General features: G+C 37.1%; 1 pseudogene; it reads left to right on the top strand.

Moving 5' to 3' along the window:
- The first annotated feature begins 22,624 nt into the window (after positions 1-22,624).
- On the top strand, positions 22,625-36,969 carry LOC118619688 (annotated as a pseudogene).
- Positions 36,970-72,089: the final 35,120 nt, after the last annotated feature.

Raw genomic sequence — 72,089 nt, 5'->3', positions numbered from 1 at the left:
TCTGTCCCTTTCACATCAATGTTTCTCTCTCTCTCTTCCTCTCTCTCCCTCCCACTCTATCTGAGCAAAAATGGAAAAATGTCAGGTGAGGATTAAAAAAAAAAAAAAACACTCAAAATTCAGCATAGTAATTACCTGAGAGAGCAAGACAGAGTAATCTCACCTGTAATATAACTGTAATGAATACTAACCATATTATAATAGGGAAAGCCATTTTTAAATAATTAAAAACACTGTCATTTGTTTGCTAAGATTATTCAAGTCCTAACAGTGTGAGATTCAATAAAATAATTACTTCTGAATCAAAGAATCAATTATATGTATACTGAGAACTCCTAATGTAATCATTTGTTCCCCACATTTCACCTGCTTCTTCTCTGGCCTTTAGGAGAAATGGGAAAGTTGACGGCAGCCGAGGAAAGTTAGAAAGAGATAAGTAAACTTGGATACACATTGGAGACAGTCTACACTCTTGCATCTACTCTGAATATCTAGAATCAGCTAGATATTTGTATGAAAACTGTAACTATTAAAATCTTTACTATTTACAGATAAAGAAACTGTGGCCTTGAGAATATAGAATGACCAGGCCAACTTTACATTCCTGGCAATTGGTAGATTTTCTGTCCCCTAAACTGAGAATCTGGTAGGTTAAAGACCAACACTCATTTACAGAACAAAAAATAGTAAATGGAAACGTCAGCTGGCACAGCTACTAAACTACGGAGTCAGAACTTTACATCTCTAAATCAGAAATAGTAATATCTCAAAGTTTTGCCAACATAATTAAATAAAATTATTAAAGTAAAAAATTACGTAGTGATTAATAAAAGTTGCTCAATAAATATCCCTTACCTTTATTACATAGATAGTTGGTGCCAGTGTTATAAATATGTCTACGACATCTTAGCAAAAATCGACAAGAATTCAAAAATGAATATTGTTTTCCGGTTTTTGCCAACTGAGCACCAAAAGCCTTAAATAATTTAAGGAAGCCTTCCCAAATGTGGCATCTTAATAACAATTCTGAGTTATCTCAGAATTTTATAAAAAGGAATAATTGATTCATTGAAAATAATGAAACTACAGTCTAGAATTTTTTTAAATCTCTTAATAGACCCAAACAAAACTAAGAGATACTTCTGTGAGCATTTTGATTATAGCTTTTAACTACTTTTCACTGAGGGACAGGTGATATTTTTAGTCAATGTATTTCACTACTCCACTTTACAAATATTTATTGATATCTGCTTTGTGGCAAATGTTTTTCACAGCACTTGGGATGCATCAGTAGGTAAACAGATGAAGATCACTGCCATGTGAGCGTGGTGCTCCACATTAGAGCAGTGTGTTAGAAGTGCTGTGGAGAAAGACAACATAGAGCATGTAGGGAGGTGGGAGTGCTAGAAATGGGCACAGTTTACAACTTCAGTGAGGAGGGTCATCAGGGGAACAAGGACTTGAAGCTGAGGGAGACAGCTTTGCAGTTCAGCTAAGGGAAAGCATCCCAGGCAGTGTGAAAGCCTGGAGCAACACTGTTGTACATAAAGAATGTGGCTAATGAATAAAAACAGAGAGAGTGACAGAGATAAGGACAGAAAAGTAAAAGGATTCTAGAGCATGAGAGGCTTTATAGGCCAAATAAGAAAAAAAAACGTTTACTTTAAGTGAAGTTGGCAGAGTGACATGATTTAGGTTTTATGAGCATCATTCAGATTGCTGTGTTGAAAATAAGTTATGGAGGGTATGGGGCCAAAGACAGAAAGAGAGAAACCAGTTAGAAAACTGTTATAGAAGTTCAGGGAACAGTTGATGTGTCTTGGTCAGGGTAGTAGCAGTAAAAATAGTGAAAATTAATTAAATTCTAACAGAAGCATCAGAAGATTTGTAAAAATTGAATATGGAGTGTGAACGCAAGGGAGAAGCCAAGGATGACCATAGTGATATTGGCCTGAGAAATCAGAATGATGATTTGCAATCAATTGAGATGAGGAAGGATAAAAGTGAGTAGGTTTGGGAGAAAGACCAAAAATTTGAGATTTTTTTTTTATCCTCACCTGAGGACATTTTTCCATTTTTTGTTCAGATAGAGTGGGAGGGAGAGAGTGGAAGAGAGAGAGAGAAACATCAATGTGAAAGGGACACATCGAGTGGCTGCCACCCGCACAACCCAACCAGGGCCTGGGACAAACTGCAGCCAAGGTACATGGCCTTAGCAGGAACTGAACCTGGGTCTCTCTGGACCGCAGGCCCAGGCCAATGCTCTAACCACTGAGTCAAACCAGCCAGGGCCAAAAATTGTGATTTTGACATGTTGAGTATTAAATAGTTATTAGAAATTCAAGCTCTGCCTCCCAGCTTCACGTGGGTGAAGTCTGCTGGTGGTAGAGACCACAGGTCCCTCAGGTACCATCCAGCAGAGTCCATGGACCAGGCCCAGACTTACACCCACCGTGGCCCCGCCTCGGATTTACCACCACTGCCAGCACCACTGCACTGCACTGCCACCCTAGAGCTGGGCCCCACAACCCTCCACCAGAGATTAGGGCAGGAACTGTGCCGTAGGCCAGGGAGGGTGCTGTAGCCTCCCTGGCCCTGGGTGTTGCTAAAGCTGAGGACCAGATAGAGACCAAATAGTTTGCAGATGTGTGGGTGAGATGGGAGTGCCTGGGACTGAAAGAAGTAGCCCAGAGGGCACTGGCTGTGGAGACAACGGAGAAGGTGCAGCAGTAGGAGCTTGGGCTGAAACCCCAGAGGGAGTTGTGCTAGCGCCCAACCAACATCCAGCCTGAAAGTTCACCCAGATCAGTGTCAGCGGGAAAGGCCAGCCTCCTGTAGGGGGAACAGAAGGACACATCCAACTTTGAATCTGGGGGAACTTTTATTTCTCGGAGGAATTTATGCTATTGAGGTGAACCCAGACCAGACAATAGGACAAGGAAAGAAGATCAGTCCTGCCCACCTGGAGTGCAGGGGAAGGGCCCTCTACCCAACCTGTAGAATGGCTATTTCCGACCTGCGTTGCAGTGATCCAAGGAAAGGGGGGGACAGCTCCGCTCTGGGCTGGATATCTCTGCCCCCGCAGGTGGTGGCAAGAACGTGATAGCAAGCAGGCAGAGCTGAGGCACTGGAAAAAAAGAAAGTGCCCACCTACCCTTCTACAATCTATGGACACCACTTTCAACACGAGACTGATCAAATCATCCTGGCTAAGACCAGGATACCCCCACAGATTGAAATTCTGTCGGGGAAGGGAGAACAGTTCAGAAAATGGACACTGTTGGTGTGAGACCTGAGACAGATACAGCCTCTGTACTAAGGAGGCCCCACCTGCCAGACTACTTGGGTCTCCAACATATGAGGCCTCAATCAGGTTGCCCAGGGCCAGGCATGGACAGTGACTCACATTGGCCTGCACCAGAGAAGCTCCCAGGAGGCCCAGGATAGACACACCAAGGGACAAGATTCAACAACACCAGAACAAAGTCCAGCAAGCTCCACAAATAGCAGATCCAAGAGTTTGTGTGTGTGTGTGTTGTATATTTTTATATCTTTTATCACTTTCTTCTTGCATATCTCTTATTTCTCTTTCATTTTATTCTATTTTCTTTTTGTTTTTTCTTTTTATTGTTATTTATAATTTTTCTTATTTTATTATATTTTTCTCTTTTCTCTTCTTTTCTCATTTTTCTTTTCCTATTCTATACTTTAATATAATTATTACTTGTTAAAAATCCTTATTATTATTTGATTTATTCATTTTTTCTTTTTTCTTTTCATTCTAGTGCTTTTTACTTCCTTTTTTGCTTCAATATTCTCTTTTCTAGTTGTTCTTTTTTTCCTTTATTTCCTCTTTAAGACTTTCATCTCGTGTCTCAGTATTTTTTTTTTAGTTTTTGCTTTGCTTTCTTTTCTTTTTCCTATGTAATCTTTCTTGTGGTTATTGCTTTGTTTAGTTTTGTTTTTCATGCTGTTTTCAGTTTGGTCTTATCTTGTCTTGCTGGGTCCTGTCAGCACCTGTATACCAGCTGACACAACAAGGTTGGGATAGAGCCGCACAATCAGCAAGCCGAGAGATCTCATCCATGATTGTGACATCAACAATCAAGTCCCAATAACAACAGGAGAGCACAAATGTACAAAAGGGACATTTCTAGAAGATCATTCTCGGGAGATTAAAAAGACTGCACCACTGGCCCCTCAGGACACTTTCTACATAAGGCCATCGCATAAAGATTGGGAGGCATAACAGTTCTATCTAATGCATAGGAACAAACACAAAGAGACAGCTAAAATGAGGAGACAGAGAAACAACTACCAAGCAAAAGTAAAGGGGGAATCTCCTGAAAAAATAATAACTAAATGAAATGGAGGCAAACAACCTATCAGACAAAAAGTTCAAAGTAATAGCTATAAAGATGCTCAAAAAACTTAGTGAGAATGACGTGGAAGTTATCTGAAACTACAACAGCATGAAAAAAAATATATAGAAACCATGAACAAGAACCAGTTAGAAATGAGGAATAACATATCTGACATTCAGAATACACTGGAAGGATGTATTAAAAGTAGATTAGATGAAGCAGAGGATCAAATCAGTGATTTGGAAGACAAGGGAGAAATTAATAATTAATTAGAGTAGCAAATAGAAAAAGAATTAAAAAGCAGGAGGATAGCATAAGGTAGCATTGGGACAACATGAAACATAACAACAGCCACATGGTAAAGTTACCAAGAAGGAGAATAATGTGAAAAAGGAACAGAGAACCTATTGGAAGAAATAATGACAGAAAATTTCCATAACTTGGTGAAGAAAAAATTCATACAAGTTTAGGAGGTACAGAGAGTCCCAATCAAGTTGAACCAAAAGTGATCCAATTCAAGGCACATCATAATTAAAATAAGAAATGTTAAAGACAAAGAAAGAATTTTCAAGGCTGCAAAAGAGACAGAAAGTTACTTACAAGGGAGATCCCATCCGGCTGTCAGGAGCTTTCTCAATCCAAGCACTTAAGGCCAGAAGGGAGTGGTATGAATAATTCAAAGTAATGAAAAACAAAGGACTGAATCCAAGGCTATTCTATCCACCAGGGCTATCACTTAAAATTAAAGGCAAAATAAAGAGCTTCCCAGACCAAAAAAAAAGCTAAAGGACCAACAGACATATGAAAAAAATGCTCAAAGTCACTAATCATCAAAGAAATTCAAATTAAAATCACAATGAGATTGAAAAAACATTCGTGTCATATCACTGAAAGAAACAATAAATGAAGTGTGAATTGAATAAAGGGAACCATAGACAGAACTCTGAAGTACGTCAACATGGTCAGGAAGAAAGGGAAGAACCACAATAAGATATTAAAAGGAGCAACCAGTAAGACAGAAAGTAATGTAATGTCTTATAAGCTCTCTGAAGAGAGTGTTCATCTGCCCCAGTTTGCCCATAACACTATCAGTTTATGATTTTTGTTGTCCAAATCTAATTATCAATGTCAAGTAATATTCAAGTTTGATAATTCAAGGATTTATACTTTAATCTCTAATACAAGTAATGAAATAAAAGTTAAAGAATATATAACTAACAAGGTAATAGGCAACATGGGATTACAGGTAATAAATAATACAAATCCACCCATAAACAAGCCAGGGAAAGGAAGTAAACCCATAAACATAATAAGAATCTGTGATGAATCCTGTATGGAGCTGGCTAAACAGTAGATCAGAGCAAGTGGTCCAGAGAGATATAAGAACAAAAAGTGTCTGGTAGGACATCAAAAGTATTTTATAAAAGTATCGATGTATAGCAATAAATCATCTTAATTCTTAATTATGTTGAAGTAATCTCTCTCTATTTTAATATTCTCCATAAGCAAAATTAAGTCTTCACTTAAAGAAGAAAACTTTATGATGATGGAAGGAGATTTGACTTTGGGTAGTAAATACACAATGCAATACACATATGACATATATTATAGAATTGTACACTTGAAACCTATATAATTTTATTAACCAATGTGACCCCAATAAATTTAATAAAAATAAAAGTTTAAAAAATTAGTAAACCAAAAATGAAGAAAACTTCATCCAGAACCTCAAATTATCACTACATTTATAAAAGCAATTTAAACATTTTTTAAAAAACAAAAATAAATTAAAACAACTTGGGCATGACAAGGACTTTAAAGGTACAACATCAAAAGCACCATTCATTAAGGAAATGATAAAAAGTACTAATACATGTTAGACTTTGAATCAAGGAAGTATGTTAAAATCATTAGGGGTAGCCAGTAAACAAATAGTAAAAAATATGTATTCAATAATCTAAAAGAGGAGAAAAATTAAAGTTATATATATAGATTCAAAAGAAAAAGTAGAACCTGGCTGACGTGGCTCAGTGGACTGAGCATCATACCCTAGACTGAGAGGTCCCAGTTTGATGCCTGGTCAGGGCACATGCCCAGGTTTTGGCCTCGATCCCCAGTAGGGGGCATGCAGGAGGCAGCCAATCGATGTTTCTCTCTCTTTCTCCCTTCCTCTCTCTCTAAAAAATCAATAAAAACATATTTTTAAAAAAAGAAAAAAAATACAGATAAATGTTTAAAATAATAGGAAACAAATAAGATGTCAAATTTAAACCTAAATAAATTAGCAATTATCTTGTCTACTCATTCTAAATGCAATCAAACTAAATAATTCAATTAGGAGACTGTTTTAGTCTGCTAGGGGTACCACATCAAAGTACCACAAACAAGGTGTTTTAAACAACAGAAATTTATTTCTCCACAGTTGTGGAGGCTAGAGAATGTGGGGAGTTCCAGGAAATCAAGCTAGGATTCAGGAAGTGATGCCTTATGTGAGTTCTAAAGGACAAATTAGAACAGTAGAAGAGTCAACAGAGAATAGAACTTCTAGACAAATAAAATAGTATATTCAAAAGCCCAAGGGTTGAGAGCAAATCTGAAGGTCTGGAGACACATGTACTTGCTGGTAACGTTTACTGTAGATACATATCTAACAACAGCTGTAAACGGGAAGGACTCTGGTCCTTATATCTAGTCTGCTCCCTCTTGCTTGCATTCTTTTTGACATCTGTGATTTCTTTTTTCTTCTGACATATGGTGAAGAAGGAGACAGGCTTTGCATAAAAAGTCATTTTCTTTTTTGAGTCTAAACTGCAAATATTACATAATGGCATCTCCTATTTAAGAATGTAACAATGTTCTTTCTTCATTCTCTATCCCCTCGCTTCCAAGCTTCTCAAGTTTAACTATTTAATGATGACTGTCACATGGGTACACAAGAAGAAATTAGGTCTTTCATCTTCCTCTCTAGAAAAAGGTCCTTACTAACTCACAGCTTTATATATCCACTAATTTACACAGCTGTTGACTTTCCTTTATGTGACAAACAGGAGTAAGATACTCCTTTATCTCGAAGCACTTCACTCCATGGCCTTGAATTCCTTACCCTGTCTTCTCTACCTCCAGCAATGAGTTGAATGTAGAGAAAGTGCCCAGGCAATTTAGTCAATGTGGTTGTAGAGCATTTGCAATGTAAAGAAAGACTGTCAGGTTTTATAAAAACTATTAAAGAAGAAAAAGCTATCATTTTGATTATTTTTACTGTGTTAAAAAGTCTAGAGGCTGAAAATGGAATTCTGTCATTGCCCTTCTTAGAATATGAATGTATGTCTCTACCCATGTTGACAAGTGGGCAAAACACATTTATGTTATGCAAGCCTTTCCTGTAATTTAATTGATCTTTCAAATTTTGCTACATTGACCTTGGGTTGCTAGTCAGAAAAATTACCCTGTAACTTAAATTTCCCTGCCAAATGTAAGACCTTCCTGGTGATCTAATAATATAATAGAGATTGACAGTGCTGTAGCCCACATGTAAAAAAGTATGAATGGAAAGAAAATCTGCCTGGTTTCCTCTTACAACCTTTCACTGAGAATACAGGGTTTGCCAGACTTGATTACAGGGAACCTATTTGTCATTGCTTGTCATCCTGTGACAGAGTAATACAGTCTGTAATCAAATAAGCCTGGAAGTAATTTTTATGTATGTATAAAATAGTAAAATATGGCTGTCTTAGTGGATAGAAGAATGAAAAAAAAATGTCACTTTTGCTGGTGGTCTTTAAGAAGAACTTATAATATATGCACAACCAATGGACACAGACAACAGTGCGATGAAGGCAGGAGGGGAGCCGGATGGAGGGTGTCAATGAGGAATAAAGGAGGGACAACTGTTAACACTTTCGATAATTAAGATAAATTTAAAAAAAAATGAAAGCAGAAAGTAAATTTAAAAAAGAAAATAAATATATTATTGCATGCACCCAATCTTTATCTAATTCTTATCCTCAGATAATTTTCAGTGTCTTAACTACCAGCAGAAAATTCTTTTGCCTTCTTTTTAAATCAGCTGCCTCTCTCGCTCTCTTTAAATCAGCCCTGTTTGGTGAGTTGTTCTCCTTATTTTTCTCTGTAAATGCCTCTAGGAGAAAAATGAATAACCAAAAAACAAACCAAAGACATTTAGAGAAAAAAAAAAAAGCACGATTTCTCAAAACTGTCTTTTACTTTTCTGTCAGTTTTGTCACTGATGTTTAGGTGGAAACTCAAAATGGAATGAAATCTTCAACTTGACAATTTAAAATGCATATAGGTTATTATTAAATTTCCTTTTGGATACCATTAAGATTAAAAGAGAAAAAAAAATTTTGGCTAAAATTCATGCCAACAAACAAATCAAGTTAAAAGTAAAAAAATAGCCCTGGCCAGTTTGGCTTAGCAGTTACAGCGTTGGCCTACAGACCAAAGAATCCCAGGTTTGAGGGCACGTACCTCAGTTGCAGTTGGGGTTGTGCGAGTGGCAACGAATCAATGTGTCTCTCTCACATCCATGTTTCTCTCTCTCTCTCTCTCTCTCTCTCTCTCCCTCCCTCCCTCCCTCCCTCCCACACTGTCTGAAGATAAATGTAAAAATATCCTTGGGTGAGGATTAAAAAAAAAAGTAAAAGAAAAGTCTAAGATTAATATTTCCTTGTGGAAAGAACAATCTTTCATTTCTTATAATCTGTATCTGCAAAAAGTAAACATTTAACAATATCTACCAAGAAATAAAATAGGGAAATATCCCAAGCAAGTCCAAAGATTTTTCCATACAACAGATTCTATAAAATTTTCAAACACTGGCATTTCCTCCCAACAAAAGTAATAAGATTTTTGAATGTTAATCCAATAAGATTTCTCTTTTACTATTACTAAGAATGTTTGTGATGAGAAAATAGAATGGTGCAAAGGTTCATTTGGCTTTGCTAAGTATTTACCTCTGCTCTGAGGAGAAAGAAGTGCCCTTCCTTGGATTGCAGAAAGAAAATTAATGGGGGGAATAAAGGTCATCTACGAAGAGTCTGCTTAGGCAGCATGCTAGTAAACTCTGGCATTTTCAATCACTTCCCATTATACATAGCATATGTTCAAGTCAAACACCAGACAGAAACTTTGGAAGCTCAGAAATGTCTGCAAAAAATTAATTATGCACAGAAAATTGAGGTCTGCATGGGTACAATCAGCCTGACTTTAGAGGGCTGGCAAATCCTTCACAGGGTTTTTCTTATGGCTGGATGCTACAATGTAGGCGATTAATATTCTAAGTAGGAAAACCTGGGCTGTCAGTTGCCTGTGTTTATCTAACAGAACTTTGAAATTAGGTCACGGCCTCCAGGGAAAATTCCTTCTTGGTAGGTTGAGCAAACATGTTAACAGACCCAGACAGGAAGAAACACCTCCTGAAGTACTCTAGATGATGTGAATGATACATACTATAAAAATTACATCAATCTGTGATTTCAGGATCTTTCAATATGGACCCAAGAAACAAAGCTACACTTTCTACCATGCCCTAGAAAAAAAACAAAGAGGGACAAATCTCTTTTACAGTTTTTTTCAGCTGTTTCATCAACCTACTTGACTATTTAACTTTCTAAGCACAGGATTTCTTTTAATAAACACCACTCCTGATAGTTTTAAGATATACTAAATTGTAAGAGACCATCTGTTTGCAAGGAAGACATTCCTGAAAGATAAAGACATATATACATACATATATAAGTTTATTTTTCATAAGGAATTGCTGGTAGAGTCATGAACATGCATAAGAGAACATTTATAATGCCTGTGCTTTACTGGCTTCAAAATAATGATTATATTTTTAAGTAGTAAAACTGAAATGCTATTACAATGTTTTTCTAAAATTTCATAGACTTTAATGATTAAAGTAGGCCTTTTGTTCCTAGTTAATACTAATAGGGAGCTTGAGATTGTTAAGTGCCTTCAATTTTTTTAAAAAAGGGAATCAATGTGTAGTAGTGCAAAGATAGCTGTAAAAAGTTCAGGAACAAGAAATTAAGTTTTGCTTTTATTATTTAATTTGCCTTTTGAATTTAGGCCTCAGCTTATTTATCTGTAAAATGATTAGCTTGAAATAGATGATTTAAACCTACTTCTACGAGTAAAACAGCATGATTACTTTATTTGAATTATAAACGCTCATAAAAACGAAACTATTCTTAGTATTGGGATGCATTATTGGTTCATAAACAGTTACATAATAATCATTAAATTATATGTAAGAAATAGAAACAACAGCAATGGCAGATAAATATGGCCTTGCAAATTACGGAAGGTGGTCAGATTAAACTGGACTTAAAATTTCAACACCTCTTTGACCATAATAATGTGTTGCACCTGTTTCCTATGCACAGCAGTACAGAATCTATTAAAGAGAACAGACACCATTAGCTTAGTTAAGGGTCTGTGTATCCCTCAGAGATGAGAAAATGTTAAATACATGGATATTTACAGTAATTAGAACATCAAATTATAAATCTGAAAACTGTTATTATGAACACATGTCAAAGCATAAAATTCTGATTGAGGCTCCTGGGTAACTGTAGTTTTATAATTTGATATATTTTAATTTGAGAAGCCCAAGATATACAAGATGGTAGCAACAAGCTAACCTTAATTATTCCAAATGCCAGCCCAGTATGCAGTTTTATTGGAGTCATAGCACAACAGCTCTCAATACTCCAAATAATCCTTTAAAGTCTTTGGGGTCAATAATGTATAGTCTAAAAAATATAGTTTAAATTTCAGTTTTACTTACTGGACACCAGTAAAGACTCAGAAAAATGTGAGCAACCTAATCACATGGGAAATAATTGACCTATAGACTGATGTCTAAAGTCTGGAACAAATTTCCAAACTTCACTAAATGATTTTTCATTTTCTTGGATAGTCCTCCAAGAAAATTGCTAAATGTCAACCACGGTTAACATGGTGCTTTAATATTCTTCCAAACATTCTTCATAAAATTGGAAGACAAAGAGTAAAAACCTATCATAGTTCCAATGGGATATCTAAATTTAAAGCTGTTAACTAGATGCCTAATATTTTCGTATTGTGTTTACACACACACACACAAACTGCTGTGAAAGAGCTATATTGGATAATTTTCTAACTTGTCATTCTTTTGGTGTTCTGAGACCAATCTCAACCTTTTTGGGTGGGGGGAGAGTGGGAGATTTCCCACACCACCAAGAAGCAAGTCTCAAACACTAGCATTTAAAAATTCAATTCAATTCTGTCACTTTCTACCTGGAGATAGACAGCATCAGATTCTACATGTTGAGAGCTCAATTCTACAAGACTGCCCCCACCCCTCTGCATTTAAATAGCAGTCCCAAGTCAAGTTCTTACCTGTATTTCTAATAAACTGACTTCAGATTGGAAATTCCAACTGCCTCCTCCTCCTTGGACTTTACACATCAGTCCCAAGTCAGGTTGTTACCTGTATGTCTAACCGACAAGTCATAAATCAGAGATTCTCAAGACACCCCTGTCAGTGTTGATTAATTTTCTAGAGCAGCTCAAGAACTCAGAGAAAGGTTTTGCTTACTAGGTCACCAGTTTATTATAAAAAGATATAATTCAAACAGCCAGATGAAAGAGATCCATAGGGTAAGGCATGTGGGAGAGAATGTGGGGCTTCCGTGGGCCTTCCGTGCTCTCTTCAGGCAAGCCACTGTCCCTGCAACGCCACATGTTTACTGACCCAGAAGCTCTCAGAACCCAGTCCTTTGGGGTTTTATAGAGGCTTCATTACATAAGCATAACTGATTAAACCATTGTTCATTGGTGATCAATTCAACCCTCAGTCCGTCTTCCCTCCCCATAAGACCGGGGGTGGGGGTGGGGGTGGGGGGACTAAAAGTTTCAACCCTCCAATCCCAGGGTTGGTTTTCCTGGAAACCAGCCTCTACCTGGTTAACATAACAAAAGACAACTTTATCTCTCTCACCAATTAAGACATGCCTAGGGTTTTTAGAAACTCTGTGCTAGAAGTGGGAAGACCAAATATATATTTCTTATAATAAATCACACTATTACAGTCACCTTCTAGAAAATGATTATTGACAGGGACTTTAATCTTTTCCCCCCTATAATATATATGTTTTTTTTTTTTTTTTTTTTTATCCTCACCCGAGGATATTTTTCCATTTTTTGTACAGATAGAGTGGGAGGGAGAGAGAGAGAGAAACATCGATGTGAAGGGACACATCGAGTGGCTGCCACCCGCACGACCGACCAGGGCCGGGGACAAACTGCAACCGAAGTACGCGCCCTTAGCGGGTACCGAACCCGGGTCTCTCCGGACCGCAGGCCGACGCTCTAACCGCTGAGCCAAACTGGCCAGGGCAATATATATGTTTTAACATCCTATAATTTTTTTGAATTTTGACCACCAATGCAAAGATTTCTTTGTGCCAAGGCTCCCTATTAACTAGGGTCTAACAGGCCTGGGAAGATGATGCAGAGAGAGTGAATAGGGTTGTTAATATTTCATTTGTGAACATCTCATATGATAAATATAAAGATAAAATTGAGAAATAAGCAGTAGATTATAATATAATTATTCAAATTCATAACTACATGAATGGCCATGAGCTAAGACCGCTATGTAGCGGCTTCTTGATAATTATCCAGATATTTTATAGGTCATATACTAGCCTCTGTTGTCACTCTCATCAATATCTTGGGTAAGGACCAAGTGACTTATTGAAGTCAATGATCTACCAAACCTGGTTTAGACAATTTACCTGTTAAATGACAGAATTAAGATATGTATAGAAAATGTTGATGGGCTGAGTTAATTAAACAAGAAAGATGAATGCAGTAAAGATACATATAAATTTTATATTTAGGTACAATAATTGTCAAAACTACCAAGTTAAAAAATATCTAATGTAGAATACATATTTTTAAAAATGGGTATTTCAGCTAAATATCAGTCATAATATTTTGTGGCTTCCCTGAAGACAGTACATTTTGCATATATTACCTATATGATTATACTCCTCTGATTAAAATTTTATTAAGCAATAAATGGTTAAGTGAAGGAATGATCCCAGGTGATCATAAAGAAAAATAACATATGGCTCAAGTTCTCCCTGTACAACTAAAGATATCCTTGGTAATATCAAATGGTTCAAGAATTGAAGGAAGAGAATACATGCATTTTCTGTGCAGAGAGCGAATGGCACATAATAGTAATTTAAGATCTTTCATAATTAACTCTACTTTGTATCTAATAAACCAAATAATATAATACTGATGTACATTCTGAGTGCTCCGTAGTACTAGGGAGCCTCAGTGCTGTGTAAAATAAAGAAATAAAGTGTACAATTTTTTCTCTACCATCTGCATTTTATTTTACATTTTTTGAAATATTTTTCTACTTGCCCTTTTCTCCTTCAACCCCCTTCCAATACACACACACAATAAAATTATTATTATTAAGCCATAAAAATGGATAAAATCATGCCATTTGCTACAACATGGATGGAACTTGAGGACATTTTGCGAAGTGAAATAAGTCAGACAGAGAAAGATAAGTACTATAGGATCTCACTTGTATATGAAATCTAAAAAGCAACACACAGATTTAAAAAATTCAAGCTTATAAATACAGAGAACAGATTGGTTTTTATCAGCAGAAGCAGAATGGGGATGGGTGAAGAGAGTCAAAATGTACAAACTTTAATTATAAAATAAATAAACCATAGGCATGTAAAGTACAGAATGATGACTATTATAAATAATACTGTCCTGTATATTTGAAAGTTCCTAAGATAGGAGATCTTGAAAGTTCTATCACAAGAAAAATAATTCTGTAACTATTAATTATTACAGTTATTAACTGGACTTATTATGGTGATCATTTCATAATATCTACAAATAGCAAATCATTATGTTGTATACATAAAACTAATATAATGCTATATGTTAAATTATACATCAATTAAAAAAATACATGGTAAAATGGTGCCATGAATTATATAACACTTTTGAATATTTATTTTATCAATCATAATAGCATCTCTTACCATTAAAACCTACATATAAAAAGTATATTAGTTTGATGCTCAGGCAACTTTTCAAGCACAAATGTATTTTTGGAAAGCCTGCATTAATTTCTTAGTTCACTAAGATTCAGTGGCCCTTGTATTAGAAACTACTGAAGTAAATGATCCATAAGATATATGGCAAACAGACATACACACCTATAGATAATCTCTAATGGCAATTTTAATTCTGAAAATGTAAAGCTACCTTAGACATTATGAGGCAATTTAATAGAGTATAAATCCTTTGGAAAAAAGTATGACACAATACTGTCATCAGTTCAGTCTGCAAATCCACAAACTAGGTGATAATTTCAGCACTGGTTAACTCACTTCATATGCCAATACAGAATTTATCAAAGAGCTAAAGAAAAAAACACATATTACTAATATATACTGTTAACACAGGAAATTACCAAAACAAAATAGAAACAAGATAGGTATATTTGTGCATGTATGTATACATATATATAAAATATATATTCTGTATATATTTTTAGATATAATTAAACATATATTAATTTAAACATGATTATAGTTATTAGCTGTAGATCGAATTGTGTCTAGTACCCATAGTCATATGTTGACGCCCTAACTCCCAATATGATGGTCTTTGGAGATGGAGCCTTTGGGAGATATTTAGATCCAGATGAGGTAACAAAGGTGGGGCCACCAAAGTGAGATTATAAGAAGTGGAAGAGACACCTGAGCATGCGCTCTCTCTTCCATGTGAGGACACAGGGCAAAGCAACCATTTACAAGTCAGGAAGAGGTCCTCACCAGACTCTGATTATAGGACACCTTGACCACGGGCTTCCAACCTTCAGAACTGTGAGAAAATAAATTTCTATTATTTAAGCCACTCACTCTAAGGTATTTTGTTATGGTAGCCCAAAGGAGACTAATATATTATTCTTTCTAATGTCATTCCAGTTTGTTTGTTTGTTTTTTCAATAAACCATCAATAGTAAAATCCATAGTAATAAAAGCATTATGGTACTGGCCTAAAAACAAACATATAGATTAATAGAACAGAATAGAGAGCCCAGAAATAAAGCCATGCTTTTATAGTCAATTAATATTTCACAAAAGAGGCAAACCATACAATGGGCTAAAGATAGTCTAATAGTGTTGAGAATATTGGATAGATATGGACAAAAAAATTAAATGAAACTTTCTTCTTACACCATACACAAGAATAAACTCAGAATGGATTAAAGACTTAAATTATAAAGTCAAGCCCATAAAAAAAGAAAAAATAGGAGTAAAATCTTGGACATTTCTTATAGCAATATTTTTTTCTGATATATCTCATCAAACAAGGGAAACAAAAGAAAAAGTAAAGACAGTAGTACATCAAACTAAAAAGTTTTTGCATAGCAAAAGAAACCATCAACATGAAAAGATGACCCACTGAATGGGAGAATATATTTGCCAGTACATCTAGATTTAATAACCAAATTTTATAAAGAACTTATAAAATGCAACACCAATAAAACAAACAATCCAACTAAAAACAAAGGACCTAAATAGACATCTTTCCAAAGACAACATCTAGATGGCCAATAGACATATGAAAAGATGTTCTATGTCATTAATTGTCTGAGAAATGCAAATTCAAACCACAATGACGTATCACCTATCAGAATATCAATCATCAGTAAATCAACAAACAAGTGTTGACAAGGATGTGGAGCAAAGGGAACCTTCATGAACTTTTGTTGGGAATGCAGATTGATGCAGCCACTGTAAAAAGCAATACAGAACTAATTCAAAAAATTAAAAATAAAACTAATAGTGGAAAAGCAATTCCACTTTTGAGAATTTATCTGAAGAAACCCAAAATACTAATTGAAAGACTATATGGACCCTTACATTCATGCAGCCTTATTTATAATAGCCAAGATTTGGAAGCAGCCTAAATGTCCATCAGTAGATAAGTGGGTTAAAAAGCTGTAGTACATTTATACAGTGGAATATTACTCAGCGATAAAAATGGAAATCTTAGCCTTTTCCACAGCATGGATGAACCTGGAGAATGTTATGCTAATTGAAACAAACCAGTCAGAGAACTACAAGTACCATACAATTTCACTCACATGTGGAATCTAATGAACAAACTGAACTCACAAGCAAAATAGAGACAGACTCATAGAGAGCAGGCTGACAGCTGTCAGGGGCGGGGTGCTGGCTGGAGAGGGTGGAAGGATTGAACAAAATATAAAAAGAGAAAAACAACAATGTGGTAATTGCTCAGGGTGGGGGAAGGGTGGAGGGAGGTGGAGGAAGGTATAGGTGGGATAAATGGTGATGGACAGAGACTTGACAGAGTGCAGATAATGTGTTGTAGAATTGTGTACCTAAAGCCTGTATAATTTTGTTAACCAGTGTCACCCCAATAAATTCAATATAAAGGGAAAATAAGAGTAAATTCCAGAGATCATGATCTTTCACCCCTAAGTACTTCAGCATACATTGCTTAAGAAAAAAAAAGGATATTCTCTTAATCATAGTACAATTTCAAAATTCAGGAAATTTACCATTCATAAAACATTATAATCTAACATGTAGTCCATTTGAGAATTTTACCAATTTCTTTTTTTAACCCAGTCTCATACATTGCACTTAATTGCATTATTTTTAGTATCTCTCCTTTAATGTGAAATTCCTTAGCTATTTTTTGTCTTTTATAACATTGACATTTTTTTTCTAAATATGTTTTTATTGAATTTTAGATAGAGAGGGAGAGAGATAGACACATTGATCAGCTGCCTCCTATATACCCCCTACTGGGGATTGAGCTGGCAATCCAGACATATGCCCTGACCAGGAACCCAACAGGTGACATCTTGGTGGATGGGTCGACACTCAAACCACTGAGCCACAGAGGTTGGGTGACACTGACATTTTTTAAGAAATATCTTTCAATTTGTGTTGTCTGATTGCTCGACCATTATTAGATTTGGATTATGTATTTCTAATAAATAAGTGATATTGTGTCTTTCTCTGTGCATCATCACATCAGAAGACCGCTAGTAATAGTTTCTTCCATGTTTAATGATAATAACTTTGATAAGTTTGCCCAGATTATTTCAACTTCAGTGATTTATTTCCTCTTGTAATTATTCAATATCCTGCGGGTAGAACCTTTGAGATTATGTGAATGCCTTGCTCCCTCACCAACTCTCAGCAATTGTTTTAAACCCATGGACTATTACAGGCATAACTTTTTTATTGTGTTTTGCTTTATTGTGCTTCACAGATACTACATTTTTACAAATTGAAGTTTTGACCCTCTACCAGCAAAAAGACTATGACTCAGTGAAGGTTTAGATGTTGGTTAGCATTTTTAGCACTAAAGCATTTTTGAATTAAGGTATGCACATTGTTTTTTTAGACTCAATGTTACTGCACACTTAATAGATGACAGTATAGTATTAACATAACTTTTATATGCACTGGGAAGTTGAAAAATGTGTGTGACTTGATTTTTTGTAATATTTGCTTTATTGCAGTGGTCAGAAATTGAACCTGTAATTTCCAAGGTATGCTTGCAATGCCTATATCAGTTATTATATGATGGTTTCAGAATAATGTTTTTTCTAAGTATATCATTCCCTATACATTCATATATTTACACTCCACGGAAAAGAAGAGTGTTCCTCACTGTCTATTTTTGAGCTCAAACTGGGGGGTTACTTTAGACTGAGTGAGCAGGAAAGGGTTATATAAAATGATGATAATTTCACCGTGAACTGAAAGATGAAAATAATCCAGGAAAGAGCATTCTGGGCATAGACACGTGAAAGTGTAAATACTGTTTTCTGCCCAAAGTTTGGCAACATAACTCTAATTAAATCATCTGTAAATTAAACACCTCAGAGATAAGCTATGTACATCAAAAAGCTAATTAAGACTTCCGGTCAAGATGGTGGCGTAGGTAAACGCAGTATCGCGTCCTCCCACAACCACATCAAAGTTACAACTAAACTACAGAACAACCATCATTCAAAACCGCCTGAAATCAAGCTGAATGGAAGTCGTACAACTACGGAACTAAGGGGAAAAAAAAAAAGCAGGTACATCCAGACCGGTAGGAGGGGCGGCGGCGCGAGGGGGGGCCGGCAGCGCGCAGCGGCGAGACAGGCTGGTCCCACACCCAAGCGTGGTGGATAAAAATCAGGAGGCTCCCGCGGCTGGGAAGGTCCTTCCTGAGGACTGAGGGGTCCCCGTCCCACACCAGGTGCCCCGCTCAGGTTTCCAGTGCCAGGAAGAGAAGTCCCCATAACTTCTGGCTGGAAAAACCAGCGGGAACTGAGGCTCAGGGAAGCTGAAGCGGCTGGAGCCCCAGGCAGCTCCCTAAAGGGCCCGCGCACGGACTTATCGACTCTCTCCCTCTAAGCTCGGAGGGGAGGCAGCTCGAGGGGCACCAGAGACACACAGGGAAGAACTGAGCTGTTTGGCACTGGAGCGAGAGCTGGAGAGGGGGCTTCCTCGGGGACAAACGTGCTGTCAGAGGCCTTTGTTCCTTTGGTGAACCCTTCCCCGGGGACGGCAGACAGAAGCCATATCTGGGACTCCAGCAACCTGGCTCACACTGGTAGCCCCGCCCTGCTGACTCCCTGAGGCCCCGCCCCGCCCCACACAACTTCAACAAGCTGTTGCCACTTGCTTAACCATAGGATTGGCCGGTCTTGGATCCTGCTTCAGGTTTTTCCTAAATTCTTTCAAACGAGCAGCACCGGGTCTCAGCGAGCCCCATACCTCTCATTAAGTAATACACAGAAACAAACACAGGGAGGCAGCCAAAATGAGGATACAAAGAAACAGGTCCCAAATGAAAGAACAGAACAAAACCCCAATAAAAGAACTAAGCGAAAGGGAGATAAGCAACCTAACAGATACTGAGTTCAAAATACTGCTTATAAGGATGCTCAATGAACTTAGTGAGAACCTCAGTGAACTTAGGGAGGGCATCAAGAGCATAAAAAAGGACCAGTTAGAAATCATGGATACACAGTTAGAATTAAAGGAGGCATTAACTGAAATAAAGAATAATTTACACAGCTTCAATAATAGAGTATGTAGATCCAAGGAGCAAACCATCGATTTGGAATATAAGGAAGCAAAAAATCCCCAATCAGAAGAGCAAAAAGAAAAAAGAATCCAAAAAAATGAGGATAGAGTAAGGAGCCTCTGGGATAACTTCAAGCGTGCCAACATTCGCATCTTGGGGGTGCCCGAAGGAGAAGAGCGAGAACAAGAAATTGAAAACCTGTTTGAAACAATAATGGCAGAAAACTTTCCTAACTTGGTGAAGGAAACAGACATACAAGTCCAGGAAGCACAGAGAGTCCCAAACAAGATGAACCCCAAGAGGCCCACACCAAGACACATCATCATCAAAATGCAAAAGGTTCAAGACAAAGAGAGAATATTAAAAGCAGCAAGAGAAAGGCAGCTAGTTACCTACAAGGGAGTACCCATTAGGCTGTCAGCTGATTTCTCAAAAGAAACTTTGCAGGCCAGAAGGGAGTGGCAAGAAATATTCAGAGTGATGAAAACCAAGAACCTACAACCAAAATTACTCTATCCTGCAAAGCTGTCATTTAGAATCGATGGACATACAAAAACTTTCCCAGACAAGAAAAAGTTAAAGGAGTTCATCACCACCAAACCGTTATTATATGAAATGATGAAGGGTCTTTTTGAAGAAAAAGATAAAATGTATGAACAAACAAAATGGCAATGAATACATATCTATCAACAATGGAATCTACAAACAAAATGAACAGGAAGAACAGAAACATTCTCATAGATACAGAGAACATTTTATTGGTTGCCAGTTGGGAAGGGGGTTGGGGGAATGGGTGAAAAAGGTGAAGGGATTAAGAAGCACAAACTCATTGCTAGACTGACAAACCTCAAAGGGAAAGGGGTTGGGGGGGTGGGAAGAAATAAACCAAAGAACTTATATGCATAACCAATGGACACAGACAATAGTGTGGGAAAAGGTGGGAGGGGGGCGGGAGTGGGGAGGAGGGGGTCAATGGGGGAAAAATGTGGAACATCTGTAATACATTTTACATCCAACAATAAAGATTTGGAAAAATAAAAAAAAATAAAAGAGTCTGCAAATAAAAAAAAAAAACAAAACAGCTAATTAATTGAAAGCAAACCAGTTTTTCAGGGATCACAGTTTGAATCCAATATGCCCAGGACAGTCTCAATATATGTCTAATTCCTTGTCATCATAATTAATAAAAGCCTTTTTATAATTCCCAAAGTCCAAAATTTGGGTTATAAATATTGTGATTACCCTTGTCCATAGACCCTAAGAAGTAAACAAATTGTAATAGGTCTTCCCAGGGAGGGCAAGACTTGGTTGTACCATTGACACACAGTTCATACCCAAACACATAAAACTTTCTATTTTTCATGTTCTGAAAATTAGATAGGTCCCCATTTAGTTGATCATTGCATTAGTTGCTAACTCCTACAACAAAAAGTGCATCTTAACCCAATTTCTACCATTACATTTTATGTGTATCCCTTTATCTTGGTGGATAAATATGAGCACTGTGTTATGTGCAGAGTTGTTTATGGGTGTGAATGCTCTGACAACCACAAATCTGGTTGGGTTACTTTACAGAAAAAAATCTACACGGAAAAATAGGATGAAAGAAAATCATCTGAAACAATCTAGTATAAAAGAATAGGAAAAGAGAAATGTTAAAACACTTCAGAATGGAGTTATTTGAGGCTTACCTTAACATAACATCAAAATGCTGAACAGTTTTATACCTGGGATGGGTTGATTTACTGAGCAGGCAACTGCCTTGACACAGCTGTGATTTAACCTGTTTCCTTGACCTTCACTAAGGACCAATATTAGGAATGGATACATAAACATGGCCATATGAATGGCCATTGTATTTTCTGTAAAATTATGACAGATGGTACTTTCTTTTTTGCTTATGTTTTGTTTAATTTATTGGTTATAGAAAGAGAGAAGAAGGTGAGGGAGAGAGAGAGAAAAAAAGGAGAAACATCGATTTGTTGTTCCACATGCTTATGCAATCATTGGTGGATTCTTGTATGCGCCCTGACTGGGGATTGAACCCACACTCGTGGCATATCAGGACAATGCTCTAATCAACTGAGCTACCTGGGTGGGGCAGAAGGTACTTTTTTTTATGTGGACAACATGACATCTCTCTCAGACATCGGAACTGGCAAAAATTTTAGCCCTCTTAGTCAGGTGTCATGCTTTCTTTTCTTATCTAATGAGATTATTGTAATTCAATGTTGCTTTTCTTTTGATTAATACAAAATTTAGGCTAGTGTTATTGAATATTTCTCCATTCCTCCCTCTGCATATTTAATACCCTCTTCTATATCTATCCCTGGATATTGCTGTATCTGTCATTAAAATCTTTTCTGTATATAATAGGTATGTAAATTTTAATTAAAAAAGGAATTCTGATACCCTCTTTAGGTAAACTAATGATAACTGAAATAGGAATATGTTTAGGATACTGTCATTAGATACAAAATCAAACTATTTTATTAGATTAGAACCTAGCAATACATAGTTATATATGTATATACATATATATATATATATATATATATATATATATATATACTGGAAACTTGATAAACTTTTGGATTATATCAAATTATTACATGGTAAGTTAATACAGGGTGAACAAAAAAAGGATTACCATTATTTGTATGGAAAATACAAGAATTGATAAGTAATAATACAAGAATAAACTGTTTTGTATACTCAAAACTATAAACCTACTTTTGCCCACCAATGTATTTTGTTTTGAAATTGGTGTAGTATTGAGACAACAAACAAATGCCACAGAGAGAAAGATCCAAATGGCAATGGAGTAGCTGGATGTTACACTCACCTCCTCCCTCGACCAAACTGGAATTACAACTAAATTATAGAACAATCATCCTGAATAACTAAAGACTGGCTAAAGAGAAGTTTTATAACCAAGGATTTACAAAAGAAGCCACATCAAAACTAATAGGTACAGCAGAGACACATAAAGGGCTGGCCCTACTTTCATGGGTGGCAGCTGATGTACCAGAGGAATATCTCAGGTGTGGGGGGTTCCCACCCTGAGAAGCATGGAGATAAACCTCAAGCTGAGCTCCCCAGCTCAGAGCAGCAGAGCGGGGGGGAAAGGCACCCACATCACATCTGGCTGTGAAAAGCAGCAGGTATTCTGTCTGCTAGGAGTCCTCTAGGGACACAGGCATTCTCTTAAAAAGCCAAGGCACAAAATTTCTTTTGCAGAAATTCACCTTGGGCTCTGACAAAGAGAGGATGGAATAGACTAGAGAGTCATGTCAGGAGTGTCTGAATTTTGTGGCTCTGGGGAAAGAGCTGAAGGGACAGCCACCAGGATTCCTGTGCCGAGTCATTCTCCCATACCTCCAACACCATCTTTCCTGGGTGAAGCACTGTCCTCCATGAAGAATCAGCCTGCAGGAAAGCAATAAGCTTACACTCTGGCTTCCCTCTCACACAACCCTGTGGAACTTATGCCCTGCTAAGGAGTATAATAGTCAGTGGTGCTTTCAGTAACTGAGCATAAGTAACAAGCAGTCAGCAAGCAGAGGCAGGTGGAGGCAGATCTCAGGGCACCTTGGGACATTTGCTGATCTGTTCATGGTCCTGATGCTGGTAAAAGCCAGATTTGGTATGCAGCTTGGTCCTTCCCCCATGCACCCAGGCCCAGCAGGAGCAACCATAAGATGTTGATTACTTGTTTCTTTCAAGAGTCCCAGAACTAACACGCACAGTGGCCAGCTTCAGACAACATCAGAACTGGATCCAATAAGCTTCACAAGCAGCATATCCAAAGAGAAATCTTGGCAGCACCAAACTCTGCTGAGATGAGTTCACTTCATGTGATCAGAACCTGTATAGCAACATGCATGCCATGGTGATCACTGAGCCTTTCAGTCAGCCAGCCTGAGGGTCAATCTCACCAACAAATAGGCCAATAGCAATCAAGACTCAATTACAACAGAAAGGCCCACATAACCCACACAAGGAACATTCCTAGAGCACCCAGCTCAGGTGATCAAGGAGACTGCAACACTGGTACCACAAGACACCTTCCACATAAAGTCACTTTACCAAGATGGAGAGTCATGGAGAGTCAAAGCAGATCTACCTGATACATAGAAGCAAACACAATAAGGCAGCCAAATGAGAAGAAAAGGAAACAGGCCCCAAATAAAAGAACAAGAGAATTCTCCAGAAAAAGAACTAAATAAAATGGAGTCAAGCACATTATCAAATATAGAGTTCAAAATAATGGTTATAAGGATGCTCAACAGCATGAAAAAGGATATAGAAACATTAAAAAAGACCAGTCAGAAATGAAGAGTACAATATTTAAAATGAAGAATACACAGGAAGGAATAAACAATAGCTTAGATGAAGCAGAGGATCAAATAAGTGATTTGGAAGACAGGGTAGAAAAAAAAAAAAACAATCAGAGCTGAAAAAAGAAATGTTTTAATGAGAACAACATGAAGCATAACAACATCTGAATTATATAGGTGCCAGAAGATGAGAGAGAGCAAGTGATTGAGAAGCTATTTGGAGAAATAATGACTAAAAATTTCCTTAACCTTGTGAAGAAAAAACACACACAAATCCAGGCAGCAAAGAGAGTCCCAAACAACATAGACCCAAAGAGGCCCTAACATCATAATTGAAATGGCAAAGACAAAGGGAGAATCTTTAAAGCTACAAGAAAAAAGCAGTTAACTACCTGCGGGGCAGCTCCCATAAGACTAAGCTGATTTCTCAAGAGAAACATTTCAGGCCATGAAATTAAAACAGTAATCAAAAATCTCCTCACGATCAAAAGTCCTGGACCAGATGGCTTCATGGGCAAATTTTATTGACATTCAAAGAACTAACATCTATACTTCTCAAACTATTCCAAGAAATTCAAGAGGAGTAAAGACTCCCAAGCTCAATTTACAAGGCCAGCATTATCCTAATTCCCAAACCAGATTATGATACTACAAAGAAAGAAAATTATAAACCAATATCTCTGACAACATAGATGCCCAAATCCTCAATAAAATATTAGCAAACTGAATCCAGCAATACATTAAAAAGATCATACACCATGATCAGGTAGGATTATATTCCAGGCATGTAAGGTTGGTATAATATCCACAGATCAATAAATGTGATATACCACATAAGCAAAATGAAGAATAAAAGCCACAGAATCATATCAATAGATGCAGAAAAGGCATTTGATAAAATTCAGCACCCATTTATAGTAAAAACACTCAGCAAAGTGGGGATAGAAGGAACACACCTCAACATAATAAGGGCCATATATGACAAACCCACAGCTAACATTATACTCGGTTGGCAAAACTACAAGTGTTTCCCTCAAAATCAGGAACAAGACAGAATGCCTTCTTTCATCACTCTTATTCAACATACTACTGGAAGTCCTAGTCACAGCAATCAGACAATAAGAAAAAAGTGAAAAGCATCCAAATTGGAAAGAAAGAAGTAAAACTGTCATTATTTGCAAATGACATGATTCTGTATGATTATTGGACTCAAAAGATTCCACAAAAAAGCTACTGGAATTGATAAATAAATTCAGTAAAGTAGCAGGATACAAAGTAAATATCTAGATATCAGTTGCATTGTAATACACCAATAATGAACTAGCAGAAAGGGAAACTAAGAAAGCTAGCCCATTCACAGCTGCTTAAAAAAAACAAAAACTAAATAATAAATTTAACCAAGGATGAATAAAATTTGTACTTGAAAAATTATAAGACACTGGGGGAAAATATTGAAAAAGATACAAATAAGTAGAAGTATATACTGTGTTCATAGATAGAAAAAATTAAATCATTAAAATGTCCATATTACCCAAAGCAATGTGTAGATTCAACACAATTCTAATCAAGATCCTAATGGCATATTTCACAGACCTAGATAAAAAAAATTCCAAAACTTTGTAAGAGACCACAAAAGACCCCAAATAACGAAAGCAATCTTCAGAAAGAAGAAAATTGGAAGAATCTCACTTTGATACCTTGTATCAAACTGTGCTACAAGTCCATAGTAATCAAAACAGCATGGTACTGGCACAAAAATAGACATATAGATCAGTGGAACTGAATAGAGAGGATAGAAAGAAATTCTTGCTTTTATAGTCAATTAATATTTTACAAAAGATGCAAAATCATACAATGGGTTAAAGATAGTCTATTCAATAAATGGTGTGAAAATTGAGCAGGAATGTGAAAAAAACATGAAACTACATCATTTTCTTACACCATACAAAAGAATATACTCAAAATGTATTAAAGACTTAAATGTTAGACTCAAAACTATGAAAAATCCTAGAAGGAAACATAGACAGTAAAATCTTGGACATTTCTCATAACAATATTTTTTCTGGTATATATCTCATCAAACAAGGGAAACAAAAATATAAATAAATAAACACATGGGACTACACCAAACTAAAAAGTTTTTGCACAGCAAAGAAAACTATTAACAAAATGAAAAGACAACCAACTGAATGTGAGAACATATTCACCAATAAATTTGATAAGGGTTTAAGATCTAAATTTTTTAAAAAATCTATAAACTCAACACCAAAAAAAACAAACAATCCAATTGAAAAATGAGCAAAGGACCTGCAAAGACATACAGGTGGCCAATAGACATACGAAAAGATGCTCAGCATCATTAATCATCATAGAAATGCCAACAAATTGAACAATCTGGATGTCATGGGTAAATTAAAATTACAATGAGATATCACCTAACATCGGTCAGAATGGCTATTATCAATAAATCAACATACAATAAGGTAGTGATGATGTAGAGAAAAGGGAATCCTCATGCATTTTTGGTGGGAATGCAGAATGGTGTAGCCACTGTGGAAAGCAGTATGGAGTTACCTCAAAAAGTAAAAAAAATGGACTTGCCTTATGACCTAGTGATTCCATTTTTGAGAATGTATCCAAAGAAACATGAAATACTAATTGAAAGAATATATGCAGCCCAGTTAGTGTGGCTCAGTGGTTGAGCATCATCTCGTGCAACAAGTGGTCACAAGTTTGATTCCCAGTCAGGGCACATGGGGTCAGTCCCCAGTAGGGAACATGCAGGAGGCAGCTGATCAATGGCTCGCTCTCTCTCACACACATCTATGTTTCTATCTCTTTCTTCCTCTCTCTTCCTCTCTCTCTAAAAATCAATAAAAATATATTTTTTAAAAAATAAAGAAAGAATATATGCACTCCTATGTTCACTGCAGCATTATTTACAATAGCCAAGATTTGGAAGCAATCCATCAGTAGGTGAGTGGATAGAACAACTATGGTACATTTACACAATGGAATACTACTCAGTCATAAGAAAAGAAAATTTTACCCTTTGTGACAGCATGGATGGACCTAGAGAACATTATGCTAAGTGAAATAAGCCAGTCAGAGAAAAACAAGTACATTATGATTTCAATCATATGTGGAATCTAATGAACAAATGAACTAACAAGGAAAATAGAGATAAATTTATAGATAGAGACCAGGCTTACAGCTGTCAGATATTGGCTGGGGGGGTCAGGTGGAGGGACTGAGCAAATAAGGGGAAAAAAAGAGAAAGAATTCAGGGACATGTACAATAGTGTGGTGATTGCCAGGGGAATGGGGAGGATTGTATAAGGTGATAAAGGGTGATGGGTGAAGACTTGACTTCGGGTGGTGAAAAAGTTAAGAAAAAAATTTTAAAAAGTGCCACAGAAAGCCCTGGCTGGCTTGGCTTAAAGGTTAGAGCATTGGCCCACGGACCAGAGAGTCCTGGGTTCGGTTCCCACTAAGGGTGGTGACCACTCAATGTATCTCTCTCACATTGATGTTTCTCTCTCTTCCCCCCTCTCTCCCGCCTGCTCTATCTGAAGATAAATGCAAAAATGTCCTCGGGTGAGGATAAAAAAAAAAGTGCCAAAGAAATTCAGTTGAATAAAATATTTTATAAATACTTTATAAAATACATAAAGAAATACATGGTGCTTTGCAATCTAATGAAAATTTTAATGTAATGACTAACCACTTATGAGCAGGGACTTTTTCAACAAGAAACATCCTTGACAAGCTTTCTCGTTACTTTTTACAGCGCCCACAACGAAGAAATAAGTATGTAACAGTTGGTTTGTCTATTTAGAACACTTAAATTATGCAGAGACTTAATGACCTGTGCCTGAGGTTAGTACACAAAATACTTCCATGCAAAAAAGCACTGATATAATAGAAACTGTCAGTAAATTGCAAAGGCTGGAAGCAGTTGGTATCAATCATGTTTTCCTAATTTGATGAGAACAAATTGCAATCACAAGAAACAGAACCAAACCAGGCAATTAGAGCAGGAAACAAAATCATGTAAAAAAAAAACATTCTTATTTAACATAACCAGTTAAAGTGAGTAATTGTGAATGTAAAAGGAAAGCAAAAGCAGAACTCAGAGTTGGGGTTCCTCTACTCTGAGACATTGAAGCAACCTCACTGTAATGAGCCTGGTTTCGAACCTCAGCGCAGAAGAGAATTCATAGGTGTGAAAACTGTTGACTTCTTATCTTTTGCAATGGTATGGTTGGAACTGGAGATTACTATGCTGAGTTAAATAAACCAGTCAGAGAAAGACAAATACCATGTGACCTCACTCACATGTGGAATCTAATGAACAAAATAACCAGATGAACAAAGTAGAAACAAAGGCATGGATACATGGAACAAACAGAGCTGTCAGAGGGAGGCAGGTTTGGGACTGGATGAAATAAGGTAAAGGGATTAACCAAATAAATATACATATGTAACACATAGACACAAACAACAGTGTGGCGGGGGCCAGAAGGAAAGGGGCACAGAGGTAGGTAAAAATAGGAAAAGGGAATATAAATAGGGACGGAAAGAGACTGCTTGGAGCAATGGGAGCACAATGCAGTTTGCAGATTATGTTTTATTAAGTTGTACACTTGAAACCAATGTCACCCCAATATATTCAATAAAAATATAAATAATAAATAAATATTGATTTAAAAAATGAAAATAAATTTAAAATATAAAAATTAATTAATTTTAGAATGAAAAAAACTGCTGCCTTCTTAACCTAGTAAAGAAAAGAAAAGCGTTAGCTTAAGTAGAAACTATTAACATTTGTAATTTAGTCTAAGAAGTTACTGAGTTATTAGTATTTCTTGAAATCTTATTTTAGGGCATTGGTTCCTTAATTTTTCTGTACATTAGAACGATGTAGTATAGTTTAAAAAGATGTTGATGCCTGGCTCCTACCCCCAGGTGTTCACTTAATATGAGATCTGGGCATTAGTGCTAAAATAAATATAGGAATGCTGCTATCTGTTCAAAATCTTGAATTCAATTATTTTGGAATAAATCAGAAGTGGGATTGCTAGTTCATATGGTAATTCTATTTTTAATTTTTTGAGGAACAGTCAGACCATTTTCTATAGGGGCTGTACCAGTCTACATTCCCACCAGCAATGAATGAGGGCTCCCTTTTCTCCACACCCCTCCAACACTTGTTATTACTTGTCTTGTTGATAATAGTCATTCTAACAAGTGTGAGGTGGTATCACATTGTAGTTTTGATTTGCATTTTCCCAATGGCTGATAAAGTTGAACATCTTTTCATATATCTGTTGGACATTTGTATGTCTTCTTGAGAGAGTGTCTGTTCAGATCCTCTGCCCAATTATTCATTGGGTTGTTTGTTTGGTGTTAAATGTTATATGAGTTCTTTTTTTTCTTTATTTCTTTATTGATATTAGAGAGAAAAGGAGAGGGAGAGAGAGATAGAAACATCGATGAGAGAGAACATCTATTGGCCGCCTCCTGCATGCCCCTCACTGGGTATTTGGCCCACAACCTGGGTATGTGCCCTGACCAGGAATGGAACCAGCAACCTCTTGGTGCATGGGTCAATGCTCAACTAATGAGCCACACCAGCTGGGCATTAATTTTCTATATATTTTGGATAGTAATCCTTTGTTGGAACTGTTGTTTGAAAAATATCATCTCTCATTTGGTTTGTTGCCTTTTGTTTTGTTGTCAGTTTATTTTGCTGTGCAGAAACTTTTTAGTTTGATATAGTCCCATTCATTTATTATTTGCCTTTACTTCCCTTGCCTGTGGAGTCAAATTCATAAAATATTCTCCATGACCAAAGTCCTAAGTTTACTACCTATGTTTTATTCTATATAATTTATTGTTTCAGATCTTATATTTGGGTCTTTGATCCATTTTGAATTAATTTTTGTTTATGGGGACAAACTGTAATCAGGTTTCATTTTCTTGCATGTGGCTTTCCAATTTTCCCAGCACCACTTATTTAAGAGGCTTTCTCTTCTTCACTGTGTGTTTTGGCTCCTTTGTTGCAAATTATCTGTCCATATACATGTGGTTTTATTTCTGGTTTCTCCTCAATTCTGTTCCATTGATCTGCATGTCTGTTTTTCTGCCAATACCATGCTGTTTTGAAAATAGTAGCTCTCTAATATTATTTGAAGTCAGGTGGTGTGACACCTCAAGCTTCATTCTTTTTACTCAAGATTTCTTTGGCTATTTGAGGTCTTTTGTGATTCCATACAAATTTGATGATTTTTTTGTTCCATTTCTTTAAAAAATGACATTGGGGCCCTGGTTAATTTTGCTCAGTGGTCAGAGCTCAGCCTGTGGACCAAAAGGTTGTGGGTTTGATTCCCAGTAAAGGGCATGTATCTGAGGTGCAGGTTAGATCCCCAGCCCTGGTCATGGTTGTGCTGAAGGCAAACAATTGATGTGTCTCTCTCACATAGATGTTTCTCTCTCTCTCTCTCTCTCTCTCTCTCCCTCTTTTCCACTCTATCTAAGAATCAATGGAAGAAGGTTAAAAAAAAACACACTGGGATTTTGATGGGGATTGCACTAAATCTGTATATTGCTTTGAGTAATATGGCCATTTTAACTGTGTTGATTCTTCCAATCCATGAACATGGAATATCTTTCTATTTCGTTGTGTCTTTTCTATCTCTTTTAAAAAATGCTTTGTATTTTTCAGTATACAGATTTTTCATATTCTTTGTTAAGTTTATTTCTAGGTATTTTATTCTTTTGGTAGCAATTTCAAATAAAATTGTTTTTTCTTTTCTTTCTTCTTTTTTTTAATGAAGTTTTGTTTTAGAATATAGAAACTCAGTGGAATTTTGTACATTGATTTTGTATCCTGTCACTTTAATGTATTTGTTGATTGTTACTAATAGTTTTTTGGTGGTATCTTTAGGGTTTTCTATGCACAAAATCATGTCATCTGCAAATAGTGACACTTTTACTTCTTCATTCCCAATTTGGATGGCTTTTATTTCTTTCTTTTGCCAAATTGCTATGGCTGGGACTTTCAATACTATGTTAAATAAGAGTGGTAAGAGTTGGCAATCTTGTCTTGTTCCTGATTTTAGAGGAAAAACTTTCAGTTACATAAATGACCTTTATTATGTTGAGGTATTTTCCTTCTATACCTATTTTACTGAGGGTTTTAATCATAAATGGATGTTGTATCTTATCAAGTGATTCTTCTGCATCTATTGATAAGATCATATATTTTTTTTCCTTTCTTTTCTTAATATGGTGTATTACATTGATTGATTTGTGTATATTGAACCATTCTTGTGCTGCTAGAATGAACCCCACTTGATTGTGAGGTATTATTTATTTAATGTATTGTTGTATTCTATTTGCTATTATTTTATTTAAGATTTTTGCATCTGTGTTTATCATTTTAAAAATTGATTTAGGTTGTTGTTGTACTATTGAATTTTAGGGGTTCCTTAATTTTTGGATATTAATATGGTTTGAAAATATTTTGTCCCATTCCATAGGTTGCCTTTTCACCCTGTTGGTGGTTTTCTTTGTTGTGCAGAAGTTTTTTAGTTTGATGTAGCCCCACTTGTCTGATTTTAATTCTGTTCCTATGCTTCCCATAAAATCCATAAAATCATTGCCAAGACCAATTTCATGAAGTTTTCCCCTCATGCTTTCTACTAGGAGTTTTATAGTTTTCAGTTTTTTGTTTAAGTTTTTAATCCATTTTCAGTTGATTTATGTACATGGTGTAAGATAAGGGTCTAATTTCAGGTTTTTGTATGTAGAAATCAATTTTCCCAGCATCATTTGTTGATGAGACTATCCTTTCCACATTGCATATTTCTTGAGATTCTTATCAAAGCTCAGTTAATCATGTATAAATTATCTTCTGTATGTTTGATTTAGTCTTATTTAATATATGTCTGTCTTCATACCAGTAATATACTGTTCTGATTACTGCAACTTTGTAATATATTTTGAAATCTGGAAATGTGATGTCTCCAGTTTTGTTCTTCTTGCTCAAAATGTATTTGCCTATGCATAGTCTTTTGTGGTTACATATGAATTTTAGAATTTTTTCTATTTATGCAAAACCTCAATGTCCATTGACAAATGAATGAATAAAGAAAATGTGGTATATGCACACAATGAAATAGCCTTTAGCCTTAAAAAAAAAAAAAAAGAAAGAAAGAAAGAAAGATAGCCCTGGTCGGTTTGGCTCAGCAGTTAGAGCATCGGCCTGCAGTCCAGAGAGACCGGGTTCAGTTCCCACTAATGGCATATACCTCGGTTGCAGTTTGTCCCCGGCCCTGGTTGGTCATGCGGGTGGCAGCCACTCGATGTGTCCCTTTCACATCGATGTTTCTCTCTCTCTCTCTCTCTCTTCCTCTCTCTCCCTCCAACTCTATCTGAACAAAAAATGAAAAAATGTCCTCGGACAAGGATAAAAAAATAAAAATATATATATATATTTTTTTTAAAAGATAGATTGAAATATATGACAGTATGGATGAGCCTTCGGGACATTATGTTGAATGGAATAAGCCAGTCACAGAAATACAAATACTGTATTATTCCACTTAAATAAGGTATCTAAAGTAGTCAAATTTATAGACTCAAAAAGTCCAAATGGTGGTTTCCAGGGTATGGGACAAAGTGGAAATGGGACTTACTAATCAATGGGTATAAATTGTCAGTCTAGCAAACTAGATAAGCTATACACATCTGCTGCGCAACACTGTACCTTGAGTCAATAATAATGTATTGTGCACTTAAATATTTGTTAAGAGGAGTAAAACTTATAGTAAATCTTTTACCACAGTAAAATAAAATAATAACAAAAGTGTTCTTTAAAAAATCAGTTAAATAAATTTATATAATGTATTGGGTGTTATTTGTATTAAAAATGCATTATCTTGCCCTGGCTGGTGTGGCTAATTGTTTAGAGCACTGGTCCACGCACCAAAGGGTCGCAGGTTCCATTCCCAGTCAAGGGTACGTACCTGAATTGCAAGTTTAATCCTTGGCCCCAGTCAGGGTGCATGCAGGAGGCAATCAATTGATGTATCTCTCTCACATTGATGTTTCTCTCTCTCTTTCTCTTTCTCTCTCCCCCTCCCTACCTTCCTCTCTCTCTAAAAATCAAGAGGGGGAAATACCTTTAGGTGAGGATTAACAACAAAAAAAAATGCATTATTTTTATGAACCCCCAGTATAAAGACACTCTTTAAGTGTCTTTAAAATACCCTTAAGTTTCTAATCATATGAAATACTCAAGTGTTATAGTGCAATTCATTATATCTCTAACTGTCCAGGTCAAAAAAACTGAAAAACATTGGATTGAGCAATGTTACACAGGTTTATTGACTGTAAAGGCTTATTAGAGTTAGTGTTGTTAATTTCCTCATTCTTTGGCAAGATAATAGTTTATAACCAGCTCCCCAAAAGAAATAGATATAGCAAAGAACAAAGGAAAAAAGTATTGTCACTGTAAACCACCAAGCAATTTAAAAATTGAAGTATGTTCTTATATAAATGTGGATCCACAATCTTCTGCATACTTTGCTTAATATAAAGTTAATGAAATCTGTCTCTTTGCCAGTCAAGTGTGTCCAATACTACCGTGACATTATATCAGTCTGGTCCACTCTCATTACAAGTAACTTCCCTATGTCTAGCCATGTTTTCACTCAAATCATCTGGAACTCATATGACAGTTTCTAAAGTGGCTACACAGAACTTTTTCCAGTGTCTTGTCCCCTGAATATCACTGTATATCATGCTTCCTCTTTTCTGTGAAAATCAAGAGCCTGCACAATGAACTCACTTAGCTTCTCTCCTCTCCATTTAACATTTTTATATCTTTATTCATCATCACCTTTCATCTTGTATCAGCAGTAAGTCAGTCCTTCAAGGATAATACCTTGATCTCTTTTTTTATTCCCTCTATGCTTTTCCTAGGTCATGATACAGCCATTTGACATTTTTTTCATTTTTGAATATTCAGCACCTCCTTCTTTACTCATTTATCATTATCAACACAATGCTTTGTCTACTCTGTCCTAAAACATTCCCTTTGTAAGCTTTTGTACTACTATTACATCATTAGATTCTTATTCCTTTCACTGATTATTTTCTTACCCTTTTAATTTACCATCAAATCATTCTTTTGCTGCTTATTCTATATATTCTGTACTTATTCTGTTCTTAACCATCAACAACTATCAACTTAAAACCATCTTCACATTGGCTTTCGTGGCACAAACAATTCGAATCATCTCTCATCTGTGAATCTTCCTCCTCTATTCCGAGCTGGCTCCATTTTATCCCGAGCTCTGTGGAAAAAAAAAAATGTTTCCAAAGCATTTATTTGCTTCTTTTTCTCCAGATCTCTTCTCTACCTTTGGTATTTCATTAACTCCTAAACACTTGACTACTATTTCTTCACAAATGATTTCCCAATCTGAATCTCTAACACCTTCTTAACATTCTATTTGCTTTTCCAACTACCTTGGGTACCTCTGCACTTCAGTGTTCTGTTGGCACTGTAAACGTGACATCTTTTCTTCTCCCTTAAAGCTAGCTCCTCTCTCTGACTTTAATGTTTCTGAAAATGGCAAAATTTCCTACCTCAATCAGGTTTGAATATTAAATTAAATTTTCTTTCCTCTTTTACTTCACCATTTCTATGCTGTTGGTTACTAAGGCTTAACAATTCTATCTCCATCATATATTTTCATATATCACTTTATTTATTTTCTCATTGCCACCACTTTAGTTTAGGCATTTATTAGCTCTTGCCACAAACAGTGTGGTTTCTAATGAGTTTCTCTTACCTCCATTCTACCATATATATTTCCATCAGATTAAGTTTTCCAAGGCTATTTAATACACTTACTCTCCAGCCCTGGCCAGTTTGGCTCAGTGGTTAGAGCGTCGGCCTGCGGTCCGGAGAGACCCGGGTTCGGTTCCCGCTAAGGGCACGTACTTCAGTTGCAGTTTGTCCCCGGCCCTGGTTGGTCGTGCGGGTGGCAGCCACTCGATGTGTCCCTTCACGTTGATGTTTCTCACTCTCTCCCCCTTCCTCTCTCTCCCTCCCATTCTATCTGAACAAAAAATGGAAAAATATCCTCGGGTGAGGATAAAAAAAAAAAAATACACTTACTCTCCTGCTAAAAAAACCTCCCTAGCTCCCAGTCTTCAGTGAGTAATAGGTAAGGAACCTCTACAAAGTGGCTCTCATCTAGCTTGCCAACATATTCACATATAATTTGCACTTAAACTGAACTGTTTCCAGAATATGTTGCATAATTTCCTTTTATGTGGCTCACAGTATACTACCTACTCTGCCTGAGTGACTCTTCATTCTTTCTCTGAAAGTCATGACACAGCTTAAATTGAACTACTATTTTGAAGAAATATGTTCTAATTCATCCATCCAACTATTCCTGAGCTTCTCTGATATGCACTAATGATACAACATAATATAAGCATGGTTTCTTCCCTCAGGAGGGAACCACCTCTTCACTCCAGTGGAATGTTACTCTATCCTCTCGATTTCTATAACATAGCATATCTTTCCCATTCTACTAATTCCACAAAGATCTTTATGATGGTTATTTGTATATAAATCATAGAGTTATTTATCAAAGTGCTTTTAAAACTTCTTACCGAGTAGTCAAGAAATATTTGTGAGTTCGATGGGGTAGTGGGGGCAAAAAGCAGTCCCCAGAGATCCCTTGGCAGCCCCATCACTGCTGCCAGCCTGTGACTATCATACCCCAGGAGCAGCCATGGCTGTCACTGCTGGCCCCAGGCACTGTCACTGTGAGCATCCAGGCCTAGACCCAGCACCCGCCCTCCACCCCCACATTCAGCGCTGCTGACCCCAAGTTTGGCACCATAGGCAGACATGGAGAGTGGTGAGCCCCATGGCCTCAAGTTAGTGATGCCTGCCAGCAGACTCAAGAAGGTCATCACAAGGAAGGTTTGGAGGACAGTAAAATGGTTCAATGTAAGAAGTGGATATGGCCCAGCCAGTGTGGTTTAATGGATTGAGTGTTGTCCCATGGACTGAGAGATCTTGGTTGGATTCCCGGTGAGGGCACATGCCCAGACTGTGGGCTGGATCCCCAGTAGGGGGAGTGCAGGAGGCAGCCGATTGATGTTTCTCTCTCACATTGATGTTTCTATCTCTCTCTCCCTTCCTCTCTCTCTAAAAATCAATAAAAAACATATATATATGTATTTTTTAAAACAGAACTGGATATAATTTCATTAACAGGAATGACACCAAGAAAGATGTATTTGCACACCAGACTTCTATAAAGAAGAAGAACCCCAGGAAGTACCTTCCAGTGTAGGAAATGGAGAGACTGTAGAGTTGGATGTTGTTGAAGGAGAAAAGGGTATGGAGGTAGCAAATGCTATAGGCCCTGGTGGAATTCCAGTTCAAGGCAGGAAATATGTGAGCAGTAGACAATAATCACTGTAGACACTTTCCAAGACACATGGTCCTCTGCACAATTACCAGCAGAATTACCAGAAGAGTGAGAATGAGGAAAAGAATGAGGGATCAGAGAGTACTCTTTAAGGCCAGGCCCAACAGCACTGGCCCTATTGCAGGCGATGGTTCCCACCTTCCTACCTGTGGAGATCCCAGGGGCGTCCACCATAGTACTCCAGCCCTCCTGTGCAGGAGGGTGCTGACAACCAGGATGCAGGAGAACAAGGTAGACCAGTAAGACAGAATACATATCAAGGTTATAGACCATGTTCCACATGGCCCTCCTTACCAAAGATAGCCTAAAGAGAACAACAGTGCAGAAGATAAGAAAAATCAAGGACGGAAGATCCAAGGTCAGCAGCCACCTCAACATTGGTACTTCTACAGACACCCAGAAAGCCCTAAACCACAAGAAATCAAAGAGACAAAAGCAGCCAATCCACCAGCTGAGAATTCATCGGTTTGGTTCTGGAGGCTGAGTAAATGCTGGCTTACCATCTCTACCATCATTGGGTTTAATCATCCAACAAGAAGAAATTAATATAAAATTCTAGCAATAAGAAATGAACAAAAGATTGGGGCTGAAGACCTTAAGTGCTTGCTTTTGGCCCATTGACCAGATAACTAGAACTATCTACATTATCTATGAGGCACGGGGTTTTCATTATTTTTATCTAAAGATGTCTCTTTTTAGTAATGATAAATTTTTATTAAAGTTTATTTTTTTTTCAATAAACCTTTAAAAGTTTTTAAATTTTTTATATCTGGTTAAGTTGAGATTTTTAAGAACCTCATTTTTAATTTTTAATAAAAGTTTACAACTTTATTTTTTTCAAAATAAGCCAACAAATTGAAAGCACCTGTTAGTAAAGGTCTTAAATCAGGGGTGGGGAACATCCAGCCCATGAGCTATATAAGGCCTGAGAAATCATTTGGTCTGGTCTAGCCAAGGCAACCACAGATGAGATCTGAAATTTAATAAATCTAGGAGCTTTTTTCATAGCACCATAAATTTATATTAAGTGAATTATAATAATGTAAATTTTGAGGGACGAGCAAGGAACGTCCATTATAGGATAGAGAGGACACATATGAGCACATGACATGACAGACACATATGCTTCTCATCGGCTGCCCTTGGCCTGCCTGCCTGTATTGCAGCGACTCAGAGAACAGTCAGTGCCAGGCAGGCTGGGAGTGTCCAACTGTGAAAGTGTTCGCACACTGTGGTGAAACTACAGCAATCTGATGATGAGAGGAGATGAGATGAGATGATTCCTCAGGATGTTGATGGCCTTGTCCCCGATGATTGGCAATGATGTTTTTGACTTCTTTGTCAACACAGACAATAACTCCAACCTTTATCCACATGTCCACATTCAACAATCCTCACAAAAATGAGATCTCAGATGAAGTTAAGGAAAGTACAGTACGCACAAAGACCTCAGGAGTTAATGAAATGAACATTCAATATATTCTAAATCTAAGATGCAGAATTAGAATAGTGATCAAAGCAAAATAATACATCTCTGGTAACACACACACTGGAAAGTTATTAAAACTTTAATGGTGTGACAAAGACTACAAAGAAAAGTTGATGCAGATTTTCAATCTTTCCAAGAGAAATGGACAAATGATTATTTTATTGTTGAAGCCAAAGGCAAACCCATGTGCCTAGTTTGTGGCGGTGCATTAGCAGTAATGAAAAAAGCCAATGAATTGGGAGGTCAAATGCATCTGGATAAAATCAATGCTCTTCAGCAGAGTTTGGAATCACAACAAGCTGCTTTCACTAGGTCTTGTTGTGACAGAGACAATGTTATTCAAACGAGTTATGTAGTGAGCAAGCTAATCTCAAAGAAGCTGAGGCCTCATGTAAGGGGAGAGTTTGTGAGAGTGCGTGGTAGTTGCTATGGAGTTGTTAGTACCAGACAAAGTGAAATTGTCTCAGAGTGTTATTTTGTCTTGGAGAACTGTCTCAGGTTGGATTACTGATTTAGCACAAGATATTGATAAAACACTGAAGGATTCTGCAGGAGATTTCCAATTTTCCTCTCTGGCTTGTGATGAGACAATGGACATAACAAATACTGCCCAACTGGCCATTTTCGTTCAGGGGATAACTGCAGAGTTTGACACTTGAGAGGAACTGCTGTCACTTGAAACCATGCATGCCACTACAGAGGTGAAGAACTGTTTGAGAGACTTTTTTTTTATCAATGAAAAGACTTGAGCTAACATTTGAAAAGTTAAGTGGCCTTACTACAGATGGGGCTTCAGCCATGGTTGGCTCACAGAAAGGGTTAATTACATTTGTCCAGAAAGAACTGAATCATCTCAGTGTTGATCCAAGTGATTTAATTATAAGCCACTGCATCAGACACCAAGAAAGTTTTGGTGCATAGCCGTTGCAACTCAACAATGTGATGTTAACAGTAGTATCATCCAGAAATTTTGTCAAAAGCAGAGGGAGTAACAGCCACCAGTTTGAGGAGTTACTGAATGATCTTGACTCTGAGTACAATGATTTTTTTATCACTGTGCAGTGTGGTGGCTGAGTCATGGGAACATGCTCATGAGATTTTACAAACTGGGAAATGAAGTCAAGCAGTTCATGGAGATGAAGGGAAAACCTGCAAGGGAATTCAATGACAGCAAGTGGCATGTGATTTAGCTTTCATGGTGGACATTACCAAGTACCTCTGAGAGCTGAATATCAATCTGCAAGACCCCAAACAGTTTTTCAGCTCCCTGCTCTCAAACATTAAATCATTTGAAGCTAAATTAAGGCTCTGAAAGGTGCAGCTCCAAAGGAATAACATGGCGCCTTTTCTCACTCTGGTGGGCCAAAAGCCTTCTCCAACACGTGAATATGTTGGTGAATGCACAAAACTAATTGAAACATCTAATGAAAGATTCAAGGACATGAAAAGTAAACAAATGGAATTGAACATCTTTGCTACACTGTTCAATATGGAACCAGCTGATGTGCCTGATAACCTACAACATGAAATCATTCCGCTGCAAAGCAACAATGAACAACCTCCCACTGCTTGAGTTCTATAAATGTTACATAAGCAATGATGAATTTCCCACTTTGAGGAGACATGCATTGAAATACGCACTATGTTTGGAAACACTTACTGCTGTGAGGAGTTCTTTGCAAAACTCACCATCACATGGAGTTGACTGTGCTCCAGACTGACCAAGGCAAACCTGGAAAAGCAGTTGTGAGTAGAAACATTAATACCAGCTGACATCACAGCCCCACAAAAGAGAAGCAGTTCCAGTCATCACATAAGGGGTGAGTTAATTAAATGTTTGACCAAATTTGGCAGGCTAAATTGAAATTGTGTATGTTCATAAATGATATTATAAATATCCAAAGGCCATTGACAGAAAAACGTTTCCCATTCCTGTCTTAAATAATAAAAATAATAATAAAGAAATATATGTTAATATATGTTAAAGGATTAAGTTAATAGATACAGTCTAAATAAATGACATTCGAATTCCACTTACTTTTTAGCAACTTGCAAAGCATTTTTCTGAGCTTAACTCTCAAGCGTTTGAATATGTTCTTCTTAAATAACTAAAGTCATTAAAATTATTTCGGACTCTCTAAATATTTTTCCGATGTGTTGCAAATCTTGCTAAGACTTACATCTTACTAATGCATATCTGTTAAATACAAAATTTTGTGGAAAACAAGTAAATATTAATGAGACCTGCATATTTAATTTTCCAGTTTGCAGTGCCCTTCGAGATCTCACTGGAAATGTTATTTCCCTGATTTCCAATTGTCACAAAATCATACAGTGCTTGAGTTGTTAATTGGTTTAAGAACTGAAAAGTAACAAACAGGCAATTATCATCTTTTTATTAGTTTATGTTCAAAATTTTTTGCATTAGTTTCAGGTGGAAAAGCAGGCAGTTATTAACAATTTTTACTTTTTAAAGATTAGAGTTTAGAGTACACAGTATTGTTTTAAATTTTCCTGTTTTGATTCATCATTTTCTTACAAGAAACCACCTTACATGACCTAGGAAGATGGTTTTAAAAATAAAATATGAGAAGTATAGAGGAGGGCTATCCTCTGGGCCTTCATCAGGGCCTAACCACATCTTGTAAATATAAAACAGGTTGATTTTCCAAGAGAATGTACTTGCCCTCACATCTAAAACATGTCTCTCTACTTTGAGATGAAGTCATAAGAGTTAATAGATATTTTTAGCTTTTCTGGTTTCTGTAATCTCACTCATAGATGTAAGTAAGAATCTGGATGGCATGAGTATATAGTGATAAATCTGTATTTAATAATTTTTTATTGTAATAATAGCCAGGAAACCAGACCATCCTTGTCCACCTGGCTACAGTGTGGGTGCCCAGGTAGCACTCCTAGAGGAGGGACATTCTTCCCTTCACAGAGACACTGACTCAACAGTGATACATGGACTAATGTTCTTTGTCAGAAACTCATAAACCCATTAAGAGACTTCTGCACCCCAGGTGAGCATGACACCAGCCTCATCAAAGGCAGCAGGAAAATTCATGGCATTCCTTCACTCATGTTAGTCCTTCCCCAGCTCAGCACCACACCATTAGGAGAAAACTCCTAGCTCTCAGCTGCTCCCTGGGAAGGGGTAGAAAAGACTGGACCGTGCCTCCATTGGTCAGACTTTTCAGGAGACTGTCCAAGGAACTGGTTTCTGTCTCACCCAACTTAGACCACTGAAGAAACCCAATATACTCTGGAAGCCTGTGGGCCATGAAAAATGCAAGAGAGCAAGGTGGCTTGCAGCAGCTCCAGTGAACCTGCAGTATTGCAGAGAGACACCAGAGAGAACAACAGATTACAAACTCCTAAAAAAAGGAAACAGCAAACTCCCCCTTATTTGGAATTAAATCTCGAGGAGACACAGCCACAGAAATGGTTAGTGAGGCCTCTAGAACCTCAGGATAATACAATGAAACCAAAGAACAAATATGCATATACGAGTAACCAATGGACTCAGACAACAGTGTAGTAAAGGCGGGGGAAGGGGAGTGTCAATGGGGTAAAAAGGAGGGGCATCTGTAATTTAAAAAAATAATTAATTCTAAAATAATTTAAAAAATAAAACAGCAATGAAACATGACTGTATACGTCATCGAATGGCCAAAATCTGAAACTGACAATAAAAATGCTGGTGAGGATGTGGAACAACAGGACCTCTCACTCACTGCTGGTGAGAGCTGAGAGTGTAAAATGGTACAACCACTTAAGACACATAGTTTTATTATATGATTCAGAAGTCATGCTCTGTGGTATTTACGCAAAGGAGTTTTAAACTGATATCTACACAAAAACCTGCACAAGGATATTATAGAAGTTTTCATCATAATTGCCAAAACTTGGAAGCAACCAAGATGCATTTCAGTAGGTAAATGGATAAATAAGCAGTGGTACAGCCAGATAATGGAAAATTATTCTGCTCTAAAAGGAAATGAGCTATCAGGCCATAAAAAGACAAAGAGGAAGCTTAAATGCATGTTACTAAGTGAATTATGCCAATCTGAAAAGGCTACATACTGCCTGATTCCAACTCAGTGATGATCTGAAAGAGGCAAAACTATAGAAACTGTGAAAAGATCCTTGGTTTCCAGGAATCAGAGGAGAGGGCAGGGAGGAGGTGGAGGCAGGAAAAGGCAGAGCACTGAGACTTTTGGGCAGTGAAAATGTCTATAGGACAGTATAATGATGGGGGCCTGTTATTAACATTTGACCAAATTACGGATCTACAATACCTGGAGTGGACCCTAATGTAAACTGTGGACTGTGGGTGATTATGTGTCAATGTAGGTTTGTCCGCTGTGCTAACGAATGTACCACTCTGGTAGCGAATGTTGATAAGGAGAGAGGCAGTGCACATGTGAGATAGGGTGGTATATTGGACTCTTTGTGTCCTCTCAGTTTTGCAGTGAATCTGACACTGCTCCAAAATACAGTGATACCTCGGTTCTCGAACGCCTCGGTTTTCGACCAAATCGGGATTCGAGAAACTTTTGTCTCGGAATCCCAACAAATATTTGGAACTCGAACTTCCGAGCTGAGCCGAGTTGAGCCGAATGGCGTTCATTCGGCCCAGCGCGCCTTGCTTGCGTCATCAGTGTGAGTGCAGAGAGAGAGTCACGCTTTGTGGAGTCACGCTTTCCTATTGGGTTTCATTGCTTCGGTTCTCGAACAATTCGGTTCTCGACCGTCCTCCTGGAACGAATTATGTTCGAGAACCGAGGTATCACTGTACTGTTTTTAAGAACTATATCTATGACAATGCATTGTCAATACACTATATAAAAAGTATAATATGTGGCATCAATAACTTAAAAGGTAGGGGAGACAGCCCTGGCCAGTTTGGCTCAGCAGTTAGGGTGTCAGCCCACAGACCAATGAGTCGTGGGTTTGATTTTAGTCAAGGGCATGTACCTGGGTAGCGGTTTGTCCCCGGCCCTGATTGGGATCGTGTGGGAGGCAATCATTCGATGTGTTCCTCTCACATTGATGATTCTCTCTCTCTCTCTCTCTCTCTTTCTCTCTCTCCTCTCTCTCTCTCTCTTCCTCCTCTTCTCTCTTCCTCCCACTCTATCTGAACAAAAATAGAAAAAATATCCTTGGGTGAGGATTAAAATAAATAAATAAATAAAATGTGGGTGAGACAAAAAGTATAGAGCTTTGGTATACAATTTAAATTGTTATCAGCTTAAGCCCTGGCCGGTTTGGTTCAGCGGTTAGAGCGTCGGCCTGTGGTCCTGAGAGACCCGGGTTCGGTTCCCGCTGAGGGCGTGTACCTCGGTTGCAGTTTGTCCCCAGCCCTGGTCAGTTGTGCGGGCGGCAGCCACTCAATGTGTTCCTTTCGCATCGATGTTTCTCTCTCTCTCTCTGTTTCTCTCTCTCCCTCCCACTCTACCTGAACAAAGAATGGAAAAATGTCCTCTGATGAGGATAAAATAAATAAATAAATAAATTGTTATCAGCTTAAAATAGATTATTATAACTTTATGATGTTTTATGTAGCCCCATGATAAATGCAAAGAAAACACCTATAGAAGATACAAAAAAAAAAAATGAGAAGAGAATCAAAGCATGTCAATATATAAAAAAAAAAAATCAATGAATCACAAAGGAAGATAGCAAGATAATAAAAGACAAAAAAGCCAAAAGACAGAAAACAATGATCAAAATATTGATAGTAAGTCCTTTTCTATCAGTAATTATTGCTTTAAATGACATAAAAACATCTAAATTTGTTCTAGGTAATAAATATATGTTTCTGGATTTTCTCTGAGAAGGCTTATTGCTTTAACTTTTAAGTTTATGTCTATGACCCATCCTGACACTAGATTACACTTTATTTTTCAAACTTTATTGTCCATTTTCTCCTAGCTCCCATTTATTAAAATTTTATATGGTTGTATTTTATGTACACATGCAGTCCAAACCAAACCCCTTTTTGGAGTGACTCAGACCTAAATAAAGCACTTCGTTCAATGCATCTCTGGAAATAGGTTTCACAATTCAGAACAAAAATGTGGCACTAGTTTAAATTTATCATATGTCTAAATGGGAGACCCTTTTTTTTCTCCCAGGCTATGAATTAATAGGGAAGCAGAGCAAGGGCTTAGTCATGTAGGTTCATGTCCAATTCCCCCTTTCTGCTGTCTCCCAAACGGGCCATGGTCTCTCCTTGCCACCAGTTTATAGTGTACAGATAAGCAGCACTTTCAAGGAAAACAGGTATGGGACCTTTTTCTTACATCATTAACTCTAAGGGAACCACTGAGATTCAAGGCACTTGCTAAGACTTCCAGGGAGTTTTGTAAGGGGAGGAAGAAGAGCAAGAGGAGCTGCAGGACCATTTACACACTTCGGGAAGGAGTAATAGTGTCCCACTGTTTCCAAGGTTTGCCTGGCTGGCAGGGTGATCAGAGTGTAGGAAATGACATCTTTCTCTGCCTCCCAGCACATATAAAGTACAAACATTCAAGAGTAAGATAACTTACCATATTCCCAGAAATATCAGTTTTTGGCTTCTTTCTGTTTTTAATCAGACACTAGCTTTCTTTTTCATTTGAACCATTATTGATTGTCTTCTATGATCTTGACATTGCCCTATGTGATGGGGATAAAAAAAGAAATAAGATATAGATCTGGAGCTGAAACTGCTTGACTCTGAAATAACAGCATTCATCAGCCGTCATGCCTCTGCCCTCCCTGTCCTTTCGACACTGCAAATCAGTCACTTAGCTTGTGAGAACTGAATATAACTCCTCAGAGGTACCAGACAGGAGAAAGGTGTTCCATACATTGAAATGAAATGAATCTAACAGTGGAATTGCCCCTCTGTCTCTGAGGAAAAACCTGTAAATCCACACAGGAAGAATAAAACTAGTCCCTTGAGTTATAATGTCTCTTATCCCGAAGGGAAAATATATTTTAAATGTGCTTAAGCAAAATGTGTCAAGGAATATAAAAGTGACAAAGGTAATATTTCAAAGTTCTACAATCTAAGTAGCAGTATTTCTCATATATTACTTTTCACTGAATTCCAATGTGCAGAACAATACAGTATGTACAAATGCTATTAAAAATCTCATTGTATTATTTAATAATTAGATAAACCAAGCTGATTATTCAAAGTTAATGGCCAAGTCAGCCACTGACAATTTAGTCTGTACCTTCAGGCACAGCCTGCATTTCCTGCAGTGGGTCTCCAGTGCGTAACCATCCCCTGGCTGCCTCCTCGGCTCAGCTGGTTTGACAGAGATAGTGGCATTGGAATCTAACCACCAGAAACAAAGAATACCTGAAGTTCAACTGCAGGAGCAAATCTAAAAGATGAGAACGCTTGGAATCACAGCTAAATCTCTTATATCTTAGAGCCCACCATATATAAAATATCCAAAGAGAAAGGGAAGTATGTATCCTTATTATTGAGAATGTATTTGTTTTTCTCTTGTTTGTTTGTTTGATGTTCTATAACTTATTTATGTATTTTTATTCATTTATTTTTGTTACAGATGGTTCTCCTTTTTCCCTCATTGACACTCTCCTCCTGATCCCACCCCCTAACCCTCACCCAACATTGTTGTCTAAGTCCATTGGTTATACATATATGCATATAAGTTCTTTGGTTTATCTCTTTCCTTCCCCCTGCCCCCTCTTCTGATATTTGTCAGTCTGTACCCTACTTCTGTGTATCTGGGTCTATTTTGTTCATCAGCATATTTTGTTCATTATATTCCACAAATAAGTGAGATCATGTGATATTTGTCTTCCTCTGATTCGCTTATTACACTTAGCATAATACTCTCCAGGTCCCTCCATGTCCCCTCAAAGGATAAGAGATCTTTCTTTCTTACACCTGCAGAGTATTCCATTGTATATATGTACCACAGCTTTTTTATCCACTCATCTATTGATGGACACTTGGGTTGTTTCCTGATCTTAGCAATAGTAAATAGTGCTGCTATAAACATAAGGATACGTATATTCTTTCTGATTGGTGTTTCAGGCTTCTTAGGGTATATTCCTAGAAATAGGATCAATGGGCAAACGGCAGATCAATTTTTAAGTTTTTGAGGAAACACCATATCTTTTTCCATAGTGGCTGCACCAGTCTGCATTCCCACCAGCAGTGTACTACAGTCCCATTTTCTCTACACCCTCGCCAGCACTTTTTGTTTGATGATTTGTGTAGTCATTTTTTTTTTTTTATCCTCATTTTTTTTTTTTTTATCCTCACATTTTTCCATTTTTTGCACAGACAGAGTGGGAGGGAGAGAGAGGAAGAGAGAGAGAGGGAAACATCGATGTGAAAGGGACACATCTTGTGGCTGCCACCCGCACGACCAACCAGGGCCGGGGACAAACTGCAACCAAGGTACGTGCTCTTAGCGGGAACCGAACCCGGGTCTCTCCGGACTGCAGGTGGACGCTCTAACCGCTGAGCCAAACCGGCCAGGGCTGTGTAGTCATTTTAATTTGCTTCTCTTTGATGGTTAGTAACACTGAGCATTTTTTCATATGTCTCTTAGCCATTTGTATATTCTGTTTAGAGAGGTGTCTCTTTAGATCCTCTGCCCAGTTATAAACTGGGTTTTGTCTTCCTTTTGTTGAGTTGCATGAGCACTCTATATATTTTGGAAATAAACCCCTTATCTGATGTATCATTGGCAATGGATTGCCTTTCCATTTAGATGGTTGTTTCTTTTGCTGTGCAGAAGCATTTTAGTTTGATATAGTCCCATGTGTTCATTTTTTTCTTTTGTTTTTTGCCTCAGGTGATGTATCAGTGAAAATTCTGCTGTGTATGATGTCTGAAATTTTATTGCCTACATTTTCTTCTAGGATTTTTATGGATTCACGAGTCACATTTAAGTCTTTCATCAATTTTTAGTTTATTCTTGTGTATGGTGTAAGTTGATGGCTTAGTTTCATTTTTTTCTGCATGTAACTGTCCAATTTTCCCAACACCATTTATTAAACAGGCTGTCTTTACTCCATTGTATGCTCTTGCCACCTTTGTCAAATATTAATTGAGCAAAATGTTTTGGGTCAATTTCTCGGTTCTCTACTCTATTCCATTATCTATATGCCTGTTCTTGTGCCAGTAACAGGTTGTTTTGATTACAGTAGCTTTGTAGTGTAACCTGATATCTGGTATTGCGATCCCACCTACTTTGTCCTTCTTTTGCAAGATTACTGTGGCTATTCAGGGTCTTTTTTGTTCCATTTGAACTTTTGGAGTATTTGTTCTAGTTCTGTGAAATGTGTCTTTGGTATTTTTATGGGGATTGCGTTGAATCTATAGATTGTTTTGGGTAGTATGGACATTTTAATAATGTTAATTCTTCCAATCCATGAAAAAGGTATGTGCTTCCACATTTTTATATCTTCCTCTATTTCTTTTTTCAATGTCCTGTAGTTTTCTGAAAATAGGTCCTTTATTTCTTTGGTTAAGTATATTCTTAGGTATCTTAATTTATTTATTTTTTTCTGCAATTTTAAATGGGATTGCTTTCTTAGTTTCTCTTTCTGTGAGTTCATTATTGGTGTATAAGAATGCCATTGCTTTCTTGATTTTAATTTTGTATACTTCTACCTTGCCCAGTTTGTTTATTAAATCTAGCAGGTTTTTGATGGAGTCTTTAGGGTTTTCTACATATAGAATCATGTCATCTGCAAATAAGGACAGTTTCACTTCCTCCTTTCCAATTTGGATCCCTTTCATTTTTTCTTCCTGTCTGATTGCTGTGGCTAAGACTTCCAGCACTATGTTAAATAAGAGTGGTAAAAGTGGGCATCCCAGTCTTGTCCCTGTTCTTAAAGGAAATGCTTTTAGTTTTTGCCCATTGAGTAGGATGTTGGTTGTAGATTTTTTTAATATATGGCCTTTATTATGTTGAGATATGACTCCTCTGTTCCCATATTGCTTACAGTTTTTATCAGAAATGGGTGCTGGATTTTGTCAAATGCTTTTTCAGCATCTATTGATATGATCATATGTTTTTTATCTTTCATTTTGTTCATGTGGTGTATTACATGTATTACTTTGTGAATATTTTACCAGTCTTGCATTCCTGGGATAAATCCTACTTGGTCGTGGTGAATAATTTTTTAATATATTTCTGGATCCAATTAGTTAGTATTTTATTTAGGATTTTGGCATCTATGTTCATCAAGGATATTGGCCTGTCATTTTCTTTCTTTGTAATGTCTTTTTCTGGTTTCGAAATTAGAATTATGCTGGCCTCATAAAACAAGTTTGGGAGTCTTCATTCTTCTTGAATTCTTTAGAATAGTTTGAGAAGAATGGGTGGTAGTTTTTGTTTGAATGTCCGGTGAAACTCCATCATGAAGCCATCCGGGCCTGGGCTTTTGTTTGCTGGGAGAGTCTTAATTACATTTTCAATTTCCTTAGTTGTTATTGCTCCATTCAAGTTTTCTATCTCTTCCCAGTTCAGTTTTGGGAGATTATGTGTTTCTAGAAATTTGTCCATTTTGCTTAGATTGTCGAATTTTTTGCCCTACAATTGTTCTTAGTGTTTGTTAACAATCCTTTGTATTTCTGTGGTATCAGTTGTTACTTTTTTTCTTTCATTTCTGATTTTGTGTATTTGGGTTCTCTCTCTTTGTTTCTTGGTGATTCTGGCTAAGGGTCCATCAATCTTGTTTATCTTTTCGAAAAACCAGCTCTTTGTTTCACTGATTCTTTGAATTGCTTTTTTGGTCTCTATGTTGTTTAATTTCTGCTCTGATCTTTGCTATTTCCTTCCTTCTACTTTCTCTAGGGTTTTCTTTTTGTTTGCTTTCTAGTTCTTTAAGTTGTGAGGTTGGATAGTCAATTCGAAATTTTTCTTATTTTTTGAGGTAGGCCTGTTGTGCTATGAACTTCCCTCTCAGAACTGCTTTTGCTGCATCCCAAGGATTTTGTGTTGTGGTGTGTTTATTTTCATTGGCTTCCAGGAATTTTTTAATATCTTCTTTGATATCCTTGGTAACGCAGTCATTGTTTAATAACATGCTATTTAGCTTTCATGTGTTCAAATGTCTTTGCATGCTCTTGTTTCAATTGATTTCTAGTTGCATGCCATTGTGTTCTGAAAAAAATGCTTAATATGATTTCAATCATCCTGAACTTGTAGAGACTTACTTTATTTCCTAAACTGTGGTCTATCTCTGAGAATGTCCCATGTGCACTTGAGAAGAATGTGAATTCTGTGGTTTTGGGGTGTAATTCTTTGTAGATATCGCTTAAATCCATTTGGTCTAGTGCTTCATTTAGAGTCTCTGTTTCCTTGTTAATTTTTTTGTCTAGAGGATCCATCCAGTGATGTCATTGGGGTGTTGAAGTCCCCTGATATGATTGTATCGCTATCGAATTCTCCTTTGATGTTCTCCAGATGATTTTTAATATATTTTGGTGCTCTTATATTGGGTGCACGTATAGTTACCAAAGTTATATCTTCCTGTTGAATAGGTCCTTACTGTATTGTGTAGTGGCCTTCTTTGTCTCTAGTTATGGCCTTCATTTGAAACCTATTTTATCAGATATGAGTATTGCTACTGCACCTTTTTTTTTTTTCTTTCCATTTGCTTGGAAGATTTTTTTCTATCTCTTCACTTTCAACCTATATAAGTCTTTTGTTGTGAGGCAGGTCTCTTGTAAACAACATATATATGAGTTATGCTTTCTCATCCAATCAGCTACTCTGTATCTTTTGATTGGGACATTCAGTCTATTTACATTAAGGTTATTATTGATATGTACTTATGTATTGCCATTTTTGTTTAGTGTGACTATATTTTTCTTCCTATTTCTACTCATTACAGCAGTCCTTCTAACATTTCTTGCAGTGCTAATTTGGTGCTAATATATTTTCTTAGACTTTTTTTTTTTTTTCTGGGAAGCTCTTTATTTCACCTTCTATTTTGAATGATAGCCTTGCTTGATAGAGTCATCTTGAATTCAGATCCTTGTTTTTCATGGCCTTGGTTACCTCATGCCATTCCCTTCTGGCCTGTAGTGTTTCTGTTGAGAAGTCAGCTGAGAGCATTATGGGGTTTCCTTTGTAGGTAACCTCTTGCTTATCTCTTGCTGCCTTTAGGTTTCTCTGTTTTTCTTTAATTTTGGGCATTTTAATTATTGTGTTTTGTTGTGGGCCTTTTTGGATTCTTATTCCTTGGATCTCTCTGTGCTTCTTGAACTTATATGCCTTTTTCTTTCACCAACCTAGGGAAGTTTTCTGTCACTGTTTCTTCAAATATATTTTCTAACCGTTACTCATTTTCTTCTTCTTCTGGCACTCCCATGATACAGATGTTGTTATGTTTCATACTGTCCCTCAGTTCTCTTAATCTATCTTCTTGATTTTAATTGCTTTTTTTCTTTTTGCTTCTCTAATTGGGTTATTTTTTTCTACCCTGTCTTCTTATTCAATGATTTGATCCTCAGCTGGTTATTCCTTATAATGTGTTTTTTATTTTTGCTACATCATTCTTCATTTCCTCTTGGTAGTTTTTCATTTCCTATTCATTGATTTTTCTTTGTTTCTATATCTTTACTCATGCTGTTGAGCTTTTTACTCTTGCTGTTTAGCTTCCTTGTGATCATTACTCTAAACTCTATCTCTGATATGTTGCTTAATTCCATATTATTTATTTCTTCTCCTGTAGAATTCTCTTGTTCTTTCATTTGGGATTTATTTGTTTGTTTCACCATTTTGGGTGTCTCAGTGTGTTTTGGAACCTGTCAAATTTTCTCTGTGGATGTTTGTGTTCCACTGGTTGTGGATCCTTCTACTGAGTTTGGATGACTGTGGGAGGACCCACGTTAAACACCACTTTCAAGTCTTACTTCTTTGGTAGGTTTTCAGGTCAAGCAAAGGTTCAGTTATCCTCTAGCTTTTGCCTGCAAGCTATTAGTCTCTGTTACTTGATGACCCCCTGTTTGTGGCCCTCATCTGACTGAAAAATTTCATAGGTGTAAGATTTCCAGTGGATGGGGCACTTGATTGCTGTTAGACTCTAGCTATTAATGAGTTTCAATTTTCATTTTTCTGGCCTAGCCTAATGGTGTTAAATTCCTGAAGGGGAGACAATTGCTTCTACCCAGGGCTCTGGGAAGGGGCTCTTTGAGTTAAATGGCTACTGTCCTATGAAGAAGTGATTCAGCAAAAAGCACCCAGTATCCTCCCCTCTAGTTCTACCCTGAGCCATGTACTCTGGACTTTCTTCATACCATTCCAGTCCAGTCCACCCACCCTCTGCTGGAACCTAAGGTGAGTGGCTGTAGCTGATGTCCTGCTTTTTTAGGCCTGTTTTCTTCAGTAGGAACTGCTCACAGCTAAAATGGCCCTCAGCTGCTATCCATGGGCTCCTAGCCTGCCCTCTCATTCCTCCGCAGTTCCTACCAGGCTCAATTTGGTGTCCTTTTTCTATCCTTGGTTATAAGAGTTCTCTCCAGTTGCTTTTCAGTTGGTTTTTCCTGATGATTTGTCTTTATTTTAATTGTAACTCTAGTTTGGTCTTGGAAGATGGCCTGTGTAGGTTCCATTCACTCCACTACCATTTTTTTTCTTTTTTAATTTGTAGAGGTTAGCAAGTCCAAAGAGGTTGGCAGGAAAGGGCAAGAGGCTGAAGACGCAGGAAAGAGTTGACATTGCTAGTCAAGCCCAAAGGTAGTCTGCTGTGTTTGTTTGTTTTTTAAATTTATCTTTATTGTTGAAAGTATCACAAATGTCCCCCATTTTTCTCTTGTTGACCCCCTTACCTCACTCCCACCCTCTTCCTTTACCACACTGTTGTCTGTGTTCATTGGTTATGCATATATGCCTATAAGTTATTTGGTTAATCCCTTTTCATCCCCCTCCTCCTTCTCTCTGAGATTCATCAGTCTGCTCCCTGCTTCCATATCTCTAGATCTATTTTGTTCATCAGTTTATTTTTTTCATTAGATTCCACATATAAGTGAAATTTGTTTTTTTCAAATTAATGCCTGAAAATTTTACCAGCAAGATCTACATATTCTACCTTGTTTTGCATTTACCTATTTTCGCACAAATATAGTTTCAAATTGAAGCCCAATTATAACACTACATTTTTTCTAGTTTTAATGAAATATACTTGACATATAAAAATTATATATACAGGAGTGAGCAAAAATAGATTTACAGTTGTTTGTAGAGAAAAATGACAGGCAGATTATAATTATTACAATAGCTTTATTAACTCAAAAGAATGTCAGAATGCAACTGTAAACTTACTTTTTCCCATGTCTTAAGCTATACAAGGTTAAAAAGTTCTGATCACACTTTTTAGAAGCTGACTTTATCATAACCAAAAATATTATAAATGACAGAAAGTATGAGTAACTGGCAACAAAAATACTAAAAGGAAATGTGACATCTATTTATTATTTAACTATTTTAAAACTTACTAGTTTGGGTGGGAATTAAAACCAAAATTATGCAAAAAGAAACTATCACCAGAAAATAATGTAAGACAGACACAATCCTATCTCACAAATCTTGGAGAAGAGCACACTATCTTTCCATCACTACTAACCCATTCACATACCTAAGGCTGCAGTAATTGATATGTTTAGAATAGCACAAAAGCAAACGTTTTTAATATACTGACAGTAGTAATAGAAAACAAAATATTCAGGCATCAGATTTTCCTATGCTTGTTCTGTATTCACAGTCTCTCCCAATCTTTAAATTGAAGCAATTATTCTTAAAAGTACTCTGAATAACAGATGAATCAGGGACTATAGCATGAATATCAATACTAACATTTATTTCACATGAATATTTTCAAAAGAATAGCAGTGAATTATCTGGACTTTCTTCAGTCTTAGTAGAAGTATGTGCATGGCAATTGCTTATTAACTTTAATAATAGTCAATCTAAAGCATAAAATCTCAAAGCATTTCTATTGGTAGTAAAATGTTTTTTATTTCAGCAGATATTTACAAATCATGTGACTCTAATGGCAGACATTTCAAATTATTTTTATCCACTGCATAAGCAAAATGCTCATGAAGCCAGGGGAAAGAAAATTGGCATTCAATTTTTCTGAAGACAACTCAGATAACTAAAATCAGAGTGTATTTTGCAAACAAAAATATATAAATAAAAATAATCTCTCTTTTAGGGTTAGCTAACAGTATAACTTCATGTCCCAAGATCTCCTCTAAAAGCTGGACAGCCTGCCCTGGCAGATTTTCTCAGTGGTTAGAGCATCGTCCTACAGATCAAAGAATCGCGAGTCAATTCTGGTCAAGGGCACGTAGCTTGGTTGCGGTTTGATCCCCGGCCCTGGTTAGGGTCGTGCAGGAGGCAACCAATCAGTGTGTCCCTCTCACATTGATGTTCCTCTCTCTTTCTTACTCCCACTCTACCTGAAAGTCAATGGAAAAATAACCTCAGGTGAGGATTAAAAAAATAAATAAAATAAAATAAAAGCTGGAGATCCAATGGTAAGCAAGACACTTTGCCCTCCAGTGTTCAGAAACCAGTGAAAGCCCTAGACAGACACTGATGCAACTGCACTGAAAAGTAAGGATGCTGCAGGGGAGCTAATGGAGCACAGTGAAAGACCACACACTAGGTTTAAAAAATCAGAAAAACTTCAACTTGACTGAAAAAGAAACCTGCAGGAAAGTAGGATTAGGTAGGTTAAACAGCAGAGAATCAGGAAGTTCTATACAATGAACAAATGCCAAACATTATGATCTTTAGACACAATGTACAAAATAACAGAGTAGATATATATAACTATTAGGCATCTCAGTATTCCCAAATAGTCAATAATTGTGTATGGTGGTAATGACTATAATATGTCCATTTTATGAACTTATTTTTTAAACATTAAAATAAAAATGATTGTGGTGAATTGGTATTGTGCTCACTTAAGAAAGATTGTGTTTCCCAGAATTCACATCTCTGCAAAATTCTGAGTTAGGAGTGCCAGAAAAGGACATTTTGAGTGAGTTGAAGAAAGTGAAGTGAACCTGTGGAATCCATATTCTTTTCTCATGGGAAAGGGCAGTGAATCCTACCATATGCATGCTTGTGGTTCCTGATCTGCTGCGCCTGCTGCCCCCAACCCCATCGGCATGGATGAGCGGCTGGGTCACTGCTCCTCCTGCTCCCAATGGTTCTTCATCACCTTCTCCAGCACCTAGGCCAAGTGTGCATTTGTTGAGGGTGGACATCTCTTTCTCTTTTGCAGGTCATCTCCATCATCAAAATGGGAGGTTTGGAGGCCTTGAGAAACCAGTGTTGGTTCCAGTCTAGTCTCATCAGTCTCAGCTCATCCTCATTGGTTCTAGCTTACTCTGCTCCTCCTGACTTTCTAGTCGCATGCCTGGCTGACTTCAAACTCTTGCACCAAGCACAGAACAACAGCTTCACACAGACTGTTTAACCTGTTTTCTCAATTGCACAGGATCAAGTTCTTATCATAAATGCCTTCTTATTTTATCCTCTAATCAAGCTCTGACTGCCACAATGATGTTTTTACACCCTGTATAATAACATTGTAAAAAGAACTATGGCACAATGTTATTTTGCAACAGTGTGCAAAACTTATGTAAATTTTAATTTCAATAGTTTGTAAATGAATCTAAAATTCACCAAAATATTAACGGTGATTTTATTTGGACAAGCGGGACAAAATGTAAATTTTTGTCTTCTTTATATTTTTCAGTGTTTCCACTTTTAAAAAAATAAACATGCATTAATTTTATCATTTAGATCAGCAAGAAAATATAAATTTGATTTTGGAACTTAAATTTCCGGAGCACAGAAATGGCAGTCACCTAAGCATGTGATTGTAAGTCTTCTTAATTCAAATAAAGGCATCTTTACAGGCTTTCTAAAAGCTGATATTAAAAACATAGAAATAGAAAGGTTTGTAAACAAAGCTACATTTTCAATATGTTCTATTAAGACTTACCCATCAAACTTCATGAATGTTAATTTGAAAAACTGGGTCATATTTCCCAGTACAACTTTATGTATCTTTTTCTATGGAAGGAGTTAGATTTAAGAATTTTAGGCTGCCCTGGCCAGTTTGGCTCAACGGTTAGAGCATCGGCCTGCGGTCCAGAGAGACCCGGGTTCAGTAGCAGTTTGTCCCCAGCCCTGGTTAGTCATGTGGATAGCAGCCACTCGATGTGTCCCTTTCACGTCAATCTCTCTCTCTCTCTCTCTCTCTCTCTCTCTCCCCCTCCCTCCCACTCTATCTGAACAAAAAAAATGGAAAAATGTCCTTGGGTAAGGATTAAAAAAGAAAAGACTTTTAGGCAAATTTAAGAAACTTTATATCCAAAATATAAATGTAAGCTTCTTGGAAATATATCCATATCTATCATATGCTATACACCCACAAATACACACACATTCAACGAAATTTCTATTTCCAGTACCTAATTGCAAATTTTGAATATATTTTGTAACCATCTGTGTATGTTTCACTTAAAAACTGCACAATATATGTGCCCTTACTGGTTTGGCTCAGCGGTTAGAGTGTCCACCTGCAGATCAAAGAGTCATGGGTTCAATTCTGGTCAAGGGCACGTGTCTCAGTTTTAGTTCCATCTCATCCCCGGGGTCTTGTGGGAAGCAGCCAATTGATGTATCTCTCTCACATCAATGTTTCTCTTTCTCTCTCTCTTTCTCCCTCCCACTCTATCTGAAGATAAATGGAAAAGTTGAAGACTTTTTATAAAATTTACATACATGCTATATACATATATATATATATATACACACACACACACTCACAAATTTTGAACTTTAAAATAGGTACCTCATTTAAGTAATAATCCTATATAGCTTTCTAGCAAGTCACCATTTACAAAGAACGTATATAAAATCATGAAAAAATATATTTTTGTTTTTTAATTTTTGCAAATACTAAGACCCAAAGAGATTGAGAAATGAAGTTCGTGTTCTCATTATACTTTATTGCCATTAGTATAGACTGTATAAAACATTATTACCTGGTTGTTTTCAAAAGTGAGTTTCGCCCTGGCCGGTTTGGCTCAGCGGTTAGAGCGTCGGCCTGCGGTACAGAGAGACCCGGGTTCGGTTCCCGCTAAGGGCACGTACCTCGGTTGCAGTTTGTCCCCGGCCCTGGTTGGTCGTGTGGGTGGCAGCCACTCGATGTGTCCCTTCTCGTCGATGTTTCTCTCTCTCTCTCCCTTCCTCTCTCTCCCTCCCACTCTATCTGTACAAAAAATTGAAAAATAGCCTCGGGTGAGAATAAAAAAAAAAAAAAAAGTGAGTTTCCTTGACATCTCAAAAATTAAAGGAGAGGTTTACCTCCTTTATTGAACATTCAAACATCCTGCTACATATTAGTTTTCTGCTATAAGGGAAATCGATTCTTCTAGTTATTTGATACATAGGTATAATGGTATAATTTGGACTAATGAATGAATTACTCGATGTTATTGATGCAAGAATATGCAGGTTATACTACAAAGCCACTGTAATCAAAACAGCCTGGTACTGGCACAAGAACAGGCTTATAGACCAGTGGAACCAAACAGAGACCATAGAAATGGACCCAAGGCAATGTGCTCAATTAATATTTCACAAAGGTGGCAAGAGCATACAGTGGAGTAAGGACAGCCTCTTTAATAAATGCTGTTGGGAAAATTGGACAGTTACATGCAGAAAGAATGAAACTAGACCATCAACTTACACCATACACAAGAATAAACTCAAAATGGATAAAAGACTTAGATGTGACTCATGAATCCATAAAAATCCTAGAACAAACTGTAGGCAACAAAATTTCAGACATCATACGCAGCAGAGTTACCACTGATACATCACCTAAGGCAATAGAAACAAAAGAGAAAATGAACACACGGGACTACATCAAAATCAAAAGATTCTGCACAGCAAAAAATACAATCATCAAAACGGAAAGGCTACCAACTGCATGGGAGAGCATAATTGTCAATGATATATCAGATAAGGGGTTAATTCCAATATATATACAGTGCTCATACAACTCCACAAAAGAAAGACAAAGAACCCAATTAAAAAATGGGCACAGGAACTAAACAGACACCTCTCCAAACAGGACATACAAATGGCTAAGAGACATATGAAGAAATACTCAACATCACTAATCGTCAGAGAGATGCAAATTAAAACAACAATGATGTATCTCACCTCATACCTGTCAGAATGGCTGCCATCAACAAATTATCAAACAAGTGTTGGTGAGGCTGTGGAGAAAAGGGGACTCTAGTACACTGCTGGTAGGAATGCAGACTGGTGCAGCCACTATGGAAAACAATATGGTGTTACCTCAAACAATTAAAAATTGAACTTCCATTTGACCCAGTGATCCCACTTCTAGGAATATACCCTAAGAAGCCTGAAACACCAATCACAAAGAATATATGTACCCCCATGTTTGTAGCAGCACTATTTACAATAGCTAAGATCTGGAAACAGCCCAAGTGTCCATCAGTAGACGAATGGATAAAAAAGCAGTGGTACATATACACAATGGAGTACTACGCAGCTGTAAGAAAGAAAGATCTCTTATCCTTTGAGACTCCATGGAGGGACCTGGAAAGTATCATCCTAAGTGAAACAAGCCAAACAGAGAAAAACAAGTATCATATGATCTCACTTATTTGTGGAATATAATGAGCATACAGTCTGAGGAACAGGGTAGTCCCAGAGACGTGGAAGTGGGGTACAGACTGACAATCCCTAGAAGAGGGGGTGGTGGGGGAGAGATAAACCACAGAACTTATATGCATGTATGCATGAACAGTGGACACGAACAACAAAGCTTGGGACAGGGCAGGGAGGCAGGGGGAGGGGGAAATCAGTGGGGGGAAAAGGAGAAACATCTGTAACAAAAATTAATTAATAAAAAAAAAAGAATTACGTATTCTAGCCCTGACCAATGTGCCTCAGTTGGTTGAGCATCATCCTATGCACCAAAAGGGCACATACTCAATTCCTGATTAGGGCATGTACTCAATTTATAGGATCAATCCCCGGCTGGGATGCATATTAAAAAAAAAAGAATATAAAAAAAAAGAATATGAATTTGATTTTGTAAATCAAAATAAAATGTACATCAGTATTCCTAAAGAATATAGACCATATCTATAGATACCTTAGTAGCAAATTATGCCTATGTAACTTACAAAAATCATTTAACTATATTTTGTGAAGAAATTACTTTCCCTTTTTGTAACTATTTTTATTGATTTTTTAGAGAGAGAGGAAGGGAGAGATAGAAACATCTATGTGAGAGAGAAACATCAATCAGCTGCCTCCTGCACACCCCCTACTGGGGATCAAGCCATGACTGAGAATCGAACTGGGACCTCTCAGTGATGCTCAATCCACGGAGCCACACTGGCCATGCAATGATTTATTTTTCAATTAGGCATTGGCATATTGCCGTATTAGTTTTAGGGGAAAAGTGTGGGAATGCTCTTTCCATGAATGACCAGAAGTCAACCTGTAAATCAACAACACAATATGTCCATTCTTTCCCTTCAATCATATAGTTAGAAGTCAGCATATTGCAGCCAACCCCACCACTGCTTTTGTACGAACAATGAGCTAAGAGATTTATTTTTTAATTTGTAAATTCTTGGGAAAAAATAAGAGAAGAATATTTTATAGCACATGAAAATTATATGATATTCAAATTTCACTGCCCATAAATAACATCTTATTGGAACACAGGGCAACTCATTTGTAAAATACTGTGCCTCGTGGGAACAATGTAGGACATGGTAATACCTTCCCTAAATCACAGGGTTCTTCTGAGGATAGATGAGAAATATCAACTAGATATAAAATTACTATGTAAGACATTTCCCATAAAATCCAAAAATACTTTGTTACACTGCAAAAAAATATTTCCACATGACTTGTATTCACATGAGAAGAGAGGGAAAGGGTAAGCATTTGTGTATAATTTATTTTACGTAAATTGTTCATCTTAAAGGTAAAATGACAAATTTTTATTGTGGAGCCAAATTGGATCCACCGGGTTTCCCATGTTTTCCAAAGTTTTAGAAATCTTTCTTTTCTACTTACTGAATATAATATGATATGTCTCCCTGCTCCACTTTGTGATTTAGGTAAGACTGAGAAGGTGACACATTCTATAGGTCACTATGCAAAGTAGGCCAAAGAGAGAAAGAAAGATATTAAAATTAATAAGAAAATTATTCCTGCTGTGTTACTATGAGTGGGCTGAAAAGAACTCTCAATGCTTAGAACTGTGTTCATGACAACCTGGAAACTCAATCTTAGTCAATGACACCAGTCTGAAATTGTATCAGTGTTGAACTGAAATAAAATGCTGGACTTTTTGAATCCCTTTGTCCCTTATATCTAGTTGTTTATCTATAATTCATTCCAATAGCTATTGTGTTGTAGGGTTCCTCCTACATCAGTGGTGTGCAGAAGGCTCCAGACCAATCAACTACAAAGTGTTCAAAGTCTTATGCAAGAACCTGGATTTTATTAAAGATAATTTCATAAGTGGTATCCATGTTTTGTAATTCCTACAAGATGCATAAGAATATTAAAGCAAAGCTAGAAGGAAGTGCACCTTTTAAGATTTCAGTTTGTCAGTCTAAAGTCCAATAATGAAAAACAAGTACAATTGTGTTTGTACTGACACTTTTATTACTAATGTAAGGATTACTTATTTTTTAATGATAAATTTCTTAGTTGGTGCCTTTCCCTCCATCACAGTTGTGCTTTTTAGATCCAGCACAGTGATAAATCATGACTGACTTTTGTTGTTGTTGCTATCAATAGATTCTTTTCAAACAGTTTTCAAATGTGTTCAAGTTCACAATAGATAGTAATATTTTCAGCTAATGTTTTTGCACTCATACAGTATGTTACACACTATTAAGCACTTAATTTTCATGATCTCATTTATAACTTAAATAACCTTATGATTTAGGTGCTATTGTTATGTTCATTTTACACATGAGAAAACAGAGCCTCACAGAGGCTACTTTAATATAATACTCTAATAGGTATTGGAGGCAAAGTAATTATTGGGTACTAAAGAGGAGATTGGAATTTATGTGTGCTTGATATCCAGAACTGTGCTCTTATCCATGCTGTTTCCCATGCATGGAGACAAACAGCGTAGAAGAAAAAGTGCTTTCATAGATGTAGCCTCTCATTTGTCTCTTTGTTAATAGACAACAATAGCATCAGTTACAAGTCTAGCAAAGGGATTTTTTTTGTAAGAAAACAGGGATTTTGGAAAGAGGCTCCCCTGAGTTTGACCCTGAACTCATCTGCTATGAATCATGACACTTGCTGTCTTTATGCCCACTTACTCATCTGTCAAAGAGTGGTGCTAATAACTGCTTTGAGAGCTTTTGTGTTAAATAATATAATGTATGTTTGGTAGTAGCATGAAACAGGCACAAAAGCATTATTTTTTCTCCTGTCTATTTTTTTCATCTGTGAATAACTTCCTTTCCACAGCAAGACTAATGTCTCGACCGTAATATGATCATCTAAATCCTACCTTAAATTTGGACATGGAGTTTTTTAAATAGTTTTTGCAGGTTCACTAAACATCACAGTAAAATTAAGATTGCAATTTTTTAAATCATAGGAGAAGCATTGACCCGAAAATCCTTTGAAGAGATAAAGCACAACCTAGTGCTTCTGGATCTTTATTACAAACAAGAGTAACAATTCTCGTCAAGAGCGGAACCCTGAGGGAAGGAGCCGCGGACGCCAGGTGCACTGATGTGCCACGCCTGACACAGGGAGGAGAAAGTAGGAAAAGGAGTCTCTCCATTTCTTTCTTTCATTTATTTATTTATTTATTGGTTTTAGAGAGAGAGGAAGGGAGAGGGGGAGAGAGAGAGAAACATCAATGAGAGAGAACATCAATTGGCCACCTCCTGCATGCCCCCCACTGGGAATGGGGCCCACAACCTGGGCATGTGCCCCAACCAGGAACCAAAGCGGCGACCTCTTGGTGCATGAGTGAACGCTCAACCACTGAGCCACACCATCCAGGCGAGACTCTCTATTTTGATGTTGATAAATCTCTTTGTCCTGTTTTTCTGTGCTAATTTTCGGAACCTCAGATAGCTATGGTTCTTTAAGAATATTCTGATGACTTCTAATATTCTATAGATGCCTACACTCATGAGAAAAAGCAAAATCCCGTCCTGGCCAGTGTGGCTCAGTTGGTTGGTCATTGTGCCTTGCACCGTATGTTTGCTGGTTTGGTTCCTGGTCAGGGCTCATGGCAGGGGCTGCAAGCCCCATCCCTGTAGGGAGCATGCAGGAGGCAACCAATAGATGTTTCTCTCTCTGTCTCCCTCTCCCTCTAAAAATTAATTCAAACAATCTTTACAAAAAGAAAAATCTGAAACACTTCACAGCAAGTTCATAATGGTAGTTAACTATATCACTGTCAAATGTAACATTGAATCTGGGCAATACTAGGATTTACAATACAGGCCACAAACAGTAGCGTTGGAATTGGTTGGTTGTTTTTATGATTATTTTAAACACTAAGAAGAGGTGACTATGTAAAGGTATAATACTAACATAAAAAAATGGAAGTATCAATATTAACGGTCTATTTTAAAGTTTGAAACATTACTCTGGCTAATGTTGACAGTTTTCAAATATTGAACTTGAACAGCATCACATATGGCTACTCATAGATATCTTTTAATTTTTGTTAACGTTTGCCATGGTGAAAGAAATAAATATTTTAAGAATTAAAGTCAATATTAGAAAAATGGTGGCGGAGTGAAGGGAGCTACACAGACCATCTCCCAGGATCAAACTGGATTTACAATGAAAATAAAGGCAAATCTTCAGGAAGGGGCAACCAAAAGACACCTTGGAGGACCACATAACCAGGGACACCGACTCAATCCTGGTAGGCTTGCGAGGACACGAGAGGGGGGCCGGGAGCCAAAGGTCCGCAATGGCCTGGGCAGGGGCCAGGGAACTCGGCGGGAAGTTGCTGCTACTGCCTCGGCTGCAACCCCGCATGAGTCCTGCAAACTCTGCTGCGTGCTAAGCCCTCGGCTGGTGCCGCACAGACTGGCACGGGCTGGCTGTGAAGAGGGGACTCAGCAGGACGCTGCCACCGAGGCTGAGTCCTGCAAACTGTGTGTGCTAAGCCTTCGGCTGGTGCCGCAAAGACTCGAGGGGACCAGGGGACTCTGCTGGAAGCTGCTGCCACCTCGGCAGTGTCCCGCTACTGTGGCTCAGTCCTGGGGTTTCCACTGAGTGCAAAGCCCTTGGCTGGTGCCACAGCCGCAACCACCCTTGGCTGGAAGCAGCGCCCTCGGGTTAAGAGTCCCAGGGGGCTCCGTGACACAGAGTCCCGACAGAAGCTAAATTGGCAGCAGCCACTCACCTTGGGCTCTGGCAGAGGGAAGGCAGACTGGACTGAAACTGTGTGGGGACACTTGGGTTTTGGAGGAGGCTAAGAGCTTTCGCTGAGTGCAGCCACACAGGACTGTGGTCATTTAACTCCTTCCCAGAGCCCTGGGGAGAGGCAGAGGCCTCAGAGATTCAACCCCACATGGTGGCCATTGAAATTCTAATTGAGGCCCATTAACAACCAGCATCTGCCCCACCCTTGGGAAATCCTCTTACACTGAGCACCTGAGAGAGTTTTTTAGGCAACTCAGAAACCAAGGGTCTTCAGGTGACCTCTACTAATAGCCTCCAGTCAAAAAAAGCTAGAGGATAACTACCATTCCCTGGGCTAGCAACACTAACCAGAAAAGCTAAGACTTGACCGTGGTGTTTAACGTGGGTCCTCCCTGGCGCATCCAAACCCAGGAGAGGGAGTCACAAACAGCAGAACACCAACACAGACAGGGAAAAATTGGCAGACTCCAAAGCCCACTGTGATAGCCAAAATGGTGAAAAACAGAAACAAAAGCCAAATGAAAGAACAAGAGACCTCTATGGAAGATGAGATAAATGAGGTGCAGTTAAGCAAGTTAACAGAACTAGAATTTAGAGCCATGATGTTGAGGAAGCTCAACAGCATGTGTAAGGATATGAGCACCATGAGTAAAGACATAGAAATGTTGAAAATCAACCAGTTGGAAATTAAAAACCAACAGGAAGAAATGAAGAATGACATATCAGAAATGAAAAACACATTGGGAGGTCTAAAAAGTAGAGTAGGAGAAGCTGAGGACCGGATCAGTGAATTAGAAGACAGGCTAGAAAAAATCAACCAATCAAAAAACCAAAAGGAAAAAACGATTAAAAAACAGGAAGACAGATTAAGAGAACTGTGGGACAACTGGAAACGGAATAATATTCGCATCATAGGAGTTCCCGAAGAAGAAGAAAATAAGCAAAGGTTATTCAAAGAAATAGTGACAGAAAACTTCCCTAATTGGTTGAAGGAAGAAGGCATTCAAGTTCATGAAGCACAGAGAACCCCCAGTAAGAAGAACCCAAACAGGCCCACACCAAGACACATACTAATCAAACTGCCAAAAATTAAAGACAAAGAGAGAATCCTAAAGGCAGCAAGAGATAAGCAACAGGTTACCTACAAAGGAAACCCCATAAGGCTCTCAGCTGAATTCTCAACAGAAACACTACAGGCCAGAAGGGAATGGCATGAAGTAATCAAGATCATGAAAAACAAAGATCTGAATCCAAGACTACTCTACCCAGCAAGGCTATCATTCAAAATAGAAGGTCAAATAAAGAGCTTCCCAGACAAAAAAAGTCTAGGGGAATATGTTAGCACAAAACGAGCACTGCAAGAAATGTTAAAAGGACTGCTGTAATTAGCAGGAAAAACGGGAAGAAAAATAGAACCACACTAAACAAAAATGGCAATAAATAAGTACACATCAATAATCACCTTAAATGTAAATGGACTGAATGCTCCCATAAAAAGACATAGAGTAGCTGATTGGATAAGAAAGTATGACTCATAGATATGTTGTTTACAAGAGACCCACCTCACAACAAAAGACTCACATAGATTGAAAGTGAAAGGATGGAAAAAAATCTTCTAAGCAAAAGGAAAAGAAAAAAAAAGCTGGTGTAGCAATGCTCATATCTGATAAAATAGATTTTAGAATGAAGACCATAATTAGAGACAAAGAAGGCCACTACATAATATTGAAAGGATCTATCCAACAGGAAGATATAACATTGACAAACATATATGCACCGAATATAGGAGCACCAAAATATATTAAAAAACTTCTGGAGGACTTCAAAGGAGAAATCGATAGCAATACAATCATAACAGGGGACTTCAACACCCCGCTGACATCAATGGATAGATCCTCTAGACAAAAAATTAGCAAGGAAACAGAGACCCTAATTGAAGCACTAGACCAAATGGATTTAATAGATATCTACAGAGAACTATACCCCAATACTACAGAATTCACATTCTTCTCAAGTGCACATGGGACATTCTCAAAGATAGACCACATGTTAGGGCACAAACTAAGTCTCTACAAGTTCAAGAAGATTGAAATCATATCAAGCATCTTCTCAGATCACAATGGCATGAAACTAGAAATCAATTGCAAGAAGAACATACAAAGACATTTGAACACATGGAAGCTAAATAGCATGTTATTAAACAATTAATGGGTCACTGAGGAGATCAAGGAAGAAATCAAAACTTCCTGGAAATCAATGAAAATGAAGACACAACAACACAAAATCTATGGGATGCAGCAAAAGCAGTTCTGAGAGGGAAGTTCATAGCACTACAGGCCTACCTCAAAAAAAAAAAAGAAAAATCTCTAATAGACTATATAACCTCACAACTTAAAGAACTAGAGGGCAAACAAAAAGAAAACCCCAGAGCAAGTAGAAGGAAGGAAATAGTAAAGATCAGAGCAAAAATAAATGACATAGAGACCAAAAAAAAACAATTCAAAGGATCAATAAAACAAAGAGCTGGTTTTTTGAAAAGATAAACAAGATTGATGGACCCTTAGCTAGAATCACCAAGAAACAAAGAGATAGAACCCAAATACACAAAATCAGAAATGAAAGAGAATAGATAACAACTGACACCACAGAAATACAAAAGATCGTTAACAACTACTATGAACAATTATATGGCAACAAATTCAACAATCTAAGCGAAATGGACAAATTTCTAGAAACACATAGTCTCCCAAAACTGGATCAGGAAAAGATAGAAAACTTGAACAGACCAACAACAACAGAAGAAATTGAAGATGTAATCAAGACTCTCCCAGCAAACAAAAGCCCAGGCCCCGATGGCTTCACGGGGGAGTTTTACAGAACATTCAAAGAAGAACTAATACCCATTCTCCTCAAACTATTTCAAAAAATTCAAGAAGAATGAAGACTTCCAAACTTGTTTTATGAAGCCAGCATAATTCTAATTCCAAAACCAGAAGAAGACACAACAAAGAAAGAAAACTACAGGCCAATATCCCTGATGAACATAGATGCCAAAATCCTGAACAAAATACTAGCAAATCGGATCCAGCAATACACCAAAAAAATTATCCACCATGACCAAGTGGGATTCATCCCAGGGATGCAAGGCTGGTACAATATTCGCAAGTCCATAAATGTGATACACCACATAAATAAAATGAAGAATAAAAACCACATGATAATATCAATAGATGCTGAAAAAGCCTTTGACAAAATCCAGCATCTATTTCTGATAAAAACGCTCAGCAGTGTGGGAATAGAGGGTTCATATCTAGACATAATAAAGGCCATATATGAAAGACCTACAGCCAACATCATACTCAGTGGGCAAAAACTAAAAGCATCTCCCTTAAGAAAAGGAACAAAGCAAGGATGCCCACTTTCGCCATTCTTATTTAACATAGTACTGGAATTCTTAGCCACAGCAATCAGACAGGAAGAAAAAATAAAAGGGATCCAAATTGGAAAGGAGGAAGTGAAATTGTCATTATTTGCAGATGACATGATACTATACATAGAAAACCCCAAAGACTCCATCAAAAGTTTACTAGACTTAATAAATGAATTCGGCAAAGAAGCAGGATACAAAATTAATGTCAAGAAATCTATGTCATTCTTACACACCAATTATGAACTCACAGAAAGAGAAACTAAGAAAACAATCCCATTTACCATTGTGGCAAAAAAAATTAAGATACCTAGGAATAAACTTAACCAAAGAAATAAAGGACTTATTTGCAGAAAACCACAGGTCATTGAAAAAAGAAATAGAGGAAGATATAAAAAAGTGGAACCACATACCCTGTTCATAGATTGGGAGAATTAACATCATTAAAATGTCCTTATTACCCAAAGCAATCTATAGATTCAACGCAATCCCCATCAAAATACCAATGGTATACTTCACAGAATTAGAACAATTATTTCAAAAGTTCATATGGAACCAAAAAAGGCCTCGAATAGCCACAGCCATCTTGAAAAGGAAGAACAAAGTTGGAGGGATCACAATACCAGATTTCAGGTTATACTGCAAAGCCGCTGTAATCAAAACAGCCTGGTACGGGCACAAGAACAGGCATATAGACCAGTGGAATAGAACAGAGAACATAGAAATGGACCCAAGGCAATGTGCTCAATTAATATTTGACAAAGGAGGCAAGAGCATACAGTGGAGTAAGGACTGCCTCTTTAATAAATGGTGTTGGGAAAATTGGACAGCTACATGCAGAAAAATGAAACTAGACCATCAACTTACACCCTACACGAGAATAAAGTCTAAGTGGATAAAAGACTTAAATGTAACTCATGAATCCATAAAAATCCTAGAAGAGACTGTAGGCAACAAAAGTTCAGACATCATATGCAGCAGAATTTTTACTGACACATTACCTAAGGCAATATAAACAAAGGAGAAACTGAACACATGGGACTACATCAAACTCAAAAGCTTCTGCACAACAAAAGAAACAATCATCAAGATGGAAAGGCTACCCACTGTATGGGAGAGCATAATTGCCAATGATATATCAGATAAGGGGTTAATTTTCAATACATATAGAGTGCTCATACAACTCCACAAACGGAAGACAAAAAATCCAATTAAAAAATGGGCAGAGGAACTAAATAGACACCTCTCAAAACAGGACATACAAATGGCTAAGAAATATATGAAGAAATGCTCATCATCACTAATCATCAGAGAGATGCAAATTAAAACAACAATGAGGTATCACCTCATACCTGTCAGAATGGCCACCATCAACAAATCATCAAACAATAAGTGTTGGCGAGGGTGTGGAGAAAAGGGGACTCTAGTGCACTGCTGGTGGGAATGCAGACTGGTGCAGCCACTATGGAAAACAATATGGTGCTACCTCAAAAAATTAAAAATTAAACTTCCATTTTACCTCGTGATCCCACTTCTAGGAATATACCCTAAGAAGCCTAAAACACCAATCAGAAAGAATATATGTACCCCCATGTTTGTAGCCGCACTATTTACAATAGCTAAGATCTGGAAACAGCCCAAGTGTCCATCAGTAGATGAATGGATAAAAAAGCTGTGGTACTTATTCACAGTGGAGTACTATGCAGCTGTAAGAAAGAAAGATCTCTTATCCTTTGAGACTCCATGGAGGGACCTGGAAAATATCATCCTCAGTGAAGCAAGCCAAACAGAGAAAGACAAGTTTCATATGATCTCACTTATTTGTGGAATATAATGAACATACAGTTGAGGAATGGGGTAGTCGTGGAAGTGGGGTACAGACTGACAATCCCCAGAAGAGGGTGTGGTGGGGGAGAGATAAACTACAGAACTTATATGCATGTATGCATGAACAGGGGACATGGACAACAAACTGGGGAACGGGCAGGGAGGGAGGGGAAGGGTGGATCAGTGGGGGAAAAAGGAGAAACATCTATAACAAAAATTAATTATAGAAAAAAAATGTTAAAATAAATAAATAAATAAATAAAGTCAATATTATTTATTTAAAATGTTATAGATCTCCTGAAATATCCTTAGTTTTCTATTAAAAATCCTTAATTTTATATTAGAAACATTTTATCTAAGAAGTAATTTAAAATAGGTATTTGTGATGTTAACTTGTCCAATTATAATTTTTAAAAAGGAGAGAAACTGCCCTGGCCAGTTTGACTCAGCAGTTAGAGCGTCGGTCTGCGGTCCAGAGAGACCTGGGTTCAGTTCCTGGTAAGGGCACGTACCTCGGTTGCATGTCCCCAGCCCTGGGTGGGTTGTGCAGGTGGCAGCCACTCGATGTGTCCTTTTCACATTGATGTTTCTCTCTGTCTCTCTCCCTCCCACTCTATCTGAACAAAATATGTCCCCTGGGGAGAATAAAAAAAAAAAAAGGAGAGAAACTGGAAGAAAAATATATTCTAAATTTTATGTGTATAGACATAAAAACAAACATATATATGAATATATATAATGAAAAGTGGAAGAACTCATTCCATATTATAGGGATATATAGATACACATACACATATACATGTGTATCTATATGCATGTGTGTATGTATGTGTGTGTGTGTGTGTGTACAGACACATAGCTTTCCTGATTGTAAAAATTTGTAAAATTACAATTTAACATTTTTAGAGAAATAATTATTTATTACATAGTATTATAAAATTTATTAGCTTTTTGTATACTTTTCATACTAAAAAGTGGATGTTATCAGTCTACTACCATAAAAGGCACTGTGATCCCTGTGATGCTTAAAAAGGTTTGACTTTGAACTTGAACAAACTCTTTCCTGGGCCCTCTCCAGCTTACTCCTCTCTCTCTTCTCCCTATACTTTTCCTTTTCTCCTTCATCTTTCCTTCCTATTACTCCCCCCCAATAAAAAATCTTTGAGATAATATTTGTAAAATGCCTAGGCATAAAAGGAACTAAATGTGTGAACATAGATAGTCGAATGCTTATAAAAATTATAATCGGTCCTGCTTTTGCCCCCAAGGTCCCTGATGGAAGTGAAAAGAAGAGACTGAAAAGGCGAGGAACGGAGCAGAGCAGAGCCGTCGACAGAGACGTGAACTGGAGGAAGAACTGCTGGACACATATTGAGAAAATAGTGACATTATCGATGTCTATCACAAAATGTCAGTAACTATAGTAAATGTAAATGTATGAAGTGCTCCAATGAAAAGGAAACCTTCATCAAACAGGAAAAAGAATAAAATTCACATGTTGCTCAGAAGACGGGTAACAAGGGTGTGGGTAATGGGAACTCCCATATATTGCTAGTAGAAGTGTAAAATAAAACAGCCAATTTTGAAAAAATGATTTTGTGTTATGTTTAAAATTAAACATGAGCCTACCGTTTGGTGCAACAATTTCCATCATTGGTATATACCAACAAGAATGTGAGTATATGTTTATTCACAACAGCCAAACATTGGGTTAAACTACAGTCTTAGAAATTAAAATCATAATTACCGTGGGAGTGATTAATGAGAATATTCCCTTTATAATATTCATAGTACGATGCATATCATTGTATATTTTCTTTTCTGGATGTCTGTTATTCTTCAATAAAACACGTTTAAATTAGAAAATAGTGATTAAATTAATGTTTTAGAAAAAATGCAGAAATAAAGTAAAAATGTTACTACTAAACCAGGGCAGGTATTTTGAGTTGCCTGATGAGAGCGGAGTGGTGGTCCTTGTTTGTTCTATTCAGTTTAGTTGTGTTTTCACAATAGAAACCATGTTTCCCAATATATGACACATTTGATCAAGAGCTAAAGGTGAGGAGAATGGTTCAATGCAATTATATTTTCTTTGTGTAGAATAAAGTGGCTCGGAGAAATGATACTATAGGCTAGGTCTTCTTAGTAGCACACTGAAGCCAAAGAAGTAAATCAAGCTAGATTGTAATGACCAATGAGTGTACATCTGATTAGCAGTACCATACAGGTCGTGTGTGTCAAGCATACTGAAAAACCACAGATAAGGCTGAACTTATGTTTCAGGAACACCTCACCCCATACAGCCATGCATGGCAAGGAAAAATATCTTCAAATGAGCACTAAAAATGTGATCTCATGTATACTTAATTCTTTGGCATTAGTAACTAAACATTTTCAATGGTTAAATCATTTTATTTTATTAAAAATAAGTTTTTGTTTTTTAAATAAGTAAAATAGGTTTTAGCTATCTCTTTTAAATACCTGGTATTTTCCTTAAGACAATATTTAGTTCCTCTTTTATAGAAATAAGCATGTCACTTATATTTTAAATATGTATTTATTTGCATTACACTGCTCAGGCTTGTAAGATACTCTCTGACAAAATTGAAATGACTATTCACTACTCAAAACCACTAAAATATTCATTCTTTTAAAATTAGTATTCAAACGCTCTGCAGTCATCTGTGACCACTAGAAAAATCTCCGGATCTCACCAACAGTCATTGTAGAGTTAGCACCAGTCTTTGATTTAAGAAGTCATATGTGTGAAGTTCCTGGTTTGTTGTTTATCACATCACTAGTCAGGAAACATTTGTCTTAAAACACTGTAGGGTTTGAATTCAATTATTCAATTGAGTTTAAATAATTAATCAAATATATATTTTTATGTGGCCTTGAAAAAATTATTTAACCTTGTATCATTAGATTATTCTAACAGTAAAATGAAAATAAACACCTTCAACTTTTTGTGACTATTAAACAAAATAATCCATCAAAAGTGCTTAATACAGCCCAGCGTGTGTGGCTCAGTGGCTGAGCATCAACCCATGGACCAAGACGGCCCAGTTTAATTCCTGTTCAGGATACATGCCCGGGTTGAGGGCTCCATCCCCAGAAGGGGGCGTGCAGGAGCAGCCGATCGATTTCTCTCTCTCGATGTTTCTCTCTCTCTCTTCCATCCTCTCTCTCTAAAAGAAAAAAAAATCAATAAAACATATTTTTTCAAAAAATTACTTAATACATAGTCTAGCATTTAGTTAATGCTAAATAAATGTTAACACTATTTATTATCTTCATGTATCATTCTCGATGTATTCTATTATTTTTGACAGCTTCCATTTATATTTTATTCTGCACTTTTAGACAAACAAAATATCTTGAACATGTTTCCCTGAATTGAGTAGGTGGTTCATCTAAGTCAATATTTCCCTACACTATAAATTCTGATAGGACAGACACTACATTACTGAACTCACCTTCATTCATTCACTCATTACTTAGAAAGTACCTATTATAAATTATAGAGAAGATAGGAATAAATATAGCATTAATTATTACAAAGGATCTTATATCCAGTGAGAGAAGAAAAATGTGTGAAACTAATTAAGAGAAGTGAAATAGAACGTGTGATGATAGAAGGTGATTTGAAGGGTCACATCTGATTCAGTCACTTTATGGGTAGAGGAAGAGGGTCCATCACCCTCCGGATTCCTCTGCATCCATGGCCCCTCAGCTTGTGGTTGACTAAGCTCTAACTCCTGACTTGTCTTCTCAGCTTTTCCAGCCCCTTCCACACTGCATCCAGCTTTGAGTCCTGGTCCAAACAGGATTTGCTACTTTTGCTTACCCAGCATCTATGCCCCTCCCCCATTTTCTGGTTATAATTTCCTTTATAACGAAAACATTAAAACATAAATTGCCTCAGACTCTGGTCAGAACAGGAAGTCAATTATAATGTCTCAGTTACCAAAGGAGAATAGTAGCTTCTATTTTCTTTTCTTTTTTTTTTTTTTTATGTTAATAGAATATTTTATTGTGGTAAAATATATGTAACATGAAAAAATACCATTTTTAGCCCTGGCCAGTGTAGCTCAGTTGGTTGGAGCATTCTGCTGTATACCAAAGGTAATGGGTTTGATTCCCAGTCAGTGCATATACGCAGGTTGTGGGTTCAATTCCCAATCAAAGCATGTGTGGAAGGCAACCAGTCAATCTCTCTCTTTCACATTGATTTCTCCCTCCTTTCCTCTCTCTGAATATAATTGTTTTAAAGTACCATTTTATCTTTTATCCTTTGAGACGACATGGAGGGACCTGGAAAGTATTATCCTAAGTGAAATAAGCCAAGCAGAAAAAGACAAATACCACATGATCTCACTTATATATGGGATATAATGAACATAACAATCTG

Source organism: Molossus molossus, unplaced genomic scaffold (genome assembly GCF_014108415.1).
Source record: "Molossus molossus isolate mMolMol1 unplaced genomic scaffold, mMolMol1.p scaffold_m16_p_7, whole genome shotgun sequence".
Lineage (NCBI taxonomy): Eukaryota > Metazoa > Chordata > Mammalia > Chiroptera > Molossidae > Molossus > Molossus molossus.
This window is presented reverse-complemented; position numbering and strand designations above follow the sequence as displayed.